Source organism: Grammomys surdaster, unplaced genomic scaffold (assembly GCF_004785775.1).
Source record: "Grammomys surdaster isolate TR1022 unplaced genomic scaffold, NIH_TR_1.0 225, whole genome shotgun sequence".
In the NCBI taxonomy this organism is placed as follows: domain Eukaryota; kingdom Metazoa; phylum Chordata; class Mammalia; order Rodentia; family Muridae; genus Grammomys; species Grammomys surdaster.
The window spans coordinates 971,324-1,043,412 of record NW_021604670.1 but is presented as its reverse complement, the minus strand read 5'-3'; the positions used below and the strand labels follow the sequence as shown (position 1 = coordinate 1,043,412).

The following is a 72,089-nucleotide window of genomic DNA, read 5'->3' as shown; positions in this document are numbered from 1 at the left end:
GTCTGTCTGTCTACTTATTTATCTATGATATTTTTATTTTTAGAAAGGGCCTCATTATGTAGCCCTGACTGACCTGTAACCTGATATGTAGACCAGGCTGGCCTCAAGCTCACAGAGATCTGCCTGCCTCCAGGAGCACTGGATTCAAATATGTGTGCTATCACACTTATGCTGAGTCAGCACTCTTCTACACCCTGAACCATGCACTCTGGGAACCCAGAGAAAGAGAAAGTATAATGATATATATCTACATATATCCTGGGAACTGACTAGCATAGAACCTGCTGATTGGGAAAAAAACCTGATAGTATCAGAGCCCTGTAGTATTTAGTGAACTGGAAACTGGTAAGAACTAGCAACTATGAGGCAACAGAGAGGTAAGATCAAAATGCATATACCTGACATTGAGATGGACCATCCAGAGGTATGTCTAGCTCTTGTGACCTGACTGACCCATGAAGGCTGTATTTCCAAACTCTGTTCTGTTAAACTTTGGTACAGTCAAATGACATACAGAAGAGTTCCCATAATCAACAGATTTGAAAAACACTTGCTGTAATGCCTTCCTTTAGACAACCAGAGTGAATGGTACTCTAAAGCAGTGGTTCTCAAGCTGTGAGTCACGGCCCCTTTTGGGTTTGCACATCAATATCTTGCATATAAGATATTTATTCTACTATTCACAAAAGTAGAAAACTTAGTTATAACAACAAAATAAACTTATGGTTGGGGCTTACCACGAGTCTAAGTGCTCTAAACAAACTCCAGCAAGAGCCCCCTTTAAAAGGTTTCCATTTCAAAAGTTAATCAGCTTTTTTTTGGACTAGTGCGATAGTAGAATTTGCATGTAGACTACAGTGTTGACTTAAGAGCTTGCTAAGACTTCTCAGCAAGATTAGGGATGAAAATGTTTATTACCGCAGGTTGATTTTCCTATGAGTTGTTAAAAACTTGTGTGTGCACATGTGCTTGTGTGTGCATGCATCTGTGTGCACATGGATGTAGAGGCAGCCAGAGGATAACATGGATGTCATCCTCAGAAACATTGTGTGTGTGACCTTTTTCTCTCCCCTTCTCTCGCCTCTCTCTTACTCCTTCACTCCTCAGTCTCCCACTTCCCCCCTCCCCTCTCTCTCCTCCCTCTTTCCCCACTTGCTCTCTTTACTCTCTATCACTTTCTTCTATCCCCCTTTTCCTTTTTCCTCTCTCTCTCTCTCTCTCTCTCTCTCTCTCTCTCTCTCTCTCTCTCTCCCTGTCTCTTTTCTGTCTCTCCCCTTCCTCCCTCTGTACTCCTCCCCTTTCTCTTTGCACTCTCTCCTCTCCTACCTTTTCCTCTTCTCTTCCCCTTCTCCCCACTACACACCTCTCCCAATCCTATCTTCCATCTCTTTCCCTCTTTCCTTCTCTTCCCTCTCTTTTATTTCCTTGCATTCATCTTTCTCCCATCTCATGCTCTTCTCTCTCCCTCATTACCTGTACACTTAGATTTTTCAAAACCTACTTTAATAAGGGTTCTCAAATACTTCCAAAGGTAGTAGAGAAAAGATGGTAAACAGGACAAGGGGATGTGGGTGGGCCTGTTTAGAAGTAGATCTTTGTGGGTGATTTCAATCTCTGTTGTGCAGATACTGACTGTCCAGTTCAAAAGCACCAGGCATGAATCAGCAATGATAGCTGTAACCAGAAAAAACTGTTAGGCCTTCATCAAATCAGCACGAGTTAGTGGGAGTGACCAGGACAAGCAGAATGGCAGGAGTTCTCTGCAGTGCTTCTCTCAGTGAACTGAAGATCATCGAAGATGCAAGACCAATGAAGAGTCGCACGACTAGCTATGCAAGCGCTCATGTCACTGTTGAATCCTACTTATACTCTCCCCAAACATCACATGTCGTTTCATGGGTCCTACCTCAGCAAAACATCATGTGAGTCTGTATCACGTGAGACAAGCAGAAATTTCCACTTCACTTACCCTCACCCTCGCCTCTCAGTCCCCACTCTTTTCTGTTTCTCTTCTCTCCACCGTATATTTCACTCTTTCTCTATTATCTCTTCTCTCTTATCTGTACTCTTCCCTCTCCTTTCCTCGATTGCTCATTTCTTCCATTTCTCTCCTCTGTCTTCTCCCTTCTCTGTATCTTCTCTCTCCTCTGTCTTTCCTTCCCTCTCCTCTATCACTGTTATTTCTTTCTCCCCACTCCCCCCTCTCTACTCTCTGTCCCTCCTCTCCTTCCTGTCTATCTCGCCTCTCCTAATTCTCTCTTTTCTTGACTCTTTCCTCTCTTGTTCCATCTCTAGCTTCTCTCACACCCTTTTCTCTCTTCCCTCCCTCTTTTCTCCCTCCTTCTTTCTATCTTCTCTCTTACTTATGCTCTCTCTCCCTGTCGCTCTTCCCTCCCCCTGTATCCTCCTCTCCCATCCCCATTCTCTCATATCCTTCCTCTCTCTTGCCTCTCTCTCCTCTAATTCTCTTTTCTCTCCGACTCCTCACTCTCACTCTATCCTCTCTCCCACTCACATATTTTCTCCATATTTCACTCCCTACTTTTGATCTTTTCTGCCCTCCATTCCCTGCACACTTACTTCTTTCTCCTCAGTCCTCCATTTTTCTCCTCCTTCTTCCTCATGCTCCCTACTCCTCTCACTTTACTCTCCCTCTCCCTGTATTCTCTATTCTCTCTCTACACTTACTTTCACCCCTTCACCCTTTCTCGCCTCTCTCCTTTCTGTATTGACTTACTTGTAGCTTACTCCTCCCTTTCTCTTCTCCCCCTCTCTCCTATACCTCTCTCTCCTACTCCCCTTCCTCTTCTCTCTCCTCTCGCCATCTGTCTTCTCTCTCTCCTCCCTCTCTTTAAAGTGCATTAACAACATAGCAGAAGGATGTCCTTATACAGATCTGTATATGACTGAAGTAGAACAAGAGGTCACTCTTTTGTTGCTTTGAAGTAGTGGTAGTAATACTTACTGTTACTCACTGTTACTTAGTAGTAGTGCTTGGAATTGTATATTCCAAAGTAAACAGTGCAAATGGAGGTCACAGTACAGCAGCAACAATGAGACAGAAAGAGAGAGTATGGAGAGAGGCAGCAGGTTGAAGGTCACAGAAGAGTGAGAAAGGAAGAGAAGAAACATAGAGAGGGGAGAGAGAGGAGTGAGAGAGAGAAGATGAAGGTGAAGTAAAGAAAAGAAGGGGAGATAGACAAATTAGAGAGAGAAAAATGAGAGATAGAGGAGAGTAGGGGAGAAAGAGAAGAACAGGGATAAGAGAGGAAATCAGAGGAGAGGAGTTAGGAAGGAGACAAAGGGCAGTGATGAGGCAATAAGAGAGACAAGACAGACTGAGAGGGTGAGAGAGGATAGAAAGAGAAGAGCGAGTGGAGAGAGCATGTGGGAAAGAAGAGGTGTTGGAGAGACCCAGAGCAAGGGAGACAGGGCTGAAAAAGAAGAATTTAGTGGGGAACAAAGGAAGAGGGGAAGAACAAGGAGAAAGAGGAGATGGGTGGGAGGAAGAATAGAGAAAGAATGATTAAAGAGTAGGAAAGAGGTCAGAGTAATAGAATCGGGCTAGAGATAGAAGACAGTGGGAAGAGAGGTGAGGGGGGAGCGAGGAGGAGAGCAAGGAGAGAAAGGAAAGACCAATGGTAGATGACATGTGGATCATGTGGAGGGAGTATAGAGAGTGAGGTGAGATGGAAAAAGGAGAAAGTAGAGAGAAGAGAGACACAAAGAGAGAGAGAGGGAGAGAAGGGAAGAGAGAAGCAGAGACAGAGAGACACAGGCAGAAAGGGACAGAGAAAGATAGAGACAGGGAGAGAGAATGGATATAAAATTATGAGAGGAATGATGGAGAGAAGTGAGAGGTGAGAGATAAAGGAGGGGGAAAGGAGTGATAAAGGTGAGGTAGAGGGAGGAGAGAGAGAAGGGGAGAGAGAGAGAGAGAGAGAGAGAGAGAGAGAGAGAGAGAGAGAGAGAGAGAGAGAAGAGAGAGGCATTTCAACATTCTAAACTGTAGAAGACCAGAGTCTAGGTCCCAAGGTCAGGGTCCTGCTGTATCACATGAATGTTTAGCCCTACACAAATACACAGACTGTTGTTCGTGCACATTGCTTTATGCTCCAGCAGTAAGTGCACATAGAACTTTTGCAGAGATTCCATCCTGTAGTGCTTTTATCATAGACTCCTGTATGGTGCTCAACTAAGACTTTCATGTGCAGTGATGCACTAAGATATCACTGGGTGCAGTACTTCCATGAGTCCTGATACTCTACATGCATGAGTTTCTGCTGTACTCTTCCCTCTGTGTGCTTTTCTCTAATAGCACCTCTGTATGGAGCACTGGTGTACAATTGATGCTGTCTGTTACTGCCATTTGTGCAACCTACCCATCCATCACATGCCTCGCTCTACTCCTAAAAATTTGTATGCTGCTGATCAGGTATGTTCCGAGCTCGGCAAGTACATCCAACTGCTTTGCTGTAAAAGTGCATGAGTATATAGCTAAAGTAGGAGTGTATCAGTGTTTGAAAAGACACCACTGTCATCTCCCTTCTGGTCTGTACCTCCACCTGAACCCATGGCAGATCAGTGAGCCTGCGTCTCCCCCCCCCAGCCCACTCCCCCCAGCCAGTCTGTCTCCCAGGAGGCCTGTCCTAACCAGAGACAACACTTTCTGCCTTCCAGGAGACCTGCTCTAACCCAGGTCACACAGTTCTACCTACTTCCAAGGAAGACAGCTCCAGTCCGAGACACCCAGGCCAGTCAACACCGGAGACAATCAGATGGCGAAAGGCAAGCACAAGAACATAAGCAAAAGAAGCCAATGTACTCCTACCACAATCACTGGATACCCTAACATACCTGAAGAACAGAATTCTGCTTCAAAATCCCATCTAATGAAGATGATAGAGGCCTATAAGTAGGATATAAATAACTCCTTTAAAGAAATATAGAACACAGGTAAACAGGTAGAAGCCCTTAAAGAGGAAACAAATAAATCCCCTAAAGAAATACAGGAAAACACAACCAAGCAGGTGAAGGAATTGAACAAAATGGTCCAAGACCTAAAACTAGAAATAGAAACAATAAAGAAAACACAAATGGAGGCAATCCTGGAGATGGAAAACCTAGGAAAGAGATAAGAAACTACAGATGAAAGCATCACTAACAGAATACAAGAGATGGAAGAGAGAATCTTGGGTATAGAAGACACCATAGAAGATATTGACACATCAGTCAAAGAAAAAACAAATTGTAAAGGAAGAAGTCAAGGTATCACTATTTGAGGATGATATGATAGTATACATAAGCGACCTTAAAAATTCTACAGAACTCCTACAGCTGATAAACAACTTCAGCAAAGTGGCTGTATATAAAATTAACTCAAACAAATCAGTAGCCTTCTTTTATACAAATGATAAAAGGGTGGAGAAAGAAATTAGGGAAACAACACCACTCAAAATAGTCACAAATATTATAAAATATCTTGATGCAACTCTAACCAAGCAAGTGAAAGGTCTGTATGACAAGAACTTCAAGTCCCTGAAGAAGGAAATTTAAGAAGATCTCAAAAGATGGAAAGATCTCCCATGCTCATAGAATGGTAGGATTAACATAGTAAAAATGGCCATCTTACCAAAAGCAATCTATAGATTCAATGCAATCTGCATCAAAAATTTTAACACAATTCTGCACAGACATGGAAAGAGTAATTCTCATCTCCATATGGAAAAAAAAACCCGAGACAGTGAAAACAGTTCTCAACAGTAAAAGAACTTCTGGGAGAATCACCATCTCTGACTTCAAGCTGTGCTACAGAACAATAGTGATTTTTTTAAAAAAAGAATGATACTGGTACAGAAACAGACAATAGAACCAAAGACCCAGAAATAGAAATAAGCCCACACACCTATGGACACTTGATCTTTGACAAAGAAGCTAAAACCATACAGTGGAAATAAGAAAGCATCTTCAACAACTGGTGCTGGTCTAACTGACGGTCTACATGTAGAAGAATGAAAGTAGATCCATATTCATCACCTTACATAAAGCTCAAGTCCAAGTGTATCAAGAACCTCAACATAAAACTAGATACACTGAATCTAAAAGAAAAGAAAGTGAGAAATATCTTCAAACAAATTGGCACAGGGGAAAGTTTCCTGAACAGAACACCAGTGGCTCAGGCTCTAAGATCAACAATTAACAAATGGGACCTCATGAAACTGAATAGCTTCTGTAAGGTAAAGGACACTGTCAACAGGATAAAACAGCAACCTACAAATTAGGAAAAGATCTTCGTTAACCCTACATAGGATAGAGAGCTAATATCCAAAATATATAAAGAACTCAAGAAGTTAGACTCTAAGAAACCAAATAACCCAATTAAAAAATGGGTACAGCGCTAGACAGAATTCTCAACAAAGAAATCTTGAATGGCCTAGAAGCACTTAAAGAAATGGCCAGCATCTTTAGTTTTCAAGGAAATGCAAATCAAAACAACCCTGAGATTCCTTACAACCTAACACCAATCAGAATGGCTAAGATCAAAAACTCAAGTGACAGCATATGCTGGTGAGGATGTGGAGATAGAGGAACACATCTCCATTTCTGGGATTGCAAACTGGTATATTCACTTTGAGAATCAATCTGGCAGCTCCACAGAAAATTGGAAATTATTCTACCTGAAGACCCAGCTATACCACTCCTAGGCATATACCTAAAAGACGCTTCACCATACCACAAGGACACGTGCTCTACTATGTTCATAGCAGCCTTATTTGTAATTGCCAGAAGCTGGAAACAACACAAATGTCCCTCAACCAAAGAATGGACACAGAAAATGTGGTTCATTTACAGAGTGGAATACTATTCAGATATTAAAAACAAAGGCATCATAAACTTTGCAGGCAAATGAATAGAACTAGAAAATATCCTGAGTGAGATAACCCAGACCAAAAAGGACATGTATGGTATGTATTCACTAATAAGTGAATATTAGCCAAAAAGTGTAGACTATTCATGATACAACTCACAGACTGCATGAAATTTAACAAGAAGGAAGGTCCAAGTGAGGATGCTTCAATCCCACTTAGAAGGGGGAGCAAAATAATCATAGGAGGCAGCGGGAGGGAGAGATCTGCGTGGGAGAAGGGAGGGGAGGGGAAAAGTGGGGCAGGATCAGGGAGAGATAGGAAAAAAGTCAAGATGGCCAATTGAATGATTGGAAATTTACAACTGCAGGGTGTGAGGGGCAGATGAACATCTAGAAAGTTCCAGAGACCTGGGATGTAAGAGACTCCCAGGACTCAACGGGGATGACCTTATCCGAAATGCTCACCTCCAGTAGATAGAAGTGGAGGTATGGAGCCATCCACACATCTTCAAAAATTTTGACCCAGAATTGTTCTTGTCTAAAGGAAATGCAGGGACAAAAATGGAGTAGAGACTAAAGGAAAGATCATCCAGTGACAGGCTCAACTTGGGATCCATCCTATGCACAGGCACCAAACCCTGACACTATTACTGATGCCATGTTGTGCTTGCAGACAGCAGCCTAGTATGGCTGTCCTCTGAGAGGTTCTATGAGGAGCTGGCTGAGACAGATGCAGATACTTACAGCTAACTGAGGTTGGGGACCCTTAGGGAAGAGTTGGGGGAAGGACTGAAGAGGATGGCAACCACATAGGAAGAACAATAGTACCAACCAACCTGGACCCCTCAGAACTCCCAGAGACTAAACCACCAAACGAAGAACATATACGGGCTAGTCTGTGACCCCTGCACATATGTAGCAGAGGACAGCCTTGTCCGGTCTCAGTGGGAGAAGATGCACCTAATTCTGTAGAGATTTGATGGCCCAGAAAAGGAGGATGCTGGTGAGGTGGGAAAGGGTGGGTAAGCACCCTCTCAGAGGCAAAGGGATAGGGGATGGGGTGAAGATCTCTGAGAGGAGGGCCCAGGAAGCCAATATTTGGAATGCAAACAATTTAATGTAAATAACTTAATGTAAATAATTTAATGTAAGTAATTTAATAAAAATAAAATAATTATCCTATTTAATGAAAGAAATAAAAGACACCACTGTGTGTTAATATTAGATGCATGTGCCGTGATCTGCCAGTACACCCGCGTCCACGTTCAGTGATGCATATGTCCTTGTGCTCTCCTGTTGGTTCCATGAGCACCTATGTTGTACATGTTCTTGTTGTTGTAGTATTATATACATGTGAGTTTCTTCTATACTACATCTGTGTGTAGCTGTACTAAGGCATGCATGTGTTCAGGTTTACAAAAAAAAACCCTATGAATCCTGTAACATTCAATCCATGTGTGTTACTTTACATGTATTTCCATGTGTGCAGCTATATTGGCAGATACAAGTGGATACTGTTCATGGACATCCATGTGTTCTGATGTGCTAGTGAATACATGCGCACACCAATACCAGGATATCAGTGGCTTACAATTCAATGTTCATGTGCGCCTGTATAATCATATGATCATGTGTCCTGATTTCTAGTAAGTCTATGATCGTGTTTGTTGTGTGTGGTACTTTAGTAACCCAATCATTTTGAGGCTGTATCATTACTCCCATTTGCACTATGTTCATTCTAGTACGGTGCTCTGCTCCTGAAAATAGATGTGTTGTCTTTGTCAAGGCACGCTCTGGACTTTACAAGCACATCCCGTCTGTTGTGTAGTCAATGAACATCAGTTTACATTGTATTATCAGTGCACTGGTTTTGGCAAAACTTACACTATGTAGTGCTTTCGTATTCGGTGTTTACTCTACTAGTACATTCACGTCAGTGATGCATGAGTATATCCTGTGTGCTTCTGTAAAGTATTTCCCTGAATATTGATGTAGAAAATCCATGAATCCCAATGTAGTGTTATATTCATATATGTGTATCCAGACATCTACGTGTGGTTCTTTGCAAGAATATGTGTGATCAATCCTGTAATACTGAATCCATGTGAACAGCTTTGTTTGTATTTCCATGTATGCTCCTGTATTATCACATACACGTAGATTTTGGGACATCTATGAATTCTGATCTCCTAGTAAATACATGGACACACTACGCAGCAGGGAGCACTGCTCTACTTCTGCACTGTTATGTAAATGTCCAGATGCACTGCTCTCAAAATATATTCCTGTGAGGGGGGCGGTTCTGATGCTAAGGTCCAGTTTCCCAATTGGTGCTTGATCTGTCAGTAAAGAAAGCTGGAGGCCAATTGCTGGGAGGAAGGTACAGGTGGGACTTCCAGGTTCCAGGGGGAAAAGGCAGCTGCAAGGAAGAGGAGCTTTTCTGCCACACTTTGGAAGGAGAAGATGCCAGCAGCCATGTGAGGACTCAGGAGAGGCCTGTGGCTGCTGCTACAGGCAGGTGGTCAGGGATGTTAGACAGGGGCCACTGAAGTTTAGGGCAGGTGGGAGGGGTAAAGGTAAGAATATTGTCAAGGACACGTTTTTCCAGGTGGGAGATAGTAACACCCAGCAATCGTGTCCTAAGGCAAGTTGTAAAGGAACAAACTGTGTGTGTTTTTTGTTCAAGGATTCAAGGGTAGTCATAGTGGGGGGCTGGTAGCCTGGTCATCTCCTGGAGCTAAAGGCTGGTAGAGCGTAAAACTACATGCAACATTCATGTATGATGCTTTCTGGTAAACCTACGATCACTTCAGTTACAGGATATTTCCGTGCACTGCATTGGTAGCACAACCATGCTTGCTGCTTGCATTACTACTGTGTGCTTTCCTATTGTACTTCCCTGCCCTACTCCTAAAGACCTATACTCATTTCACAATCCTGAAGGTCCTAATAATAACATAAATTGGGGTTTTCTTGCCGTGAGATGAAGGCTTGTGTTTTGCCAAGACTGGTCTCCAACTCGTGCTTAAGGAATGCCCCTGCCTCAACCTCATGAGGAAATGTGAAGTGTCCTCTGCACCACTGTCTAAGTTAGTTGCTTATGAGTAGCGAGCTTGCCTGGTGTGGAGAGCAAGACTATTTGACATTGGGCTAGGACAAGGAAGTATGTTCAAGATAAATACAGCTGTGAAAGGTATCTTGATCATCTGGATAAATCCCTAGATACAGTGATCACAGGACTTTGTTTCTTGCTTTATTCCTTGACTATTTTGTTTATCCCTTGTTTGTTCCTTGACCTAGAACTGACCCTATTCTTTGCATGTACTTAGAACGGTATAAAAGCAGATTGGGAAAAAACAAACTTGCTTCAGCACTTGCTGGACTCACACTATAGTGTTGCCTAATTGTCTTTTCTTTCTTTAATCCTCACTCGCACCCTTGAGTCTCTATTGACTGAGTAGGCTTGGTCAGCCTGGCATGTTCAGATTCCTGGCCTATGAGTCCCAGCACTGACAGAAAAGAAACAACAAAATATCTGAATTTTACATTCACATTTCTCCTAGACCAGAAGCTTTATCCTGGAGTTCACTAACTCACTTCCTCTAAGACTTTCCCCAAATGTTAGCATCTCAGTATAGCTTTCCTTGAATGTTCCAATGAAAATGTCTCAGTATCTGCTAGTATTGCCTCCCTTCCATCTGACATATTATTTATATTGATTTTATTCCTAGACCTATACTAAGCTCCATAAGGTCTCAGAATTTTGTCTATCACTATATCCCAGAGGCTGGAAAAGTTCTACCACAACAGTGGCTCAAATCAGGAAAATACATGGAATTTAGCTTCCTTACCTAACAAAATTGACAACATCTCTCTCCCAACAAATTTAATCCTCTCCCCAAATCTATACCTGTTGCTGTATTTAGAAGACTCAAAAAATGTATCTCACCCCCACTCAGTGCTTTCTATGAAGGGAACTGGCAATGCATAACGCAGCACAGTAAACAGTCACAGGAGCATGAAGCCTGGGTAGATTGTATAAGAGATGTTTAGGCAAAGAATATTTTAAGTCAATTTTTTTAAATCTAGCCAAAAATTGTTCTAAGTCACCACTAATTTTCATACCTACCAATTCAAGTAAATAATCAGTATATTCAAATCTGATTTAAGATTTTAAAGTGGAATTTAAAAACTCTGAGGGAAAAGTTATTTTGTAATAATTATCTATACTCAACAATGCCTTAGTCTGTTCCACGTGGTCCTCGGCCTTTGAGCTTGTTCTCTGCCTATTATACTAAAAAAGGCCTTTAAACAAACAAAAGATCAAGTTTTAAATATACTGGCAAAAGTTAATTAATGCCTCATTTTAAAATCCCATTTTATACTTAATAACTATGGCAAAAAAATACTTGCTAAGTTAAATTTCTTTTTTCTTATTTTTTAGTTTCAGAGTTAAAGGAACTATCTGTCCATTTTAAGATCATGAATGTACATTTTCTGGATCAGTTTTCATAGTCTTTTGGCTTATGCTAAGAGGCTGGGCACTCAGGCATATAAAGGCCCACTTTAAACACTCCTTGTTTAGCTTTCTCTCACGGTCTTTCAGTTTTTAAAGCTGCTTTTCGTCTTTGAGTTGTTAAAGGATTGTTTTCATTGGTATACAGAACAATTTTTATTGATCCTAAGGCAAGAAGAGTCTCAACCAGTATCACATAAAACATTTAAGAAAAAAATTATGTCAACTTTCTAAAAACACATTTTACATAACTTCATCTGCTAATAAGTCTGTCACTGGGGGTGGGCTTTGAGGTTTCAGATGCTCAAGCAGGCCCAGTGTCTGTCTGGCTTGCTCTCTCTCTCTCTCTCTCTCTCTCTCTCTCTCTCTCCTCTCTCTCTCTCTTTCTCCCTCCCCTCCTCTCCCCTCTCCTCCTCTCCAGCCTGCTGAGCCAGATATAGAACTCTCAGCTATCTCTCCAGTACTATGTCTGCCTGCACGCTGCTTTGCTTCCACCATGACAATAATGGGTGAAACCTCTAATACAAGACCAGCCCCAATTAATGTTTTCCTTTATATATAAGAGTAGCTGTGGTCATGGCATTTCTTCACAGCAATAGAGCATTGACTAAGATACCAGCTGAGCTTCCTAGGAGAGATTTAGACCAACTGAGTCACTTGGAAGAGACACTTCCCAACCTGTTAACGCCCTGCAGGCTGTTAGAGTGTTCCAGCGGTCTAGGTTTTGTGCACTGTCATCCTTGGTGAGTGGGCTTTGGTGATTGCTGTCTTTAAGTCATTTCTGCTCCTGAAAGTAAGCCCCCAATATTCCTGTAAGTAGCTCTAATAAAACTCATGGTTTGCCAACTTGGACTTTGGTGATATTGTACTTTGCCGTAGGTTCCCTATCTGGGTGAGTAGAAAGGTATATAGCATCTACCCCGGAAATATCTTGTCTTCTCTTATGGGTGTATGCCCAAGAGTAGGTCACATGGTAGATCTGTTTTCAGTCTTTTGTGAAACCTCCACATTGATTTCCACAGGGGCTGTACTGATTACCACTACCAACCGTAAGAAAGAGCTACACTTGCCCCATAGCCTCTCCAGTGTTTATTTGCTTTCTTCGTGATAGCCACTCTCACTAAGTGAAACAGAATCTCATAAGTATTTAAATTTCATCTCGGTCATGGTTAAGGGTGATAACTTTTTTATAACGAACCTTTTTATGTTATATATAAAGGGGTAATTTTATTTATATTTTAATATTTTATACCACTTCTTCCTTCCCTTTCTTCCCTCTGAACTCTCATAGCCCTCCTTGCTCTTTTTCGAATTCATGGCCTCACTTTTCATTAACTTCTGGTACATGCATATATGATACATATATATTCCTCAATACAATGTGCTCAGTCTGTATAATGTTACTTGTGTGTTTTCAGGGTACTGGATAAGCAATTGGTGTGCTCTTCCCTGGTGAAGACCATTTCTCTCACTCTCAGCTTCCTTTAGTTGCCTGTAGTTCTTTGTGTGGAGCCTCCCTGGCTTTCACTCACTCACGTTGGCATATCTGGTGTTGTCTTTGTTCAGCTCATGTTTTGAATTTATGTTGCTGAGACATTATAGTTTCTGACGTTACCTGGAGACAGAGACTCACAGCAAACTCCTTCATCCTCTGGCTCTTATGATCATTTTTTCCCTCTCCTCTGTGATGTTCCATGAGCCTTAGGTGCAGGAGTGTTTTGTAGACTTACACACTGGGACTGGGCTTCACAACTATGCAGTTTGGTTGGTTGTGGTTTCTGTAATGGTCTCCATCACTTGCAGACAGAAATTTCCTTGATGAGGGGTGAGAATTACATTTATCTAAGGTTCTCTCTATATTTAGAGTATATTTATTCCTTTATTTAGAGTTTAAGTATCTAGAGTGTAGTCAGGGATTATGCTGGTCTAGTAAAATGGTGGTTGTAAATTCTCTTCCAAGAGATTTTACTAGCCCTGGCTAGTTAGCAAGGTTTTCCAGTACCATGCAGAAATTCCCTCTTGTTGAACAAGTTTTAAGTCCAATCCAAGAGGTACTGGTTACTGCCAAAGTAAGCATGCCATTACTGCATTCTTGGGGTTATCATGCCATGCTGAAACTTTAAAAACTATTTATTGCCCATTTGTTTCACTTCTTTTGAAAACACCCTATTCAGCTTCTTGGTCCACTTTCTACATTTTCTCTTTATTAATTAGGTTATTTATTTACTTTACATCCTGATGACAGTTTCCCTTCCCTCCTTTCCTTCCAGTCCCTCCCTCTCCCCTCTCCATCCAACCCCTCAGAAAAGGGGAAGCCTCCCATGGATATCAATCAGCCTTGTCATATCAAACTGCAGAAATATAAGGCACATCTATTGAGGTTAGAAAAGGCACCCCTTTAGTAAGGGGAAAGGGATCCAAAGATAAGCATTACAGTCAGAGACAGCCCCTGCTCTTGCTTTAGGAGTCCCACATGAAGACCCAGCTGTACAACTGTTACATATGTGCAGAGGGTCTTGTTCAATCCCATGCATGCTCTCTGGTTTGGAGTTCAGCCTCTATAACACCCTATGGGCCCAGGTAAGTTGATTCTGTAGGTTTCCTTATGGTGTCCTTGATCCCTCTGGCTCTTTTAATCCTTCCTCCCTTTCTTCCACAGGATCCCAAGCTCCACTTAATGTCTGGCTGTTGGTCTCTGCATCAGTTTCCATCAGTTGCTAGGTGAAGCCTCTCTGATGACAGTTAACTTAGACTTTTGTAAGTATAGCAGAGTATCATTAATAGTGTCATGGTGGGCAACCTCTCATGACTTGGTGGTTCTCAAGCTGGGCCAATCACTGGTTAGCTCTTCTCTCAATTCTGCTCCATCCTCCACCCCTGTACATCTTGTAGGCAGGAGAAATTGTGGATCTAAGGTTTTGTGGCTGGGTTAGAGTCCCAATCCTTCCATTGGAAGTCTTGCCTGGCTACTGGAGAAGGCCAGTTCAGGCTCTATCGTCTCCAATGCCAGGAGTCTTATCTAGGGTCACCCTCATAGATTCCTGGGATTTTCCATTGTCCTATGTTTCTAGCTTGTCCCAGAGATGCCCCCCAATTCAGTTGTCTCTCCCAGTACTCTCTGTCTCTCCGTCCTCCCCCATCTTGTCCCTCCTGTTCCCATCCTCTCCCTCACTCAGTTCCCTTCATCCATCCACCTTTGATGTCTTATCTAGTTCCCCTTCTCAGAGAGATTCAAGTGTTCCCTACTTGGGCCCTTCTTGTTACTTAGGTTCTTTGGGGTTGTGGTATGTAGCAGTTATCCTGTATTTTATGACAAATATCCACTTATAAGTGAGTACATGCTCTGTTTGTCTTTCTGGTTCTGGCTTATCTCATTCAGGATAATCATTTCTAGACCCACCCATTTGCCTGCAAATTTCATATCATTGGTTTTAATGGCTGAGTAATAATTCACTGTTTAGATATTCCATATTTTCTGTATCCATTCTTCAGTTGAGAGACATCTACTTTGTTTCCAGTTTCTGGCTGTTACAAATAAAGTTGCTATGAACATAGTCGAGGACGTGCCCTTGTGGTATGGTGGGGCTTCTTTTGAGTGTAAACCCAGGAGTGGTAAAGTTGAGTCTTGAGACAGATCTATTTCCAATTTTCTGAGAAACTGCCAAATTGATTTCCAAAGTGGTTGTACAAGTATGCACTCTCACCAGCAACAGAAGAGTGTTCCCCTTGCCTAAGCTGTTGCATAAGTTTTTGATCTTAGACATTCTAACAGGTGTAAGATGGAATTTCAGAGTTGTTTTGAATTGTGTTTCTCTGATGACTAAGGACCTTGAATATTTAAGTGCTTCTCGGCCATTAGAGGTTCCTCGGTTGAGAATTCTCTGTTCAGATCTGTACCCCATTTTTTAATTGGGTTATTTAATTTGTTGATGTCTAGTTTTCTTGAGTTCTTTATATATTTTGAATATCAGCCCTTTGTCAGATGTGGAGTTGAAGATCTTTCCTCATTCTGTAGGCTGCTGTTTTGTAGTTGTTTTCCTGTTTAGCCTCTTGAGTTTTTGTATAGTCCAACCATAATTATTCTGCCAGGATTTTCTCCCATTCTGTAGTACTGAGGTGTAAACTAAGCTTATGTGAGGATAAAATGAATTCATAACACAGGCAATGTTGATACTTCTCAAAAAGGAATCTGGAATGCCAACAAAAGATCCTAGGAATGCCCAAGTCTTCCTTGATTTCTAGAGAATGTTAGGGCAAATGATTTTCCCATACCTCAATCATTTTTCTGAAGGAAAAATAACACTTGTGCTTCATGTAACCTTGAACATAGTGGCCTGCGAGCTGCTCTGATGAACGGTAAACTTGGTAACTATTATCAAAGGAGGTGTAATAAGAAAAATGAGTCTTGCTGTGCAAATTGCACTCAAATACTTAGGTGCCTCGAGTCCCCTGGTTTCCTGTTTCAGTTCTTCCAGCATTAAACAGGAAAGGAAGCTTGACCAATCTCTCACACATACTCTTGTCTCTCTTATTCAGTTACTTCCTTGCATTAGATCCTACTTGTTGACAATTGGCCTTATTTCCTGAGTGTCTTAAGTAGTATTCAGAAAGTTCTCACCTATATCTAGGCTTTTTAAATACAAATGCTTTGTATTATATTTTATGTTGTGTGTATGCTGTATGTGTACACATACTACAGTACATGTGTGAAAGTCAGTCCTCTCCTTCTACCATGTGGGTTTCATGGGTTGAACTTAGGTCACCAGGCTTGGAGGCAGACACCTTTGTCTTGTTAGGCCCATCTGCCCTTATCTTGATGTGCTTTCCTATGCTACATATACAATTCATTAATGTTTCATATATGCTAATACATAAACAGCCTGAAGCCTGAAGTGTATGGTACTTTAGTGTGCCTGTGTCTGAGTATGGCTGATCCTGAGGTCTGTGACATGATGGTGAGGTTCAAAATGTCTGAGATTTATAGAGCATTTCATATTTCCAATGTGTAGTCTGGTATATGTAAATTACCTACACGGAAAAATAGGAGAGCTACAGAAGGGAGAATGATTCGATACACTCAACTCCACAAATCACTAAGAAAAGCCAAACCTAAGACGACAATAGGCAAGTGAATCCCAGGGAAAGCATCTGCTTCCACAGAATGAAAGCAGTGCTGGTCAGCAAGGCACTGACGATGAACACTGCAGAATCCCACTTGCTTCCCTGTAGCCCGCCAGCACTTAGAAGCTCTGTGGTGCCAAGAGGCCCTGTGATACACTGTTGGGGAGGGCAGATGCATAAGGCAGCTTCAAAGAGAAACTCTGTAAAGTATGCAAAACTAGAGGTCTACAGGCTTGGTGAATCTGAAGTTCCCCATCTTGGAGAAACTCCCAGGTGTTCTCAAAAAGATGAAAGGGAGGCTATCAGCAGCAATCCTTGTGACATCAGAAGCAAGGACTGAATAATGAGATTGTGGTATGTTTGTACATGAAGTTATTTTAGAATGGATAAATCATCTGCATGGAAAAAAAAATCTACACCACTGATAGGAGAGTGCTGTAGCTCAAACTCCAGGAAAGCAAACTCTGAAATCAAAGGTTCCTTTGTGATAAGTTCACTGGGAAGTACTCTGGGGACACCTATGAGGGACTGGGAAGTGGGATTGACTGGACACGGAAAAAGCTGAGCATAGACCCCATCCAATCTCACAAACATCTCTGGAGCTGTTTTTACTAAGCTGCCCTCGAGGAAGGGCTCCCACTCATTGGATGGCTTGTCCTGGGGAAGAGTCATATAATTTGAGGTAAGGTGACTTCTTTCTGCTGACATTGACTTCCTGGGCAAAATGCAATACCCCTGGCAGCTGGGGAGATGGGTGCATAGCCTCAAGGGCAGTCTGGCCATACACGATTCTATCCACCAGAGAGGGAAGCATGCTAATGAATTATTCAAAGGCTCCAAGTGGCCAGCAAAGAAAAGGCCCTCCTCATAGAGATACAGCATGCACAACTCACCAAAGTATGGAAAAGCACTCAAGTGAACTGCTAAAGTCGAATCTTCAATCTTATTTGTTGAATGAGCTTTTCATATACTGCAGCTTTTAACTGTCTCAACTTCAAATATTTTGCTTATTTTATTGCCTGAATTTTTATTTCACCACATCAAATTTTAATTTTACATTGTTAAGTGTACCGTTTTTTTCTTAAGAATCGATTATTATTATTTTTAGTGATAGTTTTGTGTCCACATCAGACCCAACTTCATGGTCAAGGCCAAGACAGACATTTGACTATTTCCTTTGTCCACACCCCCATTCTCATCTGATCTAAGAGACTTGTGCCTTCTTGCCCCAGTGTACTGAGCTCAGCCATGACTTTTTAAGTGGCCTGTTCTCTATAAAGTAGATGTATCCTGCTTAGTAAGCCTTCATATACAGCATCCTACAAAGAGCTGTGTGCCCAGCTCTACCTGTATTATGCTTTCTTCTAGTTGGAATAGTTGGGAAACTAACAACTTTGGTTCCCACACTAGAGTTCTGCATGCTAATGGAGTTCCACTGCTGAGTTATTCCTTTAAAACAGTGTTCTCAGCCTTTCTAATGTTGCTACCCTTTAATACAGTTCTTTGGTTGTGGTGAACCCCAACCAAAAAAATTATTTTGTTTCTACATCATAACTAATTTTGCTACTCTTATCAACTGTAATGTAAAAATGTGTTTTCTGATGGTCTTAGGCAACCCGTGTGAAAGGGTCATTTGCCCCACAAAGGGGTAGTAACCCACAGGAAAGTCACCACTTTAAGAGATCTGCATGGCAGGGAAATAACCTTCTAACTCTCTTAGGATGCTGTGCTGTGGTTTGTTCTGTGTAAATGCCTTCAGGAATCCATTCATCTGCAAGTGAGGAAGCTATCTGGTTGGCTTGTGAATCGTCATAGCAACAGCTTCCTGGTGTCAGAGGCAGCAGAAGCAGTGGTCATTGCAGAAGTGATAAAGCTTTAATTCCAACAGGCCCTATTGGTGGCCTCGGGGTTCTAATTTTGCCAGTTAAGGTTAGTAAGAATTACCGGATAGTCATTCCTGAATCCTAGACCAGAAACCAGACCTTCCCACCCCTTGCCAAGTATCCAAATTCCTACATTAAATTACTCTTACAGAAAAAGAGTTTATTGGGGACTTAGAGTTTCCGAGGCTGAGTCCATGAGCATCAGAGTAGGAAGCATGGCAGCAGGCTGGTAGGCATGACACTGGAGCAGTAGCAGAGAGCTTATATACCTTATCCCCAAGCAAGGAGACAGTTAGCTCACTGGGAATGGCATGGACTTCTGAAACCTCAAAGCACTCCCCCAAAACTCCCTATAACACACCTCCCAATTCTTCCCAGACACTTCTACCTACAGAGGACCAAGTATTAAAATTTATAAGCGTATGGGGGGGGACACTACTATTCAAACTACCACATTGACAAGTCAATACGGATTCATGCAGAGTTCATCATGGGGTGAGACTACTGGTGTCTTTCCTCACCCCTCAGGGCTACACAGCACCTCAGGTACTATGAAGATGGGTGAGTAGGGAAAAAGTCTTCTACTCAACTGAAACTGATTTCTTGATATCCTGTTCAAAGTGTGTGCTTAGCAACAGTCTTACCATGTTGCTATAGTGACGATGAACAGTGGCCATGGCCTGTGCTATTATGGAGACTTCTGGAGCCTCCCTGATCAATTAACTCATAGGGAGCCATCCCATGTCTTATACTGCAATCTTAGTTTAATAACATATGACTTCTAGAAGTGGCACTATTAATGCAGGGTAATCCTGTTCAACTTCCCTCTTTTAAACTTGCATTTTGAAATTAGCTTACTAACTAGTGGGTTTCCACAAGGTTTTCCCATGTAACTTAGTTTTGATTTACCCACCAGCTACACTGCCCTCCCCCATACCCCCAATAACAATACCTGTTGGGAGCCAACTCTTAGCCAAAAGCGGCTATCATCTTTACAGCCATCTCGAGCCATATACCCTGACAAGAGACTTGTTTTTTCAACAGCCCGCAACAGCTGAGCACACTCTGATAAACATCTTGTTACACTGTTTAGTGCCTCTAGCTGCAAGGTGTACGTGGTATCCATGACTACAAGGCACGTGATGTAGTGCCTTCAGTTGAGCTTGTCCATGAGGGCAAGTCATGTGGTAAAGGGTATAAACACCCAGGACCTTCCTTTCAATAAAAGAGACTTGACCAGACTCTGTCTTGTATCCATCTTTTGCGTCTCTCGCTCACTCCATCCCCACTCTCTCTCTTGCTAGACCCTGACCTGCGGACCAGAGCAGCAGAACGGGCCGTTACAAAGACCCATTAAATCCTTTATGCCCTAATATGTCTAGTAGGATAATAGGAAAAATACGGAAGACAAAAACAAGCATTCTATTTTAGTACATCTTTCTGAAAATGCAAGATTCTGAATGAATATGTATGTAGTACAAACCTGTGTTTAAACCAGCATTCTGTAAGAATGATAGACTTAAGGTTCAGTGATGCAGAAAACCATTCACACACAAACAAGACTGTGAGACAGTGGTGGCCTCCAACACCATGGCTGCAGTCAGAAAGTTAAAGCAAATGCTTCATCAGTAAGAATCCCTAATAGCTTTATAGAGAATGAACTATTGTTGAAATGTAAGGAGCCGTTCTGCTGCTCTGGTCCGCGGGTCAGGGAGCAGGAGAGAGAGTGGGGACAGGGACGCGAAGAATAGAGACAAGATGAAGTCTGGTCAAAGACGAAATCTGCCTGCTCGAAACGGAGTCTGCTCTGGAGACGAAGTCTGCTACTCTGACTAGTCTGTCTAGTCTGACTAGTTTGACTCTGTCTGGAGACAAGTCTGTCTTCTCTGACTCTGTCTGGGTCTGTCTCGGTCTAGTCTCTCTGTCTAGTCTAGTCTGTATGCTCTGAGTCTATCTGCTCTGAGTTGGTCTGTCTAGTCTGAGTCTGTCTGGAGACGAAGTCTATCTGCTCTGACTCTGACTGCCTCTGACTGCTCCTTTTATATCTCTCCTGAGTCTCTCAAGTGCTGGGATTAAAGGCGTGTGGTACCACTGCCTGGCCTTGACTGAAAGGATCAAGATAATTATCAGAGTGTGCTCAGCGGTTGTAAACAAGTTTCTTGTCAGGGTATATGGCTCAAGATGGCTGCAAAGATAATAGCTGCTTTCGGCTCAGAGTCGGCTCCCAACATTAAAATACATGCTTTATGGAGTTAAGACTCTCAGGATTTCCTTACATCTTGTAAATAAATCATTGTTTTTATTTGGGTACATGACTTTAAATTACTATAAAAAAATAAAAGCTTTTCCAAGACACTAAAAAATTTAAAAGAAATAAAGCTGTTGGCTTAGCAATCACTAGCTATCTCTCCTGCAAGTACTGACAGAAGATAAAACAACCAAACCAAACCCCTGTAGTAGAAACATGGGAACAATGTGATTATCCACTGTACACTACCAGATGCACTAGGACAGACTACAGCACAGGATGCCACACGTACTTATGGACGGATCTTCCAAGATCTCACACATCTGGCAAGCTAATGCTGAGCTACATCTCTACGTGGGTGTTTTTAATGAAGATAATATAAAGATATTACCTTACTTTATATAAAATATATAATTTCTTACATGCTTAGAAAAAATTGGAATGTTCAAAATCAGTTAAACCAATATTTACACTTTACACTGATTTTTTGGGGTGAGAGTTTCACTTTCTACTTTCTTGAAAACATTTTAAAATGTTTTGTGTGCATGCGTGCATCAGCATTTGACATGGTGGATGGAGGTCAGAGGGCAACAGCAGGAGTTGGTTCTCCTTCCACTACGTGGCTCTTGGATCACCAGCGGATGCCTTTACTACCTCACTGGCCTCTACTTTGTATTTTCTCTAACTGAAAACTGAGTGGGCTGGTTGTGTGCTGCTTTCACGACTACCGTTCTCATACACCCTTCTCTCCAATCAAAATACGTTTTTAACATCCAGTTATGCTAAAGCCACTTCCAACATCTCCTAAACGTCCTATAATCAAATCCTGCCGGGTAGTTCTTCTAAAGGCACTGATTTCACAGCTTCAAGTCCAGAGAATTCTCACCACCCTTCACTACTTGACACTTGCCTATTCTATAACCAACTGCAGCTTGTATTAGATTTCTCACTAATCAGATTCTTTTAGAAAGAAGGTATGGTTTGCTGATCTTTGTGTCCCTGACTGTGAGCAGTGTAAGAGATGTTCAACAAACCCTGGCTGAATTAATGTAGCTGTGGTGTATGAATGTTCCTGAAAGGCCCCACAGGCTCATACATTTGAAAACTGTTTGGGAATGATTAGTAGGCAGGAGGTGACACACAAGAGTAGGCTTTACCGTTTCTAGAGCCTATTACATACATTCTCTTTCCCTGCTTTATGCTTGGGATAAGGAATATAAGCTCCCAGCTACTGCTCCAATGCCTGCTGCCATACTCCCTGAAGTGATGATCATGGACCCTCTGGATCCAACTGTGAATCCCAAATTAAATACTCTCTTTTGTAAGTTGCCTTGGTCATGGTGTTTTGTTACAGCAACAGAAAGGTAACTAAGATAGTGCCTTCTTTTTGTAATTCAATAACATATTGCTAATAATTTACAAAGACATCAAAAACCACCTGTTTTATTTTCAAAATTTTGCTTACATTGACTTGACAGCATGTTTTTCCTTAGCTTTCACTACAAGATAATATGTCAAAGCTTAAAATTGGTATTTTTAATATATCACAAGAAAGTATGGAAAGATGAGTTTATATTTTTGGGAAAATCTTTTATAATTTTACAAACACTGATATTTATAATACTCTTTAATGTAGATATATACAACATAACATTTAAATGTATAAAATAGTTTTAAGTCATATTGTTACACAACACTGTAAATGCATAGTGAAAAAATTCACAAAACTGTTACTATCATGGGAAAAAGCAACAAGTTCATCAACTGTCATGCAGTATCTTATATACAACACAACTGTGCAAGTCAACACCAATCTACACATTTAAAGGTAATATAAGACTCAGCTACATAAGTCATGCTAAAATATAATTACAATTTTAGAATTCATATGCTAAAGCAGACGATCTTTTTGTTTTATTTTTAAGATAGGGTCTTACTATATAGTCCTGTTCCAGGCTAACCTTAAACTCTAGAGATCCTCCTGCCTCTGCTTCTGAGTTCTGGGATTAAAGGTGTGCACCACCATGCAGGTCTCAGTTTTATGATAATACATAAAACAGGAAATATGAACTGTGAGAACATATTTAAGGATTTCTGGAAAAGCTACTAGGAAACCTCAGAGACAACAAACAGGCATTTTCCGTGGAACTCACATGAATATATGACAGAAACAGCAAAGAACAAAAACAAAAGCTACCCAGATGCTGTGAATTAATTTCAGCTTTAAAGTTTAGTTTCATTTAGAACCTTTTAAGTTCTTATTGGATGCTTTTATTTCCTCCTGATTTTGGTGGGGGGAATAAGGGAATGAGGTAGAAGAGATGCCAAAAAGCAGTTACAGGTAATGAAAGCATGCATAAAACTTTTCCAAAAATGTCAGGAGATAATCATCTAAGGATGTTACATTATTCTGATTTTTCTGGACATATTACAAAATATATTGTCATAAGAGCATTATTAACAAATGTGAAACTAGAGACGAAGTTTCGTTGTTAAGTTTGTTAACGCTGATAAGAGTCTATATTCATCAAAACGTATGTGCTTTTCTTGTGATTCTGTGGAGTGCTTTCCTCCATGCCATGTCATGTGACACCAGATTACGTGCCTTGCTGGTAAGTAGAAAAAGGGAAATTTGGGGAGCCACCTCTCCTACTGATGAGAAATCCACATGGGATGTCTGCTGGTGAATTGCAAGTGTGTATTACAAGCAGGTGCTTTCTGCTGGTACAGAGCAGAGCACAGAGCAGAGGGCGTACAGTTTCTATTGGCTTCTCCAGTGCCTTCCGTCAGGACTCAGCAATGTACACAGGAAAAGGTACACTAAAGAGGTAAATTATACAGCAGTAGATGGCTTAGACTGGAATCCTGAGGCTGCCACTTTCTCTGTCCTAAGAAATGGAGAGCCCAATGTGCTTACAGTCTGCATGCTATAGACCTCACCTACCCAAGCCTCAGAGAAGGAACATTCTGTGGAGAAGCCCGGGCCAATGCTAAACAATAAACAACTGCAGGGATTTTCTGAGTGGCTCTGTTTAGTTATTTTTAGTGAATGATATAAAGCTCTTATAGCTATGAGCTGTGAGAACAGATGAATATAAAGGTTTGAGATGAAAGGGAAGAAAGGGACCTCACCCTGTGAAGTGGGGCACACAGTGTAAAAGTAGGAACCAAAATAAAAATTCCTGTCTACTGATTTCTAACTACTGCACCCATGAATGATCTGAGCCACACCGAGTTCTGTCTAGGATGGGAAAGAATGAAGTTCAGATGTCCAGGCCTGTGACAGGAGGAGCTGCTGTGCTCCTGGCTGGAGTGGAATAAATAACTGAGTGGTATGGTAAGGGATGGAGAATACTGTTGCATTTTTCGAACAACCCACATAGGCAGAGCAAAACATTCATCAGGGACAGTCTCAGACTCTCGGAATTTTGAAGGGTGTATAACAAATGTTTTACTTAATTTTATTAGGAAAAATAATCCAAGTTTTAGATTAAAAGAATATTTTAATCCAAAATGTGAATACTGTCATGTTATACAAACACAATTATAAAATGTAATTTTAAATTCTCTATGGAAGGAGTCCAAGTAAGCAAAAGTGCTTAGTACCTAAAACCTCATGAGCACTGAGCACGTGGCCAAACCAGCTCTCTGAATGGCAGTTCCTGACATTTAAAAGAACTGGAGAAGAATGGCCAAGTTAAATGGTGGCCGGGGTTTTACCTTACTGGTCTTGTTTCACTGGTTTTGTTTTCTTGAGTGTTAGTTTTGTAGAACAGTAAGTCTAATATGGGAGAAGTACTATTATTAAGTTTCCTTAGCTATATCAGAATAAGAAACAAAATTTAAGCTCATCTTACAGTTGTATGCACCAATAAAAACAGGAATTAGGATGAAAAGACTCAGGTGTCTCTGGTCCTCCACTTCTGCAAACCTTGTTGGGAAGGACTTTTCTTTCCTTCCTTCTTTGTTTCTTCCTTCCTTCCTGTTTTTTTTTTTCATGAACTTCTGTGTTACATGCCCCCTCAAGCTCCAGACTCATCTGTGATCTTTAAGGTCTTGGCTCTAACTATTCTCAGGAGGCCAAAGGTGGCAGAGGGGCCATCTGCAGCTGTCAAAAGCATGTAGACACTAGGACAAGAGAAAAGAAGGCACCACAGAGAACAGATGGGAAACAAAAACAGACAAACAATAACCCTGAATGTTCTGAATTTACGCTGTTAAAAACTGGTTAAGAATTTAATTCCTATGTAAAATATTTTCTCAACAGTAGGTTTGAGATTTCTGCACTTTGTATATATTTCTCTTTATTTAAAAATATTTCATAAGATAAATTACAAATATATTCTATAGATAGAAAATAGTTGTTTTTTTCCTCAATAGTTGCTTAAAAACTTTTGTTCTCAAGGCCCCGACACTCTGACTACTGCCATCCCTTGAGTCCTTACAATGAATAGCTCAGGGTAGTGAATACAGTTAACCATTGGAGTGTGTAAAGTCCAGATTTGAGAACAAATTTTTTTTAAATTCAACAACATTCTAGGAAAACAGCAAGAAAGTTAATTATCATCCATTTTGGGTCTGTTCCAACAGCCTATGAAGAGAGGCAAGGAGGAAGGAAAACACAAAGGAATGAATTGCCACAGACTTTGTAGCCTTCTGTGCTTGAAGTGACACCAAGTTACAGAATTCAGCTCTTTGAATCTCAACTGATGAGTTAGAGAGCTGAGACTGGATCATGGTCACGGACCAAAGCTTGAGCACATTAGGTAGAGGGCTCGGGATGCCTGATTTTTTGCTCTGGAGTCCTTATACTTCCAGGCTTCAAGAGGATTTTACAAAGTATGTTTCATTGTTCATATTAAATGTACAGAGGGAAATCAAAAACTGCTAGTTTTCTTTTAAAACTACCCATTGATTTGGGAAGCATGTGATCTTCAAGTGAAGTTCCAAAGGAACAGCCTACAAGTCAGCAGGTAGATCAGAGCTGCAACAACACTCAGGGCTGGATTCGCCTCAGCTACGGAAACAAACTTGGCCTAGAGAAAGCAAACTTCATTTCTTCAAATCACACAGCCCAAATCTGATTCAGGCCACCCAGGACTGTAGTCAGTCCACCCAGCGCTGCCTCCTCCTTTGGCTACAACTACAACAACAGGAAAAAAAAGGAAAACTCTACACTCACAATCAGTTTCAGTATAACAAAACTGTCACCAATAAGAAGGTCTGAACAAGGGGCAAACACCAGTTCTCCAGCTAGCAGGAATATGCATTAATAATTACATGAACAATTTGAATTTTACATGAAAAGTTTAATTTTCCTTTTAGAAAGTATATGAAACTGGGTTAAATATGTAAAATACTAGATGGTGTCTTTTTGTTTCTATTACAATATCTGATTTAAGCTTGACTATAATTTGTCTCTTTCTCCTGACAGTAGGGAAAAAAAGCTAGGCTTAGGGTTACATTACCAAGTCTAGTTCAATGAGATTTTATCACATGCTACTGCAACTGGACAGAGTTGGAGCTAATTACTTCCCTTGTGAAATTCATTTAACTGTTTAAATCTCTGAGGAGGCTGACTCTCCTGTAGTATAGTGGTACACAATAAGACTGAAGCAGAGACAGCGGACTGAAAATCGGTTCTCCTCCCCTGTGGTCTCCTGTCTAAACATTTCTAAGGATGTTTCCCTTTTGCTGTGTTGGCCTTTTAGAGCACGCTGTTAGATTTATTAATTAGTAGTTCTCAACCACATTAACTTGTTCCACACCTAGGCTGCAGCATCCAAGTAACACACACACACACACACAAAAATCTCACCCCCAGAACGTATGGGAAGAAAGTAAGTATGTCTCATGAGATAAGATGCCAAAGTGAGACACACACTCCTTTGGAGAAAGAGCAAAGCTTGGCCATATTCTAGTTGTCAAGCTGCACACCACACAGCAGACCAGAGGTCATGCCCTCAGGGCCACTGCACAGGCAAGGTCTACCACTCCTGATGACCACTATGACAACAAGCCAGTCGCTCTTCCTCTCACATTATTTATGTGGGAAAGTTCAGAGTTTTTTGGATTAAAGAAAAAAAATATTCAATTTATATTGCTTTAAAATCTCAATTATTTACAGTAGCATGTAAGATTTGAACATATTACTTTAAAATAATTACATGAACAATTCCTTTGTACTGTTCTCTTCTGCCAGTCCATTTTCTTCCTTGCTTTTGTAATTGGAAAGGAACAAATTTTCTATTTGAGTCAAGAATTCCTCAGCGATGAAGCAATTGGCTACTTTGCTTAGTGTTTTCCTTAGACACTCCAAAAGCTAGTAGAAAAGAAAAGTTTTATAGTTAAATACTTAAATATTAAGAGGGCTTGAATAATTGTCATTACTTCTTTTTAAACCTCAGATTTCTTAATACTCAAATGAGAAACACTGTCCTCACCAATCTCAAACTGGATCGCTAGAATTTAGCTCCCTAATGACTCCACAGGAAACAAGCCATGTTCGAGGAATGTTCCTTACTTTGTACAAATCTGTGATTTGGGCTCTTTTGGCAGTTACATTTGCAGAGCCAAATTATCTCCAAAGTTTTAAAAGCAAATAACACAAAGAACAAAGCATGTAAGACTATGGGTCTGGGGATAAAGCACAGTGCCTAGACCATGTGCAAGGTTCAAACTGGAGCCAACCAACCAGTCAGAGAACTAAGAACACAGGTCTTGGGCAGTTGTCTGGGGGATGCACAAATTAGTCTTTCAATATAGAAAAAAGTATCAAAAATAGCTTAGTATGTTTACTTTTTAGGATTATTCCCAAATGACTAAAATAAAACAAACCAAAGATGCTAACAGTCTAGTCATCTTAATCAGAGGCACAAAAAAAATTCTAAACCTTTAGAATTTTCAAGTACAAAGTTAGAGTGGAATGACCATTTAAATTTAAATTATGTTTATACTATATTTTTTAAAAACAACTGACCATTATGGTTAAAAGGTAATATGGTACTTATAAAGTTTAAAGAACAATAAAAGGTTCTTCATTCTACACAATAATAACCAGCTAAGAAGTATATCATCAGTTAACACTAATAGATGTATTCTAAAAGGGAATCATTTCTATATAAATGCTTAGTCAATAAAACACACTACTTTACAAAGTAAATCAACAAAGGAAATATCGAAAATGCACCCACAAAACAGTGGAAAACACAGCAAGATGACCAGCTTTGAAATCTGAATAATGAAACCAATTAAAAATGAAGGCAACTTACTTTCTGCAGACAAGTTAGGTCAGAATCCTGGCGAAAGAGTCTATCCATGGGGACGCTGCTATAGGAAGAAATTTGAGAACAAACTGATGAGATAAATATACAGTTGGTTGTGAAATAAGCTGTCATTAAGGCCAGACATCAGTATTCTATTTTTAATCTAGGCTTTGCCTTCTCTGAATCAAGAGAAAGACTGCCAATGCAGAGTATCACAAATCACAGCACATACCTATGAGAAAGTTTGTACTTTTCGATTATCCATTTTGTCTTTTCCAACAATAATTCCCACTGAGGTTCTTCTAACATCTGTTGTACTTCAAATTTGTAAGGTAAACCTAGAGAAGTGTAAAGAGACACATTTTCATCAACTCTTTCTCAAATCCCCTTTTAAGTAAAATTCTCTTCAGTGTGTTTAGATCACAGCTTGACAGGCCAACTGAACAGCTCTGTGAACATACTGGGTATTCATCAAATGTTCACTGCCTGACTGTATGTGCCCCTCCAAGCATGTTTATGCTAAGCTATTACTAATGAGAAGTAAAGAGTGCCCTTTTCTGACAGTTCTGTAGAAAGGCATGTGAACAGCAGGATGTCCTCTCAGTTATTTTCCAAGCCAAGAGATCTGTGAGCAGTAGAGGGCACTGTCAATATCAACCTGGGACTGCCCTCGCAAAGCAAGGCATCTTTAGAACAAGTCATCAAGCTACGACAATAGTGCATCAGCAGGCAGGATTCCTATTTTGAAACTGAGAAGACCAGCAGGCCTTACAACTAGGACAATGGCACATTCCCAATGAAACAAAGGTGGGCCTAACTATCAATATACAAAAAAGAGGGGTTTGGGAGAGAAAAGCAACAGCAAGCCTAAGGATAACTAGAGCTCTTTGCAGTTCTCAGATCTCCTCTCCTCTCTTTTTATTTCTCTCCTCTAGCACCTGAAGAGCAATGACATGGTGCAGGGGTCACTGAGTAAGTCTGCTTTGGTGAAGACAACATACCTACAGAGCAAAGCTGCCAGCTACCGTAACTACCTACTGAAACCCTGGTACATGCTACAGTCCTTGCAAATACTGTCTCTGTAAACAAGGTAATTTTGTTCCCCATTAACAGAAGCATCAGAGACAAATGAGAGTGTAAGTCCAACAAAATAAATGGTGAATGTCAGAGCTAGGATCTAAAAATAGCTGAGTGATCCTATTCTTAATTAAAATGGAAAGTGGGAATAAATACTACACGGTTCTGAAGGGCTGACAGAAAACATGCACATGTGTGGATCAACCATACATAACTATGTAGTATGATTAAGAAAAATTCTATTTAAAAAAGTCACCTAAGTAAAAACTGCCTTTTATTCAGAGTATTTTTATCCACCAAGGTATTAGAAAACTGATCAGTTACAAAATATACTTAGTGATTAAAGTTCAGGAAATGCTTAGCCATTAGAGACATTCTAGAGTATAGCCTGGGTTAGAAGTAGGGAAGTACAGTCATCTCAACGCTTCTAGACTACCTCAACTCTTGTGCCAGATGGTTTCCAAAACATGCAAAGAAGATGACTTGAAGATCACAGCCTGAGTTATATCCTAAATAAAATAGTTTTGAATAATTTGCTTATTATTTTGGTTGCTTCAAAAAAGTCCTTATTAATTCATTTTGGCAAAAAGGAGACTCACATATGTTTTAAATTATTAAATTATAATATTTAAATGTACAGTCACACATATCCAATATCAACTAACTGTATTAGCAATGACTGGAATTGAGAGGCTCATGGTCAAAACCCAGAAGACCGAGATGCGACTAAAAGAAAAGGCAAGTTTATTGGGATGCTTTCTTTTATAACTTTTATAAATTTGAGTTAAGTTGAAAAATTATGTGTATTATGTGCTGTACTTAGCATGCCATTCTGGACTACTACTGATATTATCAGTCAATAAAAACTCAGTGCTAAATTGATCCATTCTTATCTTCCTGTACAAAGCTCAAGTCCAAGTAGATCAAGGACCTCCACATGAAACCAGATACACTGAATCTAATAGAAGAGAAAGTGGGGAAAAGCCTTGAACACATGGGCACAGGGGAAATTTTTCTGAACAGAACACCAATGGCTTATGCTCTAAGATCAAGCATCGACAAATGGGACCTCATAAAATTGCAAAGTTTCTGTAAGGCAAAGGACACTGTCAATAGGACAAAACGACAAACAACGGATTGGGAAAAGATCTTTACCAATCCTACATCTGATAGAGGGCTAATATCCAATATATACAAAGAACTCAAAAAGTTAGACTCCAGACAACCAAATTACCCTATTAAAAAATGGGAAACAGAGCTAAACAGAGAATTCTCAACTAAGGAAATGCAAATGGCAGAGAAGCACCTAAAGAAATGTTCAGTATCCTTATTCATCAGGGAAATGCAATTCAAAACAACCCTGAGATTCCACCTCACACCAGTCAGAATGGCTAAGATCAAAAACTCAGGTGACAGCAGATACTGTCGAGGATGTGGAGAAAGAGGAACATGCCTCCACTGTTAGTGGGATTGCAAGCTGGTACAATTATTATGGAAATCAGTCTGGCAGGTCCTCAGAAAATTGGACATAGCATTACCTGAGAACCCAGCTATACCACTCCTGGGCATATACCCAGAAGATGCTCCAACATGTAATAAGGGCACATGCTCCACTATGTTGATAGCAGTCATACTTATAATAGCCAGAAGCTGGAAACAACCCAGATGTCCCTCAACTGAGAAATGGATACAGAAAATGTGGTACATTTACACAAAGGAATATTACTCAGCTATTAAAAACAATGAATTCATGAAATTCACAGGCAAATGGATGGAACTTGAAAATACCATCCTGAGTGAGATAACTCTGTCACAAAAGAACACACATGGTATGTACACACTGATAAGTGAATATTAGGCAAAGAGTGTGGAATACCTACGATATAACTCACAGACAACATGAAGCTCAAGAGGAAGGAAGACCAAAGAGTGGATGCTTCAGTCCTACTTAGATGGGGGAACAAAATAATCAAGGGAAGTAGAGGGTAGGAGGGACTTGGGAGGAAGAGAAGAGAGGAAAGAAAAAAGAGGGGGAAGAATCAGGAAAAGGAGGAGATGGAGATGTACAGAGGGTCAGGAAATTGAACAGAGGTGTGTAGCAATGGGGGATGGGGAACTGTGGGTAGCAACCGGAAAGTCCCAAATGTCAGGAAAACAAGAGCCTCCCAGGACCCCACGAGGATGACCCTAGTTGAAATTCCCCACAAAGGTGAGAGAGAACCGGTTGAGACCATATCCAGAGGTTAGGCATGGCCCCCCAATTGAAGGATGGGGCTAGCCACCACTCTCCAAAATTTTAACCCAGAATTGTTTTTCCTGTCTAAAGGAAATACAGGGACAAAGAGTGGACCAGAGACTGAAGGAAAGGCTATATCCAGAGACTGTCCCACCTGGGGATCTATCCCACATGCAGACACCAAACGCAGACACTATTGTAGATGCCAAAAAGTGCTTGCTGACAGAAGCCTGATACAGCTGTCTCCTGAGAGCCTTTGCCAGATCCTGACCAATACAGATGTGGATGCATGCAGCCAACCACTGGACTGAGTACAGGGATCCCTGTGCTCAATGGAGGAGTTAGGGGAAGGACTGAAGGAGCTGAAGGGGCCTTATCTGGCATCAATGGGAGGGGAGGCCCTTTGGTCCTGTGAAGGCTTGATGCCCCAGTGTAGAGAAATGCTAGGGCGGTGAGGCAGGAGTTGGTGAGTGGGTAGGTAGGTGGGTGGATGGGGTAGCACCCTCACTGAAGCAGGGTAAGGGGGGATGGGATAGGGGGTTTGCAGAGGGGAAACCAGGAAAGGAGATAACATTTGAAATGTAAATAAATAAAATATCCAATTAAAAAAATACAAATTGGGGATGAGTAAAGGCATAAGTATAGAAAAGAAAGTGTTGTGATTGAAAAAAATTCAGCGCTGATTAGCTGGTACTAGGAATACAAAAACAATAAATTGCGTTAAGAGACAAAGTGGTCATTAGGCAGAAAAACACTGCAGATTTATATATAAAAAAGATATATTAGCAGTCAACAGAATTGAAAAGACTATGAAGTATAGGACACTAAAGAAGATTAAGAATAAAGAGTAATTAATTATTAGGCAAACATTAATTTAGAATTCACTTTATGTCAGGTTCTGTGCTAGATGCTGGATAGAAAAAGTGAGTACAGTACAGCACTTAGTGACAAAGATGTCCTGATTCAACACTGCATGTGCCTATCACACACAACTGCACACAGAGAAGATCTGAGTCTCCCACTAATACCTTTCCACCAAAGTTCCCTCCCTGCCTTTCTTGGTCTGCTGTATTAATTCCTATGTAGACAGAGCTGACTGGGACAACCACAAGGAGACATAGAGGAGGCACACATCCCAGAGAAACCAAGTTGGGTAATGGGCTATGTCAAGACAGATGGGACTTAGGAAATCTGAAGTCAGTCTGTCTTTGGGAAGCCTAAAATCCTGGGAGGTGATAGAAAGCTGGGGTTATGGTTTTGTTTTTCCTTTATTTACATGGCACAACAGGGAAAGCAAGATTGCATTTATGAAAATGTTTTCATGATATGAGAACTATATTTTATGTACTACAATGTCTCCAGTGCCCAGAATGTACAGCCCATGCTACACAAGGCCTCCAGTGCTCAGCATATACACTGCCTGCTCTAGAACTGCTCTACATTTTTTCCTTTTATTTAAGGCCATGGACCATTAGAATGAAAGGAAGGAGGTTGATTTAACTAGGTGGCATCCATCAAGTCCTTGCTTGATTCACAATCTATCTCATTAAATAGTTTTACAGTTCTAAGTTCTTTCATTTGAGGATAGAGATAGCAACAACTTATTATTGCTGACAACTTACGATAGGTACCATCAGGGCTAACTTCTTCACTTATAACCAAGCAAGTAATCTGGGAATATGGTAAAGGATTACTTCGATTATATGGACTAATAATCATTCCAATGAATTTTGCTCCTCCTCTGGAGAAGTAACTCTGCAATGATAAGAAAAGTATAATTAATTTCAACTATCAATGCTCTACACAGCTAACTGGAGAAAAGAAAACAGAAAAGGGCTCCATCCAAATAGCAGCAACCGAAAGAAATGCCTTAAGTATTATTTTCAGGCCCAAAGTCTTTGCTTTTCACCAGAAATGATCCTTAAAATAATCTATGCAGCATGGCTCGGTAGATGGCTTAGTAGCTGCTATGCAAGCAGGAGGAGCAGGACTCAGCCATGCAGAATGCACATAATAAACCTGGTGTAGAGTTCCATGCATATGGAACCTGGAGCCTTAGTGCTGGAGAGGGAGATGGGGAGAAAGGGCACTGATGAGTACCAGCCTGGCGACAGGTTCAGTGAGAAATCTCATCTCAAGGGAATAAAATGGAAAGTGACAAGACACTCAATGTTCTCCTCTGGCTCGTGTACAAGCACATAGGAATGTGAACCTCACCACACACACATAAATGCAAAGTTAAAAACAAAAGGTAACCGGAAAAGGGGACATTTAAAATGTAAATAAAGAAGATATCCAATAAAAAAAAAGGCAGCAAAAGGTCTCTCATTTATTAGTTAGGTATGATAGTGATACATATCTATCTCAGGACTCAAGAGGCCAAGACAGAATGGAGGACTACCACATGTTCTAGGCTAACGAAGGGCCACAGAGTAATTGTCATTGTCAAACAAAATGAAGCAAATACTACAAATGCATTCGCATACCATAATGTGAAATCATTTCACTATAATTCTTATTAACATACCAATAAGTTACAAATAGCTACCTACATAGAAAATACACATTAAACATAAAAATTGAATAAAATAAAACTTGTTTTTTTTTTGTTCCCAAGAGAGGTATTAATGCTTTCGACTACTACAGTTACAACAAGTCCTGTCCTGTTGCATACTATTGGTTTTTTAAAGGCTCTATAATCTTGTCTATACTAAAAGACAAAAAAAAAAAAAAAATCCAAAAGAATAACAACAACAAAGAAACCTGCCTATACTCAACTACTGACTTTACAAATGCTTACTAATGTAATTTCATGGGAAAAAAAGCAAATTATATCAAAACTGCATATGTAAAGAATATTAGAGATATAAAGCTAAAAATAATAATGTTATTCCATAGAAATCAAAAGTGGATGTGTAATAATTTATAAAATGTAGGTATGTAACACTATAAACACACCTGGTATTTGGCTTGTGTGTCAATATCTCGTAAAGACGGATTAGGATCAAATGCAGGATGAGAATGGTACCACCCAATAACACTGTAGCCTCTAAGAGCCAAGGTTTCTGAGGCTTGTGTCTGTGATACAGGATCCATCTCACATTGAAGTCCTGTACTCAGACTGTTACATGGTTCTGCTGCACAGACCTGTGAAAGATTGTTCTTGCATGATTATAGTGTAATCTATTGGATTACTTGCCAAATAAAATAAACTCCAAAAGTATGACTGTAGGCTAGAAATTTAGCTAGCACTTTTCTAATCTAGAAGGCATGATAATGGTTAGTTTTTCAGGTTGCACCATGCCTACCCAATGGCATTTCAACAATTCCTATTACATATGAAAATAATTTCAGCAGAATGAGGAATACCAGTTTTTACCCACAAGACTAGCAAACATTCCTGCCTTTAGTTGTAGCTTTTCTCTGGTGAAAGTAGTGTGTAGCCAAGGCTGGCAGAATCCTCTCCCTTTTCACAGAAAACCGATGCTCAGTATATGGAACGCTAAGTCATTTCTGAATATATAACTTTATATACTTGCATATTCTCACACATAGAGATACAAATCAATATTTTCATTATAGTTTCTGATTTCTATAAAATATTTGGTATAGCAGCTGGTAACTGAAATGTTTTAAAAAGAAGACTTACTTCAAGGACCTTATCAGCTTCTGAGTATCTTCCTCCTAAAAGGCCAATCACCTCTGCCATAGACACGTGGGCATGCTAAAGGAAACATGAGGGCAGACTCAGACCACATCCACAAACACAGCTCTCGAGTCACACTGGCCTCACTATCATGAACAATGCTGTCAGTGCAGTGACTGTACAGCTCTGAAGGAGAGGCACTGCAGGGAGCTGCAGTGGACATAGACTTCAGACTCTTCCTGTTGCCGAAGAGACTTAGAACCACATACCGGAAGATGGAGCTTGTTCACTTAAAAAGGAAGACACCACTTGCATTCTAGGGACACAAGTAAGTCCCTATAGAACCTCCTGTAGAAAACCAGCACTAGCACACACAATCGGTAGAGGTGTCTGTCTGCAGGTACTGAGTACAAACAAGTGGCCTCTGTATTTTAGACAATGTGGAACTTTGGTCATTTACTGGACGGCAGACACTGGTTATTACAAAATGGTAGACAGTCAGCAAAACTCACATGAAATCATTTTTTTCTAAACTATGGAAACATGCAATTGTCTGGCCTTCCTTCAGAAGAAAAATTCAATTCCTTGTAAAAAGAATAGTTAAAATCTGAAATATATGTCTTTCACTTTCTCTTAGGTCTATAAAAAAAAATACAAGAACAAAAATCAGAAATAAGTAAAGCACAATAGGTTATCCTTACCAAATCCATTATTAAAAGTGCTTCTGAAGCTATTTTCACCTGAAATGGTTCCTGAAATATAAAAAGAAGAGAAGGAAAGCATAAAAAGAGAGATTTTTCTCTCTGATAGGAATATCCATCTTTTCTCCTTACCCATCCCACCAAGGTCTCACTATTGATCAAAGTCCATTGCAAACTAGACTTTAAAACACCTAAGCTTCAAAGCCCCGGCAGGAAACTACTCTCTTTCTGCTCATTTTCTGCCTGACTCATTCGCCAGATCCTTAATATACCCTGCCATGTCAAATTAATTTATATACCTGATATATATATATATATATACACACACACACACACACACACACACACACACACACACACACAGAGATAAAGGGTATTTCCCATCCAACTGGGGCATTATGAGCACTCGTTGATAGTAAGTACCTGCTTTTCTTCACTGAAAAAATTACAAGGTATCAGTTGAAAGGGATCAAATGAGCTGAAAAAGAAAAAAATTAATACAGTCTCAAGGGGAGCAATAAAAAGTATTAATCACTAATTTGAAAAACTAAAATCCAAACTTTTGCCTGAAGGAAAAAATATTAAGAAAGCAGGAAATTCATGATAAACAAACACAGCTTTTCAGCTGACCAGAGAGATACTAACACTGCAGTGAAACAACTATTTCCCCAAGGAGACCCGACAGAAAGTTCAAGTAAGAAGTTTCTCATACAAGCTGGCCAGGTTGAGTGCTATGATGTATGTCTTTAATCCCACTATTCAGTACACAGAGGCTAGCCTGGTCTACACAGTGAGCTCTAGACCAACCAGGGACTTCTATTGAGACTATCTCAAAAGATACACATGCACATACCATCACTATCCTAATAGATCCACTACAATGGAGAATCAATAAATACTTTTTAAATTAGGAAGTAACAAGTCTGCTAACCAAATTAATATAAACAGAAAGCCCTACATTATTTCAAAATGGAAAGAAATGGAGAGGAGACTCTAAGCAAGGCTAGATTTAAAAGCCATGTGTGGAACCAGAAAGAAACACTAAGAAAGGTTTGACCACTAAAAATTAAGTTTTAAGAAAAATAGCAGAACATTTTTTAAAAATTATTAATGTTTTAGATTTATAAAATTTTACTTTATATGTATCAGTGTTTTGGCTTAAGGCAGGTATGTAAGTTGGTGTGTGCCTGGTGTCCATGACAGTCTGAAGAGGATGTCAGATTCCCTGGAGCTGGAGTAATGGACAGTTGTGAGCCACCATGTGGGTGCTGGGAACGGAACCTAGATTCTTTTCAAGAGCAGTAAGTGCTTTTAATCTCCAGGTATTGGAACAATGTTTATAGAAAGAAAATCAATCAGAAATGTTTCTACTAGACAACTTAGGGTAGCACGTTGAATTCCCAACTGACAACAGAGTCTGTGAGGGTACTTTGTTCTATCAGGCTTGTGCACCAGGGCCCAAAACATGCAGAAATTTTTAAAAATGAATAAGACAATCTTTAAAGTAATTTAAAAGTGGGTGAGATAGGACATGCTTGTAACCCTAGCACTTTGGAGGCAGAAGCAGGAAGAGCAGTAGTTTAAAGTCATCCTCAGGTATGTATCAAATTTGGGGCCACTTTGGAACATATCAGTTCCTGTATGAAAACCAACAACATAAAATGACACCTCTTTCCCCACCCCCAAGGCTTTATGGGCTGGAGAATGGCTTGGAGGTTAAGCAGATGGATGCTCTTCTAGAAGACCAAGGTTTGATTGTTAGTGTCCACACGGTCCCTCACAACCATCTGTAACTCTAGTTCTAGGGATCCAACAGATTCTTCTAGCTGCCAAGGCTGTCAGGCATGCACTTAAACATATGTAGGTCAAATAGCCATACACACAAAGCTAAATAAAACCAAACAAAAATAACAATGCAGACCGAGATGGAGTGGGACTGTATAAATGTTGAAGAGCAAATAGACTGAAGAATGTCTCTGAATTTAACCGGCACAGACAGGAACAGGCAGGCTGTTGTTTCCTGAAGGGCTGCGGAAGATGGAAGATCAGAGAGCTAGAGAGACATTTAATAGACAGAACACAAAAGCAGATATGGAAACAGAGGTGTTAGATACTCAATACCGATACAGTCTAGAAAAGCAAAGAGGTGACTAATATTAATGGGTCATGAAAAATAAACACTACAAGTGCACAGACATTTTTGGTGGGAATGCTCTATTGTAAACAAGACACTACAATTTTTTTTAAATCTTAGTTTTAAGCAAAATATATATGATTTGTGTATGAAACTGTGTTAAAGTATGATTTCCAAGGCTTATTCCAGCAGACCTTTTTATTTGGTGATCAACAGTAGAAACAGTACCTTTATTGAAATGCTAAATTGCTAAATCAATCAATCAATCAATCAATCAATCAATCAATGCACGCTAAGATCACAAAGCTAAGAAAACCATGCAGTGATTTAAACACAACACAGAACAATTTAAAAATCACAATAAATCTAAGTCTCACATCTAGATCCAGAATAGTAAATGTCTAAATATTAGAAGGAGTCTAGGCTTACTAAAGATTTAAAAAAAAAAAATTCTTAGTGCATTTTGCCCACAGGGTAAGGTTAAATTTGCATTTTGGAGAGGTAACAGAATTATAGTACCAGTTCTAAGGACTCCTGGGCCTTTCTAAGCCTGGGCTTAAATCACAACTTCTATACTAAGCAGCACAACCAAATGTCTCTCTGCCGCTCCATTATCTTATAGGTAAATGGGTGTGACACTAACGTTGCAAAGGTTTGTCAAGGGATTAACTATGTTCACATAAAGAACTTAAACACAGCAAACAGTGGTAGCTACTTTAATTAATTTATAAATGAGGACCCAAGCCCTGCAAAGGAAATATAACTGCAACAGCATTTCTCAACATCTTGCTTTGAAAAGTGAGAAGCCAAAACTGAAGTCTACTTACTGGGGCATCTGCAGAAGTAAGATGCCTAGAAAATCAAGGAACTCAATTGACTAAGACAACTTTGCAAATTACAAATTTCAGCTTACTGTATCACATTAAAAACAACAAACTCCACAACAACTTGTGAAAATTCAACCAGAAAATGAGACTATTTGACTATGTCTAGGGTTGAATGACTCCTATTATACACAGGTTCCCCCAGGCAATAATCCCCAACACACAATATGCCAGAACTTTGAAGCACTAGCTCAAATTTTCCCAAACTGATAATCGGTTAAATAAAATAATTAAAAATAAGTTCCAAAATGTAATCAGCAAGGCTAAGAGAATGGTCCAGCGGTTAGGTGTTTGTCTTGTAAGCAGAGCCTGCTTGAGTTTAGAGTTCCAGAAACCCATGCAAATGCTGGGTGAGTATAGTAGCTCAGCTGTAATTCCAGTCAAGCTGCAAGTTTTGATAAAGACCATGCCTCAATAAATAAGGTGTGAGAATAATAGAGGACATTCTTGACATCAACCTCCAGCTCAGATACAAAGACACAGACACATGTGCGTGCACCTCCCCCCCCCCCACACACCCCCACACACACACTGGAAAAAGAAAAAACTATTTTCCTGGATACATCTTGTAAGACGTATCTAACACAGCTACTGGGCATTTTTTCCTGTACTTTCTAACCACGTGTATTAAGTTAAGAAAATACATTATATAACATATTATACATTACATTATATTGTACCTTTTTGGAAGTTTTGAAGCTTTTGAAAATTTAATAGGTTTGCACTTTTCCTCCTCTTCTCTTCTTGCCAACTCCTCCACAGACAGATGCTAAAACAAAACAGCAAATCGAAGGGTTCATCAGCTACTCAGGCAGAATAAATAAATATAAGTTAGGGACATGTGAGAACAAGACCAACCAAGTTGGTATACACTGTTTCCTTGCTACTAATAAATACCGAACAATAACTTCTAAAACTATGTCAAATTATATAACCCCATCAAAAGGAAAATTTGCTTTTTCTGATTTGCACATTTCAATCAATGGTAGCAGTCATTAAATTTCAAAAACCTTCAAGCCTATCATTTCTTTTTTCTAGTTTCAGGGCTTAGGTGGCTAATTTTTTTTTTCTTAACTCAAACATCACGTGTGCTAATCAAGAATGTGTGATAATCAAGCATGCAGATTCCAAGTGCTAAGGAGGTAGGTTTGTGGTGAAGCATGCCCAGTATGCCTGAGTCTCTGGTTTGATCTCTGGCACCATGGACTGGGGTCTTCAACACCATAAAATTCTGGAGCAGAAATGTACAGCTCTACTACATCATTAGCTGAGAGACCATCACCGAGCTCCGGAGCCATCACTCTTCAGTGTTTCCACATCTTTATGAAGCAGATAACAGCAGTAATAATAGTGTCATGGTGGGCTGTGAAGTTAAATACATGAATGTCCATAATCTAGCCACCCCTACACCCTAATTACACATACTATGCACCTTTCCCGGAATATTAGTATTTTCCTATATCTGTACCTTTGCTTGTGCAACTCCCTCAGCCTAGAATGCTTCCATCTACATTTTGAGATGATTCTTCTCCTGATCCTTTGGCTCAAACATCTCATTTTTTGTGAACTCTTTCCTCATCACACTCTTTGGGAGTACCTCATATCCTTAGACCAACCTTATGGGAAGGAACCATATATTACTTATTGTTATGCCAACAAGAGTCCAAGGTTAGGGGCGGGTAGGGGGCATGAGAAAGGAAACATTTATTGAGTACCTCATCTGAGCAGCTTTACTGAATGACTAATACTAGGATCTTAAAATACTTCATCTCAGTTCTTTTAAAATCCTTTCAGAGGGCTATCATCCAAATTAATAAATTTAAATTTGAGATTTAGTGCAGTTAAGTAGCTACTTGAGATAACAAAGCTAATACTTAATAACACTTAATACTTTCTTTCCACTCTACTACACTAATTATTTACAACAAATTTTATATGTGAACATGTGAGTGGATGTGTATATACGTACAATATTTGTTGCCTATGTTTCCTATCAGGGTCCCAACTTCTCTTGGTAAAAATAACACTTGAATATCTATAATTCAATATGCATAATGTTTAGAAGAGTATTTTAATTGGTTATCAAACATCATTCAAAAGAATATCATTTAATGAAATGCATAGAGCACATCAACTCCTCAGAATGGTACATCTGTAATATCTCAAAATCAAAATCTGTAGGGGAATTTCCCCTAGCTATTTGATTGGCTGATAAGGACAACAGGAAGCCAATCACTGAGTAAAGATATGGAGGTGGGATCTTCCAGGCAGAACAGGAAGAGATGGGGAGAAGGAAAGCTAAGATAAGAGAGGCAAGATGGAGAGACAAGATGGAACCAGGAGAAGAAAATGGAGCTGAACCATGTGGTCTGGAGAAGCCACAAGCAGCTAGAGATTTCATAGATGGGCAATAAGCAGTGTAGGGTACATTTGCCCATTCTAGGTGAACAGCTTGTATTTATATCAAATGAGTTTTGTATTCTTTGCCTGGGCATTTTGGGGTTGGAGATTTACTGTTATAAATCTGGCTGGTTATTACAAGTCTCTAGTGTTGTCATTTTATGGGGCTAAGGGACGAGCGAGTTATAGCCGGCTTTCTGCAGGCTAGCCACAGGAGACAGATGATAAGGGAAGTGCAAGCGGCTTGGCAAGCTAGCTGCAGGAACCATGGTCTGGTGAGACCATGCTGCAGCTTAGCTGATTTACTGTGGTTTGTTTTTATAATTATACGATACACACCTTGACTTAAGACACAACAATGTGGAGATTGAGAATCAAAATTCTCAGCACAAGTCAGACCTCGTTAACTGTACCATTTGCCTCTGGTTTGGTTAATGGCAATTTTTCAATAAACTGATTAACATGGGAATGATCATATACACAGTAACAATGAAATATGCATAATATATAGGAATTAAAATAATGAAACAAGGTTTCATGAATGAACCACAAATATGGTCAAATTACCTCAAATGTTTGCCCTTCTAAGTCTTTTGCATCACACCAGTTTCCCCATGGATCTCGGACCCTACGTCTTCTTGTTCGCTACAGTAAGAAAAAAATATAAAGACAAAAGTAACAAAATTAACCTAGCAAAATCTTTAACACATGAACACACAAAATCTAAAAAATAACTACCTAAAACTCTACTACTTAAGTACTTTGATATCTGATCATCAACTCAATAAACTGTATTCTACTGACCATGTGTAACAGTCAGTTCTCTGCTTAGATACTCAACCAAATTCTGTAGGCACTAGCAGCAGCTGGCAAGGCAAGACCTAGGTGGTGGCATCAGTGTACCACTTTAAAAAGCATGGCAGTAATGATTTTCTGCATTTAATTTGATTTCCTTTTTACTTTACTTTCCATTACTACTTAGAAACTAAAATACCAAGATTAAAAATATGTTAACACCACAAAGAAGAACAAAGAAAATGGATTTGTTTTCATTTATCTGTGGTAGAAAAGAACAGACAGCAAAAGGTATAGTGAAAACAGAAAAAAATAAAAGATTATCCCAGCTTTAGAAAGGCCAGTGCTAAGTTAATACAAACACTGAAAAACCCACAAAATGTGTAGACTCTATGACTTATCTAGATTTGCAAACATCGTATCTGAGGTGCATAAAATGGACCAGCTTCCAAAGACAGGTATGTAACTTGTATAATCCAAAGAGCCACTTGAAAAGAACCTTTCTTAAGACAGCAAACTCAGGTAGAAATTGTCCACAGCCAAAATAGTCTGAGATTTTTTTTGCCTGTCACCATATTTAATGTGAAACTAATGAGATCTTATTGTGACTGGCTTACAGGAAACTTGCTGGATAACTGTTATTTTGTTTTTGAGATATGGTTTCACTGTGGAGACCAGGCTGACCTTGAACTCACAGAAATCTGCCTGCCTCTCCCTTTTGAATGCTGAGATTAAACGCACATGCCACCAAACCCAGCTAGTATGTATGGTGCTGTGCTTTTGTTTTTATGTTTTCTTAATGTTTAGGGTGTTTTACCTACATGTATGTCTATGCACTATATGTATGCCTAATACCCAGAAAACCAGAAGAACATGTTAGACCCTCTGGAACTGGAATTACAAAAACTTGTAATCTCCATGATGTGGTTGCTGAACCAAACCTGGGTCCTCTGCAAGAGCAACCATTAACCAACTCTTAACCATTGTGCCATCTCTGTAGCACCTGGCATGTTAGGTTTATAAATCAAAACCAAGTAGCCCAAGAACACTTTAGTAAAACATGTTTTTACATACTTTGCCAGTTAATTTGAAGGGTTTCCTAGTCTGGTTTCTGTCTCATATACAATTAAATGGCTAAGGTGAAACACAAGAGAAAACATGTTCTTCCACTCAATGACCATTTAAATTCCATACAGACTCCACTCAATGAGCAGCTGCTTACCATAGACTGCAGGCGCCAGGCAAGCTGGTATGCTGATTCTTCATCTTTTCTGTCAGTCACTCGTACTTTATCAACTGGTTGTGGCCTGTTATATACTGCCTGCTCTAATGGAATTCAGGAAAGATAAAACAATCTATTATTCTGTGCAATCTGTTAATTAGAAGACATACTACACTGACTACAGCTGAACTCCCATGATTCTTATCCCACAACCATATATTTGATGTGCCAATTAGTTCTCAAACAAATATTACTGTTATGCTCAATAAAAGCAATTATCTAAAAAATAAGTAATGTATATAACTTCTGGCTAAATGAGCACTGAGCCCATTTTGCTAACTTTAGCAGTTTAATACAGAAAACAGTATGTCATCTCTTTGTGGCTGCATCTAAAATAACTTAGTTTCCTAAAAAGCTAGTCTCTACACAGAGCTTGGGGCACAAAAGCACCTACATGAAAGAGTAAGCCAAATATAGACTATACATTCTCAACACACAAAAATGAAATCATCTGTCAGAGGCTTTCTGGTTAGCTCTGTGGCTCATCTCCAAAACCAGGGGTGGGAGGCTCTGGTTCCTTATGACTACCTGTGCCCATCACCGTCAGCTTTCTTCAGAGCTTTGTCACATAAATTCAATGATAGGGTAGAATTCACTCTGACATGTTTACTCATCAACTTTGAATCAGAAAAACCAAGAATGAGAGACTTTCACTATTAAAGCAATTGTGTATGCGTGGGTACAAGTGTAGGTGCATGCATGTCAAAGTCACAGGACAACTTTTGGGAGTTGGTTCTCTCTTATCAAGTAGATCCCAGTGATCAAACTCAAGTCTCAGGCTTAGGGGCAAATGCCACTGAGCCATCTCACCAGTCTCATTAAAATATTTTGTGCTTTTATTATAATTAAGTATACAGGTTCATAAGCTATTTCCTTTGTTTAGTCATTGCTAGAAAGCATATCTAGCAGGAAAACAGTACAGGGTAAGTAATCTTTATTCAAAATATGTTAGAACGGATATACTTCAAATATTAGACTTTGTTGGATCTTGGAATATGAGCAAAAAAAAAAGTTCTCAAGGTTTCAATTTTTTTATCAGTTATGGTGGTCTCAACTTGTATTTGTAAAGTAAATAGTCTATTCTTAGATTTCTCATGAAATTATCTACTTTTACTTGACAAAGAATTCTTTTGATGAATTATTTCTATTATATAGATAAAATACTTTCCTTTAAAACTGTATCTTCAAAGGGAACCAATTTAATTAGCAGAAATCTCTTTAACATCAAAATCTTAATAATACACTTATTTTTATAATGTTATACTCTCTTTCTCTGAATTCCATATACTTAAATCCACTTGAATCTGAACCATCATAAAAATTAATGGGTGCTATAAGGTTTAAAAATGCCAAGTAAAAGATGTTGTTGGGTTTTTATTTTTACCACATCCAAAATTGATTGCTCCTATCAACTCGAGGTATGTATGAATCCGTCCAATACAATTAACATCCCCACAGTTCTTCAGGCCAGGACGTACTGAGGTCTTATTTAAGTATTTCGGTTTGCATATTTCCCTAATTAAGAGATGGAAGTACAATTATTTTGGATGAATAGAAACATTTTTAAAAGGATTTCTGGGGAAAACTTTTAATATATGAAATATCTTAAAATTTTACCTTCACTCAATGCCTAATTATGTAACAAAAAAAAAATACCCAAGTGTCCTTTTTTTCACATGTAAAATATCTTAAAGGATTTGACAACTTATAAGTATTGTATATTTATTTTTAATTGTAAGAACTTATTCTAAGAAGGAAAACAAATAGACAAATTCTGGGGGATTCCATAGGAAATCAAGAAATTCCCAATAAAATTTAAGATTCATACAATAATCTTATTTACTTAATGTACTTTGAACAGGAACAGGGAACTTTACAATAGTAGAAATCAATTACTGATCAGGAAAACGCTGCACTGCTAGATACACAGGCTCAATCTTCCTAATTCTATGAGAACGATTTTACCAATCCCATCTTAGAAGGGAGCACACAAGCTGGCCAGAATCACTACAGCACCTACTTAACAGATCAGACACTGTCCCAGGCCTTAACTGACAGCACAGATATTGCCTGCTCACATTTTATTCTATAAGTATCTGTGTTCCATGTCCCAGACACTGTTGTAGAAACAAGAGTCTGGGAGGTGAGCAATGCATAGTTCTTACTTTCAAAGACCTTAAATTCCAATTGAGACTATCAATATATAAAGGAATAATATGTATTTTGTTATCAAACAATAGCTCTAAACAGAAAGAAAAGCCTAAACGGAGACAGTGAAACAAACAGGCATAGACTACTTTAGATAGGGTGCTTAGGGAAGGCCTTGCTAAATCTACAAAATTAAAATCCACAAATCTACAAGGTTCATAGACAGTGAAAATAACTGTGATAGAGGAGAATACTGTAACTTCCACAGAAAAGCCGAGACTTCAGTGATTCATGAAAGAAAAGCAAACAAACTACACAAGCATGACAAGAATGTACGAAAGAGCACAGCTACTGAAAACTAATGGTGGGAGCATGAAAACTGGCTTCGTCTACATCAGTCTTCTCTAATCAACAAGCTTACTCATGGCTTAGATAGTAAACATTTCTGTTCACCAAAGATACTCAATCTTCTTCCTCCAACAACTAACATGCTTTCTGTCATCTAAGCACTGCCATAAGTAGTGGGCACTTGATAAACAAAACAGACAGAATGTCTTCACATTGCCTGCATTCTTAAAAGACTATGGTAGGTGACAATTCACAGAATGGTACCATTTTCAGTGGTATTAAGTTGTATGACAAAAACAAATACAGGATGCCAGAACAGGGAGGAACATCGCCACACACATCACCTTCCCTGAGCAGAACCGAAAAGTCAAAAAGCCAGCACCAGAAGCTCTGAAGGAAGAGAAGGTAAGGCCGGAGTTACAGCTCTTTAAATACTGAACTAACACTGAAGCTGAAGGCGCCTTCACACCTCGGAGACCTGTAAACAGGTCCTCATCCTCTGTGCAGTCCATGTTTTCATTTGTAAGGAAAGTCAAGAGAATTGAAGATGGTTTAAATATAATGTATGGTATGTGGTAGAATAATGTTATTAACAGTTGATTAACACTTTAATAAAAACACACCCCTAAATAAAACCAAGTGTACCTTTGTTCTCATGGAAAAGAAAGATCTGGTAGGTCTCTTCGTTTATAAAACTCTATCTTCCCTTTTTAAACAAAAAGTATCACCTGCATTGTTCTGTACTTTATATGTTCTTTAAAAATATTTCTTTTGCTTTCATACTTTTCCATTAAATCTTCATATTTAAACAATACCAAATAGGCTTTGTGTATTAAAGAAAAGGACTTAGGAAACTACTGCCATATAACTGACACTACCTATGTAATTTATTCTGCTAATTTAAAATCCAAAATTCTGTGTAACAAATAAAAATTTGTCTACAGTAACATTAAATATGCACAACTCGTGACATTTCTGAGGTAGACATTGTTTTGAAGGCCTTCAGTTTTGGCTATCCATCCTTTTATTTCTAAAAGACAAACCCAGGTATGAAGAAAGATCTAATTTAATCTACATTTAAAAGCTGTCAACTAGGTAATGTGGAGTAACAGAATGAGGGAGTTGGACTGACACCTTTCATGGGTCAGTGGTTGGCTGAAAGCTCAAAGGCAGGTACCCTAAACCTCTGAGAATTGTGCTAATCTGTTTCAAACAGAAAAGATCCCATTTGCCTATTTCACAGGACTGTTGTGAAGACTCAGATGAGATGATACAAGGCAGCTTTCTGGAAACCACAAAGCACTAGGTAAATGTCAGCTGTTTCTCTTACGCACTCCTTACTCTAACGACATCCTTAGCCAGAAGATGGTTTTTTAGCATTTTTGTCAGTGCAAGATCACCATGAGGCAAAGCAAGAGCAAACATTTTTTTTTTGAACATGGCTGTCTTTAAAAGCCACATAAATTAATGTTACCTAAGTGAAATGAGTTATTTAACAATGTACATGTTCATTTTAGGTAGCATTCTAGGTTCTAGCAGAAAGCCACTGAAGCAGGACAGAGAAACCTCTGATAGAGGAGAAAACAAAGGACAACTCAGAATCTCCCCACCCAAAGAACTCTAAAACATTAATAGCAACTATGGACACTTGAAGGAGGCTTAATAAGCTATCATAAACAAGTATAGATATTTTCAGTATATTTAGGCTAATGAGGAGGGTAGTCTTTTGGTTTAATAAAGTAACTGTGCTCATTCCACATTCCAAGTTGCAAGCACTGAAGAACAATTTCAGACAACAATTTCTGTACTATAGCCATGTGTACTGATATTTCTGTCTCTAAGTTTGTCCTTACTTATACTCAAATACATGTGAAAATTGGAAATTCTCTCCTTTCCCAGGACACTATGTTCTATAGTTGCAGCTTCCCAACACTGTCCCAAGAAACTCCTGCCCCTAAAAAAAAAAACCCAACCAAACAAACAAAAAAACCCAAAAAACAGTCACTTCCTTTTTGCCAGGCTTCCAGTCTACAGAGGGATGAGGTGCTGTGACAGCAATGGATGTCCTTGCTTACCGAAGTTTTTAAGAGGTTCACTATGAGAAACTTTACATCGCGACTACTGAAGGAAGACATGCAAAAGCTCTTTGGATCTCTATCAAATCCACAATTCTATATGGGCTTAATCAATATACGTCAGAGTATCAAGTTTTTAGAACATGTACAATGTAATTCTTACCACTGATCCAAAATGTAGTTTCTAATTTTCAAATAGCGTTCTGGTGTTTTAGTTTGGCGCCCCTCAAAAAACTCAGGAATCGCTTGCTTTTCTTCCTCTTGAATGACATTTCTATCAATTTCTACTTCTTGTTCTGGTGGTTTAAGCTCTTCTCCTTCATGGTTTTCCTCCTCCATTTGGCAAGGAAGCAAAAGCATTTCATTTCCACTTGAGTCCTTCTGAGCCTCACAGGGCTCTGGAGAAAGTGAGTGCTTGGCTTCCTCTGTTGGTTCTTCTCCACCTTGTATAGTGTATTCTTCAACCGGTTTATTGTATTTCTCATTTAATTCAACTGAGTGTTTGCCATTATTGTTTTGGTTTTCAGCCTGTGATATAATTTCTGAGCTTGAACATGCTTCTGCTTCACTTTGTTTCACATTCTGAAGACAGTCTCCTGAAGACTTAGCTAATGAACCCTCTTGGCATAATTCTCCTCGGCTGGTCTTACACATTTTACTATTAGGAAGATCTACAGTAAGATGGCTGCCAGAATTCTTCTGTGATGTTTGAGAAGTCAAGTCCTCTAGCTCGTCTGTGATGTCTACATCTTCATCATCAGATAACTTCTCAATTTTTATAGCATTCAGGTTGGGATCAGCACGCCCCCTTAAACTCGATGCTGCCCACACCTTCATCTTTTCATCTTTATTTTTAACCTGAAGATCACTGCTGCTCTTCTGAGTTGGTGTTTCTTTCTCCATACCCGACTTTACCTTATTAAGAATCAAAATAAAACATACATAATATTAAGATTTGAAGTTTAATCACCTTACACAAAATAAAGTTTAAAAATATTAACATGTTAACAGATACCATACTTTCACTTGCTTTTAAAAAAATCTTATAAACTTATTTTTTTTTAAAAAAAAAAAAAACAACTTGCAAGTAAAATAAACATCACATACCAAAGTCTCTATGCTAGACTCAATTAACCAGACCCAAAGTCTATACACCTCAGTGAGCTTCTACAGTTAGAGCAGCCATTCTGAAGCTGTGGAGTGTCACACTGGATTTCCACTACTGAATATATTTTTATGCACTTATGCACCACCAAAAATGAAGAATCCTTGACAGAATTTTGGTTTTACTTGACTAGAAAAGCAGTTAGCTTTATATCCTCTTTCGTATTTCATGTCCATCACCTGTACTCTTCCTTTATCCTCTGAAATTTAGCCTTTCGTGTGCTCTTTTCTACATGATATATTTTACCCATGCATACATTTGCTTATATACATACATAACTGACAAGACTGCCTTTATCAAAGAGAACACCCTCTTTCTGAGATAATGTGGTCTTGCTTAATATTTTATATATAATATATTCTAAGTATTCATTTTCCTATGAATTTTGTAATTTCATTTTTCATTATCCAGTCATCTGGTGAAAAACAACTAGGCTAATTCGAATTTTTTGCTATATTGAGAACATTATTTACATTAGAAAAAGTGATCTCATTTAAGACACTTCCAAATTTTACATAATTTTGCTTCTAGAGCTTAAATGAATCCAGTCAGAAATTCTAAGTATCAACACTACATAACTGGTCTGGAGAGCTGGCTCAGTAATTAAAGAGTACTGGCTAATTTTCCAGAGGAACAACAATAATATCAAAACCAAACCAATCTAGACTATACTTATAGTTTGCACTGAGTATTTATACGTTCTGACTTTCCTGAATTACATTATTATTTAGGATATTTGTATTCTGCTTACCTTATTTTTAAAGTACTGTCTGGCATAGCTCTTCACTTGTAAAACTGTGCGACTTTCAACTAGTGTTGCGATTTTGGTCCACCTTCGGCCAAATTTAGCCTATTATCAAAATGGAAACAAATTTGCTTTGCAGTACCTTACTTAGTAATATTTCAAGCAGCTGCCACATTAAAGAAAACTAAAAGAAATGTATATTTCTAAAGCACAAAATGAAACCTGATCTATTAAGACTATTTGTTTAAAATCAAAGCCCAAATTTCTTTAACTGAGTTCTGGAAACTATACAAAAATGACTTACAACAGTTCAAAAGTGAGGCAAGTTATACTCTATCTATGTATCTATGTATCTATCTATGTATCTATCTATGTGTGTGTATCTATGTATCTGTCTAATGTGTGTGTATGTATATATGTATAATTATGTCATATATAATTATATAATTATAAACCACACAATTATATATATATATGTATATGTATATGTATATGTATATTATAGAATCAACTGGACACATTCTGCACTAATTGCAACTTTTAGACTCAGAGTTTGTATTCCACAATACCTATTAAGTGTCCTGTTTACAGTGCAATGACTTTTAGATCCAATCACCGTTGAAGTATAACCAATGCCTCCATTCTGGGGCCAAAGGTTGTGCCACGCCCTAAGCAGTCTTATGAGGAATTTCAAGTACAAAAAAGAAAATGCACAATTCTAGATATACAATGGGCATTTAGACACCAAGTCTAAACCATACTTAGTATATAAATCTTCTCTAATACAAGGTATTTCCAACAGGAGATAACAATATCATACCCATTTTAGAATTCTTAAAACCATCAAAACCAAAACTAAATACAACCCAGGACCAAGTATCCATACTTTGTGGCAGTAAGATATCTTTAAAGATCTGACTCAAGTGATAAAGCTTCATTTATACACTTACTTCTGTTATTCAGATAAGAGCTTTATTAAAACTCAAAGTATTTCTGGGAAAACTACTATGAATTATTTAAGAGTAACACTTAGCTAGTATTAACTAACTCAAGAATCAGTTCTATCTACTGGAGTGAAAAGTCAATGACTTGGTATCATGAAACACATTTAGAGATAGAAGGGACCTGGATAAAGTCAGATCCTTTGTGATACTAGGGGCTTGAACATTAAGAAAATTAAAGGTGATACTAACAAGAGAAGCACAGGAAATACCCACCAGTTTCAAACTACAGTAAAGATACAGCCCCAGGCTAAAGAAACAGACGGAATGAAAGCTTCCTTCACCATTAGCACCAAGTCCCAGCACCCTCCTCCCACACCTGAGAGAAGCCCCACAGACTGTAAGGAAGCTGTATCAATGGGTAAAAGTGAGCAACACAACCAATAATTGCCAATGTATCAAAGTGTTTTCTTCTGTAGGAAAATATTCTATTTAAAATATCTTACTGTGCACAAATTTCGATGTATCTATATAAATAAAGAAATCCTCATCTGCTTACAGATGGACAAAACATTCCTAGAAGTATATACACATAGAAGAGAAAACGGACTACCCCAGAAATGAGCAAGACTTATTACCCAATAACTTTAGGTAAGTGCGAGTTCTAAACATATGAATGTGGTCTCTATAACCATCACTAATGCCAACAATAAAAACAAAGAATCTTAGGTTCACAAACCAATTGCAAATATGAGCATATGCATATTTAACCTTTGATAAGGGATAAATCTTGAAGCTATCCATCCATCCTGACTAAATTACTGTTAATTAGATTGTCACATAATAGAATAAAAACCAGCATAACTATCATCAGTATAGAAAAAGAAATTCAGAAGTTTTAAAAACCTCCCGATAATTTATATATTTGTATTAAAACACCATAATATATAGCTCTCATGCTACTGATTAAAAACAATACATTCTACTTCTCATAATTTCATGTTAATTTTATTCAAAAGCCATAAATGTACTACCTAAATAATGCATACACAGTCTCAAAATCAATTTAGACTAATTCTGAGTTATATGTACACAAAAAGAAAATATACAATCTACTCTTGATAGTTTCAGAGTTAATGGTTATTTTATTAAACACTTTCCATGTTATGTGATATTTTCAGGATTTGAACCACACACATACTTTTTATACTTCTTAACTTCTGTACTCTGGAAGAGATTTCACTGAAGCATTCATATCAAAAAAATGTTTCTGGTCTTCAAAGATGTGTGTGAAAAATATGGATTATGCATAATGATAAATAGCTAAATGAAAAAGGAAGAACTCAATTCTTATTCCAAATATACAAAAAAAATTATGTTCCTAGAATAATTTATTACAAGTTAAAAATTTCTCTATTTACCAGTCCTTGTTCAAACAGTTCTTTCTCTTCTATCGTCCACTTTACTGAATAATTGGCTGGTTTTTTAGGAGAATGTACCCTAAAGGAAAAGAGGAATTGTTAAAAAAAAAAAAAATTCTGAAATGGAACATTCCATATTTATGAAGCTAAAGGTTATAGACCAGTGGTTCTCAATCTTCCCAATGCTATGACCCTTTAATACAGTTCCTCATGTTGTGGTGACCCTCGACAATAAAATCATTTCACTGTTATAACTGTAACTTTACTCCTGTTATGAATCGTAATGTAAATACCTGTTTGGTCTTAGGCAACCCCTGTGAAAGGGGATTGGGAACTGTTGTTAGTCATGGGCTAAAACCAAGACTTCTTAGTCTTACAGGAGGAGGAGGGGAAGGAGGCAGCTGAGGCAGCTGGTGTCTGGACAGTGAGGTTTACCCTGTTCCATATCTCTTCCAGAATGCAAGAGCCCAAACAATACAATCCTTGGGTCTGAGTGAACACAACACTAAAAGACATCAAAGGAAGTCATTCTGATAGCAAGAAGATCTCTTCAGACTGAAAGTAAACACTGGGCAGTAATATATTCCCCAAATCTAAGAGTTTAAATCATAAAACTTTGGTATCTCATTTACAGCTTTTAAATTCTGTATCACAAGAAATTAAAGCATACTAAGGAAGCTCTCCAATTTCATCTTCTCACTAACTTCATTTTGTTATTTAGCAAAATATAAAAGCCAGAGTCTGCTCGGTGCTCAAGCCTGCATTTATGAATGAATAATGACCATCTTTTAGTCCAATTAAAAAGGGTATTTGTGAATCTTTAATTTTTCTAGAAAGTTTTTTGATTGGGTATTGATGTGTAGCCCTGGTTGGCCTGGGACTCTGTATAGAGCAAGATGGCCTTGAACTTGTGAAAATCCTGATTCTGCCTTCCGACCACTGGGACTATAGGCATGCCCAGCCTCTTTCCTAGGTAATATTATTTAGAAGTCACAGAATCAAATAAAACTGTACATATCACATTTAAAATTATCAAACATAACATAAATCAACTCAATTCACAATATAATCCACAACAGCTTCTAAAGAGTTCCCCAAAAATCTCTAGCATGTGATAAACTGCTGATATTTTTTTAAAAGCCTGGCAAATAAAAGATGACATAAAATTATGTAGTCTAACATATGTGCCAAAGCCATCTTTAAAAAATATCCTCTTTTGCCGGGCGGTGGTGGCGCACGCCTTTAATCCTAGCACTTAGGAGGCAGAGGCAGGTGGATTTCTGAGTTCGAGGCTAGCCTGGTCTACAGAGTGAGTTCCAGGACAGCCAGGGCTACACAGAGAAACCCTGTCTCGAAAAACCAAAAAAAAAAAAATATCCTCTTTTGAATCAAGATGGCTTTTCCACTGACCATTCCTAATTTTTACACATTTTCTTGTAATTTTCAACTGAATTAAAAAGGTTTTAAAAGGGGTTGGAAGGCTCAGTAGTTACAGTTTCAGTTGCCAGCACTCATATCATGCTGCAACAACTGCCTGTAACTCCAGTTCCAATGGACTGGACACCTCTGGTCTCCATGGGCACCTGCACTCACACATATATAACAATACAGAGATACAAGGGAACACACATAATTAAAATAAAAATAATTTTTATTTTTTAAAAAAAGGTTTTTAAAATATAGATACATACATGATTTTTGCTGTTTTCTGCAGGCTATACATGAAAAAAGAAAATAGGATGCTTGTGAAGAAGTTTCTAAAACTGCAATTCAAAACTTTTAATAGCACTATAAACTGATTTTACCTGTTTGTGTATTTTTTATCATCCTCCTTTTGATTAACCCAGAATTTTCCTGGAAGTGATTTATTAGATAAATAATACCTATGTATTATTAAGGAAACTTAAAACAATATTAAAGTCATATAATTCTTATGTGATATCACGTAGACAGACTGGTGAAAAACATTCAAATGTAATCAAAATCTATTCCTCTAAAAGCCTCCCCAGGGCTGCAAGTCCACACCTTACATGGTGCCTATAGGGATGATAACATAGCAAACACCCAACACAATGCCTGCACAGTATGCGCCACAACAGTGCTCGTTTCCCTTCTCTTCCCTACCACAAGCAGCGAAGAGAGAATAGCCTCAATTTTATAAAATACGAATAGTAAAATAGATAAATTTGTTGTGTAGGGTAATTTGAGAACCACTGTTTCTATGTTTAAAGGTCACAGAAAGAACTCAGGATTCTTCTACATATTATAATACAAGTAACATCAAATTTACCAAGTAACTCCCTTTGGTGTTGCTGGAACTAGCCTGCTACAAAGTTTTTCCTTAAGTCTGAATTATTCTTCATTTAACAAATATCAACTACATATCATACATTAAGCCATGTACTAAAGACTACTATATATATACATATACATATACATACATATATATGTGTATGTATATATATACACATGCATATATATACATATATACATATATACATATACATATATATATATATACACACACGCATACATATATATATATATATTCTCCCTATCCTCTAAATGCTTATGTGTAACTCTTAGTCTACTTGTTTCTACATTTGGAAGTGAACAAGCTACTACTTGTTCAATAACCTAGAACTTCACTGTTCAATATGGTGGCTACTAGTCCCATGTCTAGATCAGGCATTTAGAACACAACTAGCATTAACTGAGATTTAGTGAGAAAATAAAATGTACTGTAGATTCCAAAGACTTGTATGAAACACTGATGTTTTCATTTGGGGCTGGGAAGATGGCTCAATCAGTGCTGGCTATACAACCTTGAGAATCTAAATCAGGATCCCTAGGATCCATGTCCAAAGCTAGGTGCAACAGTTTGTGCACATACAATCCTAGCGCTGGGCGGCAGACACAGGTGGCTCCCAAGAGCATGTGACTAGATAGCTAGCCTAGCCAAATCAGTGGTCTTCACATTCCTAAGAATCCTCTCCTCAAAAAATAATGTGGATAGTGAATACAGAACCCCCCCCCAGTCAACCTCTGACTTTGCATACACATGCACATACAAACATGCCCCTGCACATACACACATACCATAAATAGAAACAATGTTTTCACATAAGCAAAAATTTTAAAGATATATTTTAAAAGAGTATATGTTACAAAAATTCATTTATTTTATTTTAAATGATGGTACTCTAAAACTGGTGACTGTATGTGCCTCTCATTTAAATGAATAATCTAAGCAATAATTATAATATTGGGAGAGTAAGGGGCTAACCAATGGCAATTAAAAATACAGAAAAAAAATTCAAATTTGCAGTTGGGAATACATAACAGAAATTCTGGATTAGACAGTGAACAGAGTTGGAGAGATGGTTCAGTGTTTAAGAGCACTAACTGCTATTCCAGAAGGCCTAAGTGTGATTCCAGAAACCACATGGCAGCTCTCAATTGAGATCTGACAACTTCTTATGATCTCCACAGGCACCAAGAACAAGAGATTCAGGCATAAATGCAAACAAAGACACACAATAATAATAATAACAGCAACAATGACAACAGCAGCAGCAATAGTGGACAGGGATCCATAAAATAAACATGGGAAAGATAAAAATACGGCAGTATTCATTAGTGATCTTTAATCAGTATAATATATATATTTACATTAGTATTTATATTTATTTATATAAGTATATATTTTATATATATATATAAATACTTTAATCAGTATTATTTTATATATATAAAGAAAACTGAGTCTCAAACAAGTTAAACTGAAGCAGAATAAGCAGTTAGTTGCTGAGCCACTAAACTCTGGGGGAAAATGAGTCTATTTTGTTTTTCATTAAAATTCCTCTCATATAACATCTGTAAACTGCACAGTGTAATGTGAGAATTTCCACATGTTCTTGACCCTTGCACAGATTAAGTATCTCTCAGTTTTAGCTTATATTGTTGTGAAAATGGAGGCTTGGAATTAAGATTCTTACTTAAATATTCTATCATTTCTAAGCATTACCTATACTGCATGCAGACTTGGCTAACAACAAAAACTCAAAAATGTGTCGTCAGTCTCAGAGTCACCAGTAAAGCATGCTACTTTCTGCATAGATAAGTGACATGAAATTACACCATCAAAATCTGTGGCCAAACAATACTCATCTAATAATTACAGTGGCCTCTTCTGTAATGTTTACATTGATTCCTTTTGTAGCCCCAAAACCTTTGCTCTTCTCATAATCAATGAAGGATACTCTTCTTCCAACAGCATTTTCTCAATGACAGCTCTGTTCTCGTCACTGATGGTGCTATCCAGAGTCCAAGGCTATTTAAAAACAAAAGATGGCACGTGTAACTCTCTATATATACTTTATTACTTAAAAAGCTATCTTAGTTCATTGAGAGAAAGACAGGATATAAACAATAACAGCTACAACTTACTAGATAAATATACAGATACATTTTGATTCTCAAATCACCCAGAGACAGGCATAAACAGTCCACAACGGCATCTACAGCACTGGTGGCATGTTAAGTAGAAGAGAAGAAGCCTCACAGTAAAGTCTGTTGGATTCGCAGGGTCATACCCCTTACCTGCAAGCAATAATAATGGCCACCATGCACAAAAAAACTCCTAGGCTTCAGGCATTTTGCTAAACACTTAACCTGTTTCCAAAACTCAAGTCTGTTTTTCTTTGGCCACAGCTTGAGTAAATAATCATAATCATTTCAATTTTCAAAGTTATGTAATTCTCTACTCTACTCTCTTTAAGCTCCGTACTATTATTGTCACTACCCACACAATACCTTTGAGTATCTAATTGTCTTCTCAAATGAGACATGCAAAACAGAGTTCAGTATCACATGTCTCCATCTGCCTTTCCAACTTTGCAAAGAACACTGTCAACTACCACATACCATTTAAACAGCCAGGAATCACTATGGATTCTTTCCTTTTTCTTTCATCCCCATAAGCAATCTACTAAACAGCTATACCTTCAAAATATAATTCAAACTGGTCCCCTCATACCTTTTCTGGAGCACACAGGACTAAGGCACTATTTAAAACCTTGCTTGAATTATTACAAATGGGTCCTAACCAGTCCCTCTGTTTCTACTCTGCTTCCTTCTAGTCCTTTCTTCACCACAGTGGCCAAAGCATATCTGACAAACTGAATCCACTAGTCTGTATTGAAAGCTATATGCTTCAATGTCTTGGTTTACTTCCAAAATTTAAACTTGTCACTATTTCTTCAGCTTAGCATGTTAATTGTTGTAACTCATATATCCGTTCATTTTCCCATTATATTTCAAGTTAAATGTCACCTCCTTAGTGTCTTTTATTGACTTTTCCTTAGGGATTCCCCCAACCCAATAACCTCAGTCAACAGAGCTTATTTCGTACACAATTTACACATGGTTTGTCTGCCTAGGTATTGCCCAACTCCTGTTTTGTCTATGAATTCTTTGAGAGCAGAGCCACATCTATCTTGAAGGCACTTGCAGTGCTTTAATCTGCCTTACTGTCTGGCATTATGAGTATGTTGTTACTGCTAAATGAAGACATGGACTCTGTGATATCCATCTTCCATTTGAAGAAATTGAAGTTGACAAATGTGAGGAGTGGTAAAGATCTGTCCCTACATCAAGCTGGATCTAAACTTATTTCTCAAGATATCACTTTTTTATAGTTGAAAAAAAAAGGTTCCTCTATTTTTAAAGGAATTGTTTCCATATACTACCACTATGGTTTTGGAGAATTAGGCCTTAGTTAAGAAAAGGAAAGAAGACGCTCTGGGCAACTAGCTGCAGTGTTACGTCACCTAACTTAGCATACTTACAAGACAGCCGCTTTCCCTGCTCCACGTTGCATCAAGATAGTGAGCTTGAAAAATTGATGCTGTATTATCATTTCTGTAATAAATTTAAAAAATACAAAAAATAAATACAAAAAGTAGGCAAGTAATATTGCATCCATTTTCAGCAACAGATCATAAGACAGGGGCTGGCCAGTTGTTGACACTTTCCTCTCCTTAACAAAGATTTGAACACAACAGTACTTGCTCTGCCTTTTCAGCCTATGAGGGGAGAACTATAATGCAGCACAACAGCCACAAGAACGCATAAACACTACAGGTATATCTTTTAGAACCAACAGCTAGGTCTGCCAAGAGTGCAAGAGGTGGGGTACTATCATTTCAAGTTCACTGCAGAAATATTTTCATGCGGCCTACCATAGTGAGGATTTGCAACAGTCACTCTGGTATATGCATTGGAACACCTACCTGAATCTCCTTAAGGACTTAAGCTTAAAAGAACTTTTTGTCTCAAACCTGCCAGGCTTCCACTGTTTCCTCTCTTAGTCCTTGTAACATCAGTCTCCCTAGTGGTCCAAGCCACAAATCTGAATTTGCCCTGATCTTCACAATCCAATTCAATCTGCCCCTTTTCTTCACTGTTTCCACTCTCTGCTCTAACGAACCACAGTTTCACACCTTAAGAGCTTTACTGGATCAGTGCAGGAGAAAAAGCTAGCAAGCCAGCTTCTCATCTTCATCCTCCTTTGTCTATTTACCGCCATTGAACACAGACAAAAAATTTATTGTCTGTTCTACCCAACAAGAATTAATAATTTTATGACAGCAAGGAACTTCATTTTTACAACTGCTATATATACCCAGGGAACGACACAGGATGAAATCAACAGTTGAGTGAATGAGTAAACAAGCAAGTGGGTAATGGACAGAGGTCTGTAGTAAAGAATGAAGACTTTATCACAAAACTACCCAGCATGGTGGTACTTAACTATAATACCAGAACGTAGAAGGTAGAGGCAGAGGATCAGGAGTCCAATACAAGTTCCAGGCCAGACTTAACAAAGCCTATTAGAAACTGAAGGTAATAACATAATCAGATGGGATGTAGAGAAAGTTATTATGTTATAAAAATTCTGAGAGACACGGCAATCATTTGTATCTACAGAAAAGGCAGTATGAGCAAGAAGAGTGTTATCTGAAAGGATACTTAGTAAGTGACTAGATGGGGGAGTAGAAAGATGGCAGAAGGAAAAAGGAGGGAGTTCAGGTCTGTGCCTTGAGACTGGATGGATGCTGCCATCATGTACTGAACTAGGGTCAGCTCAGAGGCAGATCTGAAAGAGGGAAGCTGATATAGTGATGCTGAGGTACTTGGGAGACACAGAAGTGCTAGTAGATTCTAGTTAGAGTGCTGATCAGAAGTTCACAGATACAGGTCAGAGAAGGATTAGGGAAATAAAAGCAAGTATTAGGTTGAATTTGAGGAACTGTATGTTTATGCATCAGAATGGCAGGGCAGCAGAACATCAACTTGACAGAAATTAAGTCATGAAACATGCCAGGCTTGGAGATGTCACTAGAAATGGCCACTGAGCACAATTTTTATGGCAAAACATTTTTCCTCAACTAGAGTTCAAAAGCATTCTGAAAAGGAAGACAAGAAGAAATAATAGTTGAAGGAAAACCAAATTGCAGTGTTTTATTTTGGTATCTAGCTTTCAGGAAGTGCTTAAAATTGGTATGTTTCAAACTAATCTTCAAGAGTTCCTTAAAGGCTATTGTTCTCTGTCACACCATACCTCAAGGGGCACCAGTCACACTAAATTCAACGTGATTTGAACTCCAGCATTACTCCACAAGTAATGTCAATGATGCTCCGTAAGCAGCATCCTTCATAATCCTGCTGGCTTGATACATTGAAGAAGAAAGAAAGAAAGAAAGAAAGAAAGAAAGAGAGAGAGAGAGGGAGAGAGGGAGAGAGAGAGAGAGAGACAGAGACGGGGGGGAGGGAGGGAGAAGGAGGGAGGGAGGGGGGAGGGGAGCAAAGACAAGACACACACGACAGGACATGACTGTTCCTAAGTATGATGGAGAAGAAAGTTTACTGTAGATAAAAGGGAGAGCATACGCAGCGGTGGGAACATCTCAGCGCATCCAGAGCGCCCTGAACTAGGCCATGTAAGAATACAGAGAGAAGCTGCAACCAAGAGAGGCCACCTGGGACAAGAGACTGCCCAACAGGGTAAAGGGTAAACCAAAAGGACCAGATAATCTAAATGGCTGGATTATATAGAGAAGGGCAGCCAAGCTTCTGGGCTGAAGAAAATAGGGTAGGAGGCAGACCCTGCAACAGGCAAGGACAAAGGGATGCTGGGAGAACCTGGAGACCAGGTCAACTGTCACATATTAATGTCACATCAGGTAGTTAACATTACATGCCACCAGTAGACCCAAGTGTCAAGAAATTGGTGCAAGAAAAAGGGACGAAAAACTAAACACAGCCAGAAAAGTTAAGATAAACCCTTGAACAAGGCACAGAGCTAATGCTTTTGGGTAATGCTCACTGAACCCCAGGTGAATTCCTTCCTTTATGTACTCCAAACTGTGCTTGCTCACTTAGCTCACTGATTCTCAAACATCACAAACTCACAAACACTTGTTCAAGTCTGAAAAATTACACTAGTGGAAAGAGTTATTGCTATCTCAGGCTATCCGAGTAACGTTTGAACTTCTCTGCCCAAGAACTTTAGAGAAAATAATTTTATGAACTTAACTACTCCTCATTTTTAAATTACATTTAAGAGCTCACTAGCTATTTTAAAATGCTCCTTATTTTGGTCCCTTATAGAGGAGGACTGGTAGTTTACAATGGAGCACCCCTCCTGTCAAATGAATTATCTAGGCTGAAAATGGTGCAGTTTATTAACAGCATGTAGTTCAACAGAGTTCTAATGAAGTCGCTGACAAGTTACAGGTAAGGTACCTGGCTGTATTTACAACTCAGGTCTTCTAAGTTCTACGTGAGGTCCTACTCTGGCCCACATTACTTAAAAGGAGGAAAACTGCTTCCTCCTAAAGGCACGAGTCAAAGCAGGTTCAGTTTAAAATCACACTGCCCGACCTGCAGGCAATGGTATGTAACAACATCCCTCACTGGGTCTTCACTACATTATCCCTAACACAGCAAAGAACACATCTGTTGAGCATTTTACATATGCTAAAATCTTTTATAATTATTTCTTTCGATGCTTACAACAGTAAGATCGACATGTGACTCTTGGTTTCCAAGCCAAGCAAGCGGAGTCTTGCTTGGAAATGCCTCAAAATGCCTTGACAACGGTCAGAATGACAGTAAACAGGAAGAGCAAATGCAGAAGGCAAGCATGAATTGTCCAACTCTAAAATCTGGATCCTTTAAGGTAAGCTGCCTTTCCCCAAGTTTTCAACAACTTGCTGAGGAGGAACCAAATGACTGGACCAAGGTCGCTTGCAGGCGAAGGACCAAGTGTCTATGAAGTCAGGTCCTGTAGACTAGACGCCAGTGTCCAAGTTGCTGGGAGGAGCCTGAGACAAAGCGAATGCAGGAAGGAATCCGAATTGGAAAACGTCCACTGCATCCCAGGAAGTAGAGATAAACAGTCCAACCTGGAACACTGGGTCCACGCCCAGACCCGGCCGACTTCCGGCTAGGAGCACCCCCGGGTCCCGACGCCGTCCACAAGGACCCTCGGCCAACCGCATCCTCCGGCCCTTGCCTAGCACATCCCGGCCCGCAGGACCCCGCTCCGCGCCTCACCCGGGCTGTGCAGCCGCCGCCACATCTCCTTCCACATCCACATCCACCTCCTCCACCTCCATGACTGCACCTGACGCAGGCGTACTCGCGAGATCCCGCGAGATGTGACGGGGCGGGACCGGGGGCGGGGCCTGGAGTGTGGCTCACTTCCGGGGAAAAGCCCTGACGTGTAAGACCCAGAGACTGCGTGAAAGCGGCTTCCCCGAGGATAGAGTGGGTTATCTCAGTTCTCCCACATATTACGTGGGATTATTCACAGCAGATATCTTTCCATTCAGGCGAGAGACCCTGCTTCGTGAACTGTGCACGTGGCAGCCAATGTCTCTGGTTCAGTTTCATACACATATACACGCCTACCCGCCCCGCCCGCCACGGTTAATTATTAGAATGACTCAGTGGAATGGATGCAGGTTTCACGGATTTTATGTTATGGATAAGGAAATAGACTCAGAAAACTGACGTGATTGTTCAAACATAGAGCTAGGTAGACTGGTGTTTTAAACTCTGCCCTGAGCGTTCACCATATACATACAGATCATTGCTGGGAATCTGAAGCAAAGAACTTAACGGTTTTCCAAGAACTTAGATACAGCCTCTGCATTTCTCTACCCTCAAATCTGTCTCTCTTATAGTTAGAATCCTTGGCTCGCTGACTTCTCAATCGGACTGTGACTTCTTTAAGGACAAAGCCTGTCTGGTATCCTTACACTCCCAGCGTTCAGCAGTGTCTCACACATAGTAGGAGCTCAGTAAATGTTGGACAGGTAAGTGTGTTGGGAACAAGCAAAAGAAACTTGTTTTAAGCACTACCATTTCGTTTTCATACTCCATTTAATCATAGGGGTGAACTAAGTTCAAGGTCCCAGGATTTAGGAGAGCTGGGGGACTTCCCAATGCCTGAACAGCTTCTGTTTTAAGGAGACAGTTATTTGAGTCCAGCCATCTCAGAGACAACTTATAAGGAAACAATTGTCTGAGTCCAGCTATTTCAGGGAAAGTTGTAAGGAGATGGTAGTTTAAGTCCAGCCATCTCAAGAACACTCTCCAGCTTGCTGCAGGGTCAAACTAAGTTCCTGTACCCAGGCCCAGGAACCAGCTCCTATCCTGATTGGTGGAAACTCCCTTGGTCAACCCCTTAAGTCAAAATATGACTGGACAAAGCTACAGTCCACCCTGCTTGCTCTCGCTTGCTTTACGGTTTCATCCTTTAAATATGCTATATAACTCCGATAAAACGTCACCTCCCGACTCCATTCTATGTTCTACGGCCCTGACTGATCAGTAGCGGCCTGAATACAATTTTGTCATCTACATTGACTCGGTGTTTGAGTTATGTTGGATCTACGTGGACCCTATAACAAGTGAATAAAACAATAAAGTGAACTAACCCACCTCAGCCTGAGGGTGTGATGGCAGGAGATGCAGAAGAAATTTATAAAGTAGTACCTGGCGCTCGGGAACTGAGTAGTGTGAGTTTTACTTCTCAGGACAACCTGGAACCTGTTTGTTTGTTGGTTGGTTGTTTGCATGTTATCAGAAGGCTCATCTAGTAATCAATGTGAACAGCTTGCCTGACACAGAATAGACACTTGACACACAGGTGTCTCTTGAATTTAATTGGAAAAACGCAAAATAGGAGCCAGGAAAAACTACCAGAGGGAATACTACAGCACCCAATTACTCAGACAGAGTCAGGGATGGTGCCTGTTTGCACTACGTGTGTGAGGAACTGAGGAAACCTTGAGTGAATGTCTTGGGACTGATTAGAATCCCAGATGAGTGTGTATTGTTGAGATGTGTTCAGCCATATTAAATACCCAAAGCCTCATTCTCATGGGACAGCCATCTCTGTAGGGGTCAGGCTCAGAATGGCAAAGCAAGCCTTTCTGTGGTCCAAGTATGAGAGTTTATGAACAATTAACCACAGTGTGCAAAAGCTAGTAAGTGCAGTGTCTTCCTTCAGGATGTTTACAGCCCTAAGCTGTTCCCTTGCCAGGACCTTCTAGAGACTTTTTAAGCCCTGCCCCTGTGCTGTACATAACTGTGTTGAGGTTCTGTATTGTGGGCTCTGTGTTGTGGGTATAGTTGGTCCCACTCCATCAGAGTGTGCTCAGCCCACTTAACCCAGCTTTTCTGTGTATACATCATGTCTTTTCTTCTCTTTTCTTTTTTCTTTAATCCCTCATCACCCAGTCATGTTTCAAGGTCCACATCCATGCAGGGAAGCTGCACAGACTGGGAATTCTCATCATTCTTTGGGTAGACAATATGAAGGATATGGCCTAAGTAGGAATAGCTGTGGGTATATAGGCCGTTGCTTTGGCACTGCCCAGCAAACCTTAACGGCAAAACCTGAAAAGATTAAACTGTTTCTAGGTGACTTAACTTCATTATCACCTTCAAGTAGTATGAAGAAATAAAAGAGTAAGCAGTATTCAGCCTACAGCAAGTTAAGGTTACAGTGTCTGGCATCCAGTAGTTGGACATTCAAAGAAGTAAAATATAAGCCATAGAAAAGACATTGTTTCCACTGAAATCCACTTGGTTCTAACACAGATGTTAGCGTTGCTATGCTTAGGACTTACTCATCCAGTTCTGACATGTGAGAGAGAGTCCCTATGCTAGAACATTAAAACAGTGATTCTAATTGTATTCTCTGTGTTTAAAAAGTTATGTAGAGACATGGAAAATATGAAAAGGATAACATTAAACCTTTTGAAGCGGAAAGTATATGCCAGAGACAAAACATTTGATGAGCCTAATGGGAGAGTCGATATCCCTGAAGAAAGAATCAATAAGCCTGATCATCTAACAAAATATACCATTCAAAATGAAATAGACGAAGGGATATAAATAAATAAAAGCAGTCACTGAGCTGTGCAAGGAGCAACTGCAAGCATCGCACTATGTATGCAATTAGAATCTCTGGGAAGCAGGTCAGGAGAACATTTCAAAAAACAATGACTGAAGACATGTCATATTTTTAAGGAAAATAATAAATTAATAGATTCCAATAAGTGCATAGACAAATGATACTGTACTAAGGTCAGTTGTAATAGAATTGCTCAAAACCAGAAGACAAAGGCTTCCCTTTGACAGTAAATGTCTTGCCAAGAAAGACAAAACCAAGGAATTTGTAAAGCAATATGTTTAAAGTATAAGGAGAAAAACAGCTAGTCCACTTAAAGATATCTTTCTAGCAAAAAAAACCTTCCAAAAGTCAGGCCTCAGAGACATGGTTTTGTTTTGAGACAGAGAAGCTGTGCTATGTAGTACAGACTTGCCATGAACTCAAGACTCTCTGGCCTCCATTACCAGAGTTCTGGGGTTACAGGCACGCACCACTATTCCCAACAAACAGTTTTGGGAAAAAAATCAATAAACTATGAAAAATTAAAATTATTAAACAATGTCTTTGAAGAAAGAAATTATTTTATGAGATGAAGCTGAGACTATATCAAAAAACAAGTAACACAGGATATATATATATTTATATATAAGAAGTGGGGGTGTGTGGGTGTGTGGGTGTGTGTGCCATATCTTTGTGTGTGCACATGTCAGTATAAGTGCATGTATTTTTTGGTGGCCATTTGGTTTAAAATTAAATAACAAGTGGGTGATTTTCTAGTTTGAGGTACTAAAATTCAGAAATGAACAGAGTATATTGTGTGGAGTGGAATCTTGTCATGAGTTTGTACCTCTTTTTATGTGAGCACCCGTGTCCTGTATGTACTGTTGATTTGAAAACGTTAACAGGAGGTACCGTCCTACAAACCTTCATAGACACTGCTAGAGAAATGTTTAGTCAATAAAGCCCCCATCTCATTTTTCCCCTATAGTACTTGTGACCTCACTAGACAGACAACATATTCCTGTGTTGTTTCTCTTTACTTCTAGTGAATGAAAACAGGTCACAGTGTTTCTACTGGAAAACAAATATAACTGGAAAGCTGCAATTTTAATCCATGAATTCTGGCATGTTAGTGCTTATGCTAATTAGTTTGGATTCTAAAGTGCTTTAAGAGCACAAAGTGTCATGCAAATGCTCTCTTACTATTATTTCCGTCTGAATGGAACTGTCAGCTAAATGACTGCCAGAGACTTAAAAGAATTCCCATCTTCAAAACACAATGGCTAATGAGCAGAGAGGAAACCCGCTTTATCTATCCAGAGGTGACAAAGCAGATGAATGCAGACACAGACTTATGGACTTCATTTGGCAAGTGCTAGATATGCCTTGAGTTTTTCCAGGAAATGAGGCTGTATTTTCTCTCCCTTTTCCCTCTCCAATTCCCTGAAATCACATAAGGTAGCTACTGAAAATGCTGTTCCCAATATGTTGTGGGGAATGTTTGTCAGTGTCCTCCTTACATTTTAATTATGACAATGATACATCCATGTGACACTAGTTGGAAGAGAATAAAAGGAACCAGCAGTCATAAGCTCCTAATGCGTACCAGGCATTTTATGTTCATTATTTCTTTATAGGCAGACAACAGTTTTCTGAGGTAGGAATTGTTTCTCTTTGCAGATGTGTTAACTGAGGCTCAGGACAGATAAGAAATTTACCCAAAGAGAGGTAGCCTATTATCTTTTCATTATATCATGGAGTCTTGAGTACCAATAGCATCATTCTGACTTAAACCTTTTCTTCCCAGCAACCACCATTAACAGGTATAGCTCCAGGTGGATGGGCATAGACAGGCTTGGGTCATGTGCCAATCTTGAAGCCAAGAAGATTCAGTTCCATTAGGATCACAGGCCATTAGGAGGAATGGTGACCCTCAAACCAAAGTGAGGCTATATTTTTAGAGAGGACAAAGATGCTGGACAGGCAAATCAACAAATGTCCTCTGTGCTGTTCTGTACATAATTCCCTTCTGTTCCTCTGTCAACACTAAAGACTGTGTTTGTGTTACATCAGGAAAGCTACTCAACCTCTACGTTTCAGTTTCTTCATTTCTAAAATGAAAATGATTAAATAGTTAAAAAAAGAGAGTGTCTTCCAGAACTAACATTAGTTGATAATATATTCACCTCCTAGACACTTAGTGAACAATGTTACCAGTGAAACAGCAAGGAGTATTGGGTTTACTCTGGTTTGTATCTAATTGCTAGTTAGTTATATATGAACCATAATCAAAGTGTTCTTCGGCCTGGACTCCGTACTCAGGACTACCTTCCCAGCTTGTGTGTATTCTCTAGGGGTTTAGGTTTCCTTCCTGACTTTAAAGTGGCAGCAGGCTATGATTCGGCTCAGAACTATTTAAGCCATTCTGAAGTTCTGGCTCAGAGTTGCTACTACATTTTCAAAATTTTCTCTAAAAGGAGTCAAGAATCAAAATTAATTTGTGAAAACCAATTTCAAAATTTTATAAATGATTGAATCAAATAAACACTTGTGTACACTGACGGTTGGCCCATCTTTCTTTCTTTTTTTTTTCTTTCTGATGCTGTGTGTCACTGTTTTCTTGGTTGATAAATCTGTCTGTCCTACTATTGTAAGCATCAGAAAGTTGGGAGGTAACCTTGTCTACTTTGAATCTACATCATCTAGCACATTGCCTAATATATAGTGGGCATGTTATGAGTGTTGTTGAATTAATCAACAGGGAAGAATAAGACCAGGATTTTAAAAAAAGTAAAGCTAAAAACTGTATTCATTTTTATTAACGTGTGTGTGTGTGTGAGAGAGAGAGAGAGAGAGAGAGAAAGAGAGAGAGAGAGAGAGAGAGAGAGAGAGAGAGAGAGAGAGAGACAGACAGACAGACAGACAGACATGTATGTATGTGCTTGTGTGTAGTGGCCAGAGGACAACTTGGGAAAGTTGGTTCTTTCCTTCTACCATGTGAGTCCTGTGGATTAAACTGTGCTCACTAGGATAGGAAGCAATCACTGATACATACTAAACCATCTCTCTAGTCTCCCTAAAATGTATTTTTATAAACAACAAAAAAATGAAGAATTGATACTTTAAGATGACCACTAGAAAAAAAACAGACAATAATAGGTGTTGCACAGCACATGGAGACACTGGCCCACTTGTGATTTTGTTGCTGAAAACTGGAAATGGTGGCACCATTGTGAAAAATAGCATGACTGACTGTCAAGAAAATTAGAAATAAAATTAACATGTAATATAACAATTGGACTTCTGAATATGTATATTCAAAAACTTGAAAGCAGACATTTCAGACATTTTTTATACCAATGTTCTAGAAGTATTATTCATAATATTCAAGAGATAGAAGAAATTCAAATGTCCATTAGTGAGTAAATAGAAAAGAAAAATGTGGAATAGAATATTACTTAGTGTTATACAATAGACAACAGAATATTGCTCAGTGTTAAGGGGAAAGAATCTCACAGTATTGTTGCTTATGTTTGTTTTGTGAAAAAATTTCATTCATCTTATGTGTGAGTACTTTGTTGCTGTTTTCAGACATACCAGAAGAGGGCATCAGATCTCATTATAGATGGTTCTGAGCCACCATGTGGTTATTGGGAATTGAACTCAGGACCTCTGGAAGAACAGCTGGTGCTCTTAACTGCTGAGTCATCTCTCCAGCCCCAGTGTTGTTGTTTTGTAACTGGCTTATCTCATTGTGCTAAGTGGGATAAGTTAATTATGTAATGCAAGATGAGCCAGATACAAAACACAGATGCTGGGATACCTGTGTGGGTTTCTAGTGCCCTCAGGTCTCTATAGGAAGAAAGTAGGATTATGATTTTGAGAGACTGGAGCAAGAGAAATGTGCAGCTGGTGTTTTGTGGATACAAACCTTTCATTTAGAAAGATGAAAAGAATTCTGCAGAAGGATGACTGTAACGGCTATGTGTCAGGAACACACTGAACATATACAACATGTGCTTAGAACTGGTTTAGACAATAAACTTTGTTATTTATATTTTTTAAGAATTTTAAACAATGAAAGTAAAAATGGCATTCCAGAGCTGAAAAGATACACATTTCCATCCCTAACCCAGAAGCTATTTCCAATTGATCACCACTTGCAAACTTAGTTTCCTCCCAGACAGTCTCAATGGGGAAACAATGTGTTCTTAAGGTAGGCTGCATGCCCAGCAGTAGACAGGGATCATGAAATGAACTCAACATCTTTGGAGGTTCCTTGTCTCATAATGTTATGTCAGGGTTCTTCCTTATCTTTAAAACATTCTTTAGTCTTATTATTGTTTATTTTATTGCTGTATATTTTTTCTTCTCTCATTTTACCCTGCGTGCCCTTTGTGTATATATTATGACTTCTAGTGCAGTGGTTTTATGGGATTCCTGAGTATGTGAATGACTGGGTCTCTGCTTCTTGTCTCTTCATGGGCTTTTTTCCTTCGGTTTGTTTGTTAGCCCAATTTGAATGTGTTAGTTTTTGTTTTATCTTATTGTTTTTACATTGGTTTATTATTATCCCTCAGAAGCCCATTTATTTTCTAATAAGAGGCAGAAAGTTGGTGGATCCAGATGTGAGGAGAGGCCAGCGGGGAGCTGGGAGGAGTAGAAGGATGGGAAGCTGTAATCAGGATATATCATGTGATCAAAAGAAATCTATTTTTAATAAAAGAGAAAGTAAAAAATAATAAAGGAAGGCAAAAAGCAAACGACTACGTTTATGACAAGAACTCGCTCAGTATTGTGTTAAAGGACTCTTAGTGTCAATGTGAGCTTGCTCTGGCTCCTGTTTCTGTATTTCACACTTGATAGACACATGTGCACAAAACCTAGTTTAGTGTCCTTCCCTTTGTTGTATACGAAATATCCTTTGTACACGAAAACTCAGCTAATGTCCCCTTTGGTTCCTCTCTTTCCTCCCTCTATTGTAGCTCTACACACAGTGTGCCTGTATTAGAGTGCTTCCCACTCAACCTTGAGCCCATATGCCTGGAAATGCCTTCAGGACGAGCATGGTCATTAGATTCTTCATTTCTGGTCCATAGTGGATAACCATCATTGTCTGAGAAACCAATGCATCCGATCTCCTCTGCATTATGAAGTGTATTGTTAATGTCAAGCCTTCAGATAATCAGTTCAGTTCTGAATCCATTTTATTGATTAGCCAATGTTCCAAACACCATCCAGAATACTTGGGATATGTCATAACAAATATGGAGACAAAGTGTTAAACAGAAACGGAAGAAGGGACCATCCGGAGACTGCTCCACCTGGGTATCCATCCCATGTGCAGTCACCAAAGGTAGACGCTATTGTGGATGTCAGCAAATGCATGCTGACAGGAGCCTGATATAGCTGTTTCCTTAGAGGCTCTGCCAGAGCCTGATATATACAGAGGCAGATGCTCACAGCTAACCATTGAATTGATCATGGGGTTCTCATTGGAGGAGTAGAGAAAAGACTGAAGGAGCTGGAGGGGTTTGTGTCCTCATGGGGAGAACAACAATACCAATCAAGGAGAGCTCTCAGAGTTTAAATCACCAGCCTGGGAGCGCATAGGGAGGGACCCATGGTTCCAGCTGTATATGTATGAGAGGATGACCTTGTCCAGGCATAGGTGGGAGAGGAGGGGAATCAAGGCTAGATGCCCCAGTGTGGGGGAATTCGAAGGCAGGGAGGTGGGAGTGAGTGGGTGGATGGGGGCACACCCTCATAGAAGCAGGAGGAGGGGGTATGGGATAGGGAGTTTCTGGGGGGAGGATTGGGAAAGGGGATAATATCTGAAATGTAAATAAATAAAATATCCAATATTAAAAAAAAGACAATGTTTACTATATGGATAGAACTCACTTCCTAGAAGAGGATGAGAAATAGGCATCAGACATAGTAAGTTAATTATGTATTTATGGGGAAGACATTGTGTAGGAGAAGGAGACCAGGGGTTCAGAGGGCTAGGGAACTAGTGGTTCTAAATAAGACTCCTAGAGAGTCCTAACTGTCCACAATGAATGTCAAGTGGATGGAGTCCCTAGTGCAAATGCTTCCAGCTGAGGTGTGCCTGGGAAAACCAGCAAGATGGACATGAGCAAGGGGATGCTAGCAGGGGACAAAGCTGGGTAGGTACTGAGGCAGGGCTCATAGGACTTGCTGTTAGTGTATGCACACTAGCTTTTATTTAGAATAGATCGGTTTATGACCGGGATCTAATGAGATGACGGACAAACTGTAGCTGCACGAGTTCACTCAAATTTATTTAGAATTTCATACTGAGTAGTCCATAATATTACATGTATATGTCTTCTCTGTCAAGTTTCTTTGGAAAAAAAATCATATGTACCCGATAGAATTGTTAAAATAACTCCTTTCCTTATAAGTGTGGATGTTTGTCTACATCAAGTGTTTTCTCAGCTCCCGATTTTTACCTGCTTTCTTGTCTATCAAAAAGCTTCCTCCAACAGTCAATCAACTTCTTAAGACAGAGAACCTGCCATAATATGTCTTCCTTGTCAAATATCTCTGGGGGAAAAAACCCCACCATATGTAGTTGGCAGTATTGTTAAAATAATTCATTTTCCCTATAACTGGGGGTCTTTGTCTACATCAACTTGGTTTTCATTCCCCATTTTTGACAAAGCTTTCTTGTACAGTCAATTGATTAAGATAGAGTGTCTGGTCGTGATGAGATCTATTAATTTAAATGTACTTTTTTTTTTTACCCCACTGAGAGGTCCTAGAGGTGGTGAATGTTCTGGGTACGGTATCCACCAAGGTGAACAAGAGTTTGTTGCCATTGCTAAGTCCACAGTCAATAAATCACTGACTACAATGCAACAGGACAGGCACTCTGAAGTAGAAGCCTGTGACTGGTCCATGGAGGGCAACTGATGAGGCAAGTTAAGTCTGGGATGTTAGAAACCTCTTTTCTCTTCCCTTTCATCTGTTTATCTACCCTTTATTGCCATGGTGACCAGTTTTACTCCACTACAACCTGGCAGCTCTGAGCATCTCTCACTTTCTCCATCAGGATTTCTCTAATGTACATGTAGCCAGAAAGAGCAAGAGCATTAATATCCCAAGAGGCAACCAGGGACCAAAGAGGAGGCAGAAGCAGAAGAATGAATTGTCACCCAATAGATAACATTCTGAAGGTCAAATGGAGCCTGCAGGGCAGGGCCCCAGTTGCCCACAGATGGAACTGATATAATAACTTGCTCTAATACTGACTTCTCTCACTCTTTCATTCCTGTCAGCCTGCTCTCCTGACGTTTGAGATCATTTCTTAAACACATGGCTGTTTTAAAGTTCTGCTTTGGCTTTACTTTCCTGGAGAAGCCCAAGCTAACACCATGGTTAGACCTGGGGTTTGGATGGTGCACATGGAATTTGCAGATGAGAGATACTGACAGGGTATTCCAGGCAAAGGGCAAACAGTGAGCAATGAGGTAAGAGGAGTCAGTACAAGATGTATTTAGTGGTTGCCAGGAATCAGGAGGAGGCTGTGGGATATGCAGGGCTTGTGAAGGAGAAAACTGTCAGAAGGTTTCTCAATGGAGAACTACCTGGCAGATATACCAAGTTCAGAATATCGGAAAATGATATCCGAAGTTACGTTTGTTGGGTGTTTAGTCTTCATCTTTGAGAACCAGTGGTCTAAGAACTGTACA

At 39.2% G+C, this 72,089-nt stretch overlaps 1 protein-coding gene across 5 annotated transcripts; it reads right to left on the bottom strand.

Moving 5' to 3' along the window:
• Nucleotides 1–22,051: 22,051 nt before the first annotated feature.
• On the bottom strand, nucleotides 22,052–61,618 carry Mysm1 (Myb like, SWIRM and MPN domains 1). Of its 5 annotated transcripts, none has more exons than XM_028773317.1 (20): nucleotides 61,521–61,618; nucleotides 57,749–57,821; nucleotides 56,162–56,232; nucleotides 53,705–53,782; nucleotides 53,591–53,614; nucleotides 51,900–51,978; nucleotides 49,544–49,642; nucleotides 47,791–48,542; nucleotides 44,441–44,571; nucleotides 42,997–43,100; nucleotides 41,547–41,624; nucleotides 39,260–39,348; nucleotides 35,985–36,039; nucleotides 35,562–35,612; nucleotides 34,864–34,938; nucleotides 34,173–34,361; nucleotides 32,837–32,969; nucleotides 28,134–28,239; nucleotides 27,908–27,965; nucleotides 22,052–26,958 (listed from the first exon to the last, which is right to left on the bottom strand). In XM_028773317.1, exons 1-20 carry the CDS (start codon nucleotides 61,580–61,582, stop codon nucleotides 26,800–26,802), a joined length of 2,466 nt encoding a protein of 821 aa, XP_028629150.1. In that variant the 5' UTR covers nucleotides 61,583–61,618; the 3' UTR covers nucleotides 22,052–26,799. The 5 variants fall into 5 exon arrangements, with proteins under 5 accessions (XP_028629150.1, XP_028629151.1, XP_028629153.1 ...); XM_028773318.1 differs by having other exon boundaries at nucleotides 27,908–27,962; XM_028773320.1 differs by lacking the exon at nucleotides 61,521–61,618 and adding an exon at nucleotides 60,978–61,043.
• Between the last annotated feature and the right edge of the window lie 10,471 nt (nucleotides 61,619–72,089).

Coding starts and splice junctions, on each gene's coding strand:
- Mysm1 (XM_028773317.1), bottom strand. CDS start 61,582: ATGGAGGTGGAGGAGGTGGATGTGGATGTGGAAGGAGATGTGGCGGCG. Junction 35,613..35,984: donor TTTTCAGTGAAGAAAAGCAG/GTACTTACTATC, acceptor TTTATATTTCAG/GAACCATTTCAGGTGAAAAT. Junction 32,970..34,172: donor ACACACAAGCCAAATACCAG/GTGTGTTTATAG, acceptor TTATCATTGCAG/AGTTACTTCTCCAGAGGAGG.